This window comes from Lichenostomus cassidix, unplaced genomic scaffold, assembly GCF_008360975.1.
Source record: "Lichenostomus cassidix isolate B80296 unplaced genomic scaffold, HeHo_3.0 HiC_scaffold_872, whole genome shotgun sequence".
NCBI classification, from domain to species: domain Eukaryota; kingdom Metazoa; phylum Chordata; class Aves; order Passeriformes; family Meliphagidae; genus Lichenostomus; species Lichenostomus cassidix.
Window position 1 is genome coordinate 1 of NW_028147913.1, and position 65047 is coordinate 65047.

Consider the following 65047-nt stretch of genomic DNA (forward strand, 5'->3'; position numbering starts at 1 on the left):
AATCCATCCTCTCCCCTCCCCAAATTCCCACCCTCTTCCCCCAAATTCCTATCGTCTCTCGCCCCAAATTCCCATTGTCTCTCCCCAAATTCCCATCCTCTCCCCTCAATTTCCATTCTCTTCTCCCCCAAATTCCCATCCTCTTCTCCCCCAAAATCCCATCCTCGCCCCCCAAATTCCCACACCCCAAATCCCACCCAATCCACCCCAAATCCCCTCCTCTCCCCATCCCGGCTGATTCCCGGGATCTCCCTTTGTTTTCTCCCTCCCTGCCTCGCCCTGGACTCTTCCCATCCCTTTATTCCCGGAAAAAACCCCAAGGATCGATGCAGGGTGGGCCTGGGGGGTGTCGGGGGGTCCTGGGGGGTCCTGGGGGGTCCTGGGCTGGTGGTCAGCAGGGAGTGACCACCCCTGAGCCCCCCGCGGGAATTTGGGGGGGAGAGGATGGGAATTGGGGGGGGGAGGAGAGGATGGAAAAATGGGATGTGAGATTTGGGAGGAGCTGTGGAATCAGGAATAGGGGAAAGGATGGGAATTTTGGGGGGTTTTGGGGTGGGATTGGATGGGGAAAATGGGATGTGAGAATTTGGGGAGAGAGGATGGGATTTGGGGTGGACTGGGTGGGAGTGGGACGTGGGACTGGATGGAAATGGGATGTGGTTTGGGAGGAGATGTGGAAGCAGGAATAGGGGAAAGATGGGGATTTTGGGGGGGTTTTGGGGTGGGATTGGATGGGAAAATGGGATGTGGGAATTTGGGGGGAAGTGGGGAATCAGTAACAGGGGAAAGAATGTAAATTTTGGGGGGTAGAGGGTGGGATTTGGGGTGGAATTGGATTTGGGGAAATGGGATATGGGGATTTGGGGGGAGAAGGTGGGATTTAGGTGGAGAGGACGGGATTTGGGGTGGATTGAGTGGGGGAAATGGGATGTGGGATTGGGGATGGAGAATCAGGGATGTGGAAATGGATGGGAATTGTGGGGTTTGGATAGGGGAAATGGGGACTCTGGGGACACCTGCACCACGGGGACACCTCCACCGCGGGGACACCTCCACCCTGGGGACACCTCCATCCTGGGGACACCTCCGCCCTGGGGACACCTCCGCCCTGGGGACACCTCCACCCTGGGGACACCCCTTGGGGAAACCTCCACCCTGGGGACACCTCCACCCTGGGGACACCTCCACCCTGGGGACACTTCCACCGTGGGGACACCTCCCCTGACCCTGGATGTCACCCACCCTGGGGACACCTCCACCTTTCCCTGGTGCCAGGGGGGTGTCAGTGACACAATGCCAGGTGAGGTCAGTGCCAGGTGGGCTCAGCGCCATCTGGGCTCAGTGCCACCCGGCGTGGGTGACATCCAGGGTCAGTGCCGCCCGGTGCAGGTGTCATCCAGGGCTCAGTGCCACCCGGTGCGGGTGACACTCGGGCTCAGTGCCACCCGGGATGGGGGACATCCAGGGTGGGTGACACCCGGGCTCAGTGCCACCCGGTGTAGGTGACATCCGGGCTCAGTGCCAGCTGGTGTAGGTGCCACCCGGGCTCAGTGCCACCCGGTGCAGGTGCCACCCGGGCTCAGTGCCACCCGGGATGGGTGACACCCGGCTCAGTGCCACCCGGTGCAGGTGCCACCCGGGCTCAGTGCCACCCTGGTTGGGTGACAGCCGTGTCCCCGCAGGTCCGTGCCAGCGCCATCGCGCAGGACGCTGACCAGAACTACGACTACGCGAGCAACAGTGTGATTTTACACCTGGACGTTGGCGACGAGGTGTTCGTGCGGCTGGACGGAGGGAAAGTGCACGGAGGGAACACCAACAAGTACAGCACCTTCTCGGGCTTCATCATCTACCCCGACTGACCACCGGGACCGCCGGGACCACCGGGATTGCCCTCGGGACCACCGGGAGCAGCACCGGGAGCACCGGGAGTGACAAATACAGCACCTTGTCCGGCTTCATCATCTACTCCGACTGAGCCCCGGGACCGCCGGGATTGCCCTCGGGACCACCGGGAGTGACAAACACAGCACCTTGTCCGGCTTCATCATCTACCCCGACTGACAATCGGGACCACCGGGATCGTCCCCGGGACCACCGGGATCATCACCGGCACTACCGGGAGTACCGGGATCATTCCCGGCACCACCGGGAGCACCGGGAGTGACAAATACAGCACCTTGTCCGGCTTCATTACCTACCCCGACTGACCTCCGGGACCACCGGGATCATCACCGAGACCACCGGGATCATCGGGAGCATCACCGGGACCACCGGCATCGCCGGGATCATCCGCGGGGCAAAATGCACGGCGGGAACACCAAGTACAGCACCTTGTCCGGCTTCATCATCTACCCCGACTGAGCCCTGGGACCACCGGGAACGTCCCCGGGACCCCTGGGAGCACCGGGAGCACCGGGAGTGACAAATACAGCATCTTCTGCGGCTTCCTCATCTACCCCGACTGACCTCCGGGACTCCTCCAGGGATCCCCGGGACCGCCGGGATGGTCCCTGGGACCACCGGGAGCACCTCCGGCAGCACCGGGAACAACGGGAAGCATCCCCGGGAGCGCCGGGATCGAGTAGAGCGCATTTTCCGGATTTATCATCTTCCCCGACTGAGCCCCGGGAGCACCGGGATTACTCCCGGAATAATCATATTATTGGGATAATCATAATATTGGGACCACCGGAATCACCGGGAACCCCGGGATCATCCCCGGGATCACCGGGATCCCCGGGATCACCGGCATCATCCCCGGGATCATCCCCGGGATCACCGGGAGCTTCTCGGGTTTCACCATCTACCCCGACTGAGACCCCCGGGAGCTGCGCCCGGAGCCGCCCCGCCACCGCCGCCGTGCCGCTGCCCGCCGGTGACATCCCCGAGCTGTCGGTGACATCCTCAAACCCCGCCGGTGACATCCTCAAACCTCGCCGGTGACATCCCCGAGCCATCGGTGACATGCCCGAGCCGTCGGTGACATCCTCAAACCCCGCCGGTAACATCCCGAGCCTCCTCGGTGACATCCCCGCGCTGTCGGCGACATCCCCGAGCCATCGGCGACATCCCCGACTCCTCCGGTGACATCCCCGAGCCATCGGTGACATGCCCGAGCCATCGGCGACATCCCCGAGCTCCTCCGGTGACATCCTCAAACCCCGCCGGTGACATCTCGAGCCGCTCCGGTGACATCCCCGAGCCATCGGTGACATGCCGGCCTCTGCCGGTGACATCCCCAAGACCTCCGGTGACATCCCGAGCCGCTCCGGTGACATCCCCGCCTCTGCCGGTGATATCCCGAGACCCTCCGGTGCCACCCGAGCCTCTCCGATGACATCCCGACCTCCTCCGGTGACATCTCCGCGCTACCGGTGACATCCCGAGACCCGTCGGTGACATCCCTGCGCTGTCGGTGACACCCCCGCCTCCTCCGGTGACATCCCCGCGCTGCCGGTGACATTCCCAATCCCGCCGGTGCCACCCGAGCTTGCCCGGTGACATCCCCAACCCCGCCGGTGACATCCCCATGCTTTCGGTGACATCCCCAAACCCCGCCGGTGACATCCCGAGCCTCTGCCGGTGACATCCCCGCGCTGCCGGTGACATCGTCAAACTCCGCCGGTGACATCCCGAGACCCTCCGGTGCCACCCGAGCCTCCCCGGTGACATCCCCACCTCTACCGGTGACATCCCCGCGCTATCGCTGACATCCCCAAACCCCGCCGGTGACATCCCGAGCCTCTGCCGGTGACATCCCCAAGCCCTCCGGTGTCACCCCGCTCCGTGCCACCCCCGCCAGCGCGACAAGCGACATCGCCCCGCATGCCAGCACCCCCCGCGAGGCTGGCTGGGTGTCCCAGTGTCACCCCAGTGTCACCCCGGTGTCACTCGGTGCCACCCAAGCCTCTCCGGTGCCACCCCAGTGTCACTCGGTGCCACCGCAGTGTCACCCCAGCGTCACTCCAGTGCCACCCAAACCTCTCCGGTGCCACCCGAGCTCCTCCGGTGCCACCCCCGCGCTATCGGTGACATCCCTGCCATCCCGGTGCCACCCCAGTGCCACCCCAGTGCCACCCCAGTTCATTCCCAGTTCGTCCCCAGCTCTGTCGCCTCCCCAATAAAGGCGTTGGGTTCGGATCGCGGCTGCTGCCTCGGCTGGGGACACAGGGGACAGAGGTGACACAGGGGACACGGCCGGGGGGGTGGCGGCGCCGCGAGATGTCCCCGCGGTGTCGGTGTTGTCACCCCCCGCGGTGTCGCGGTTTGTCACCTCCCCCCGCGCGGCGCCGGGTGACAGAGAGGGTGACAGGGATGGTGACGGGGATGGTGACAGGGATGGTGACAGGGAGGGTGACAGCGCGGTGACAGCGGCAGGGACAGTGACAGACACCCCCCGGCTGTGCGGGGACAGTGCCACCCCGCGGGGACACGCTGGGGACACTGAGGGGGGGAGAGAGATCACTGTGACAGAGCCTGGGGGACACAGGTGACCCCTGTCCCTGTCCCTGTCCCCATCCTGTCCCCACCTTGTCACCAGCCCTGTCCCCATCCCCTGTCCCCATCCTGTCCCCACCTTGTCACCAGCCCTGTCCCCATCCTGTTCCTATTCCTGTCCCAATCCCTGTCCCCATCTTGTCCCCATCCTATCCCAGTCTCTGTCCCCATCCCATCCTATCCCTGTCCCCAATCCCTGTCCCATTCCTGTCCCCACTCTGTCCCCACTCTGTCCCCATCGCTGTCCCAATCTCTGTCCCCATCCTGTCCCCACTTTGTCACCATCCCTGTCCCCATCCCATCCCATCCCATCCCATCCCATCCCATCCCATCCCATCCCTCTCACCATCCCTGTCCCCATCGTGTCCCCATCCCAATCCCTGTCCCCATCCTATCCCCATCTTTTCACCATCCTGTCCCCACTTTGTCACCATCCCTGTCCCCATCCCAATCTCTGTCCCCATCCTATCCCAATCCCTGTCCCCATCCTATCCCCATCTTTTCACCATCCTGTCCCCATCCTGTCCCCACTTTGTCACCATCCGTGTCCCCATCCCATTCCTGTCCCCATGCGGTCCCCATCCTATCCCATCCCTGTCCCCATTCCTGTCCCCAGCTGTCCCCTCCCGGCTCAGCTCGGTGTCGCCCCCTCGCGGCCATTGCTGGGAGGACACCAGGAGGGTTTGGGGGGGGCTTGGTCTAGCGGGACCCCATAGGGACCCCCGGAAATCCCATAGGGACCCCCGGAATCCCCCAGGGACCCCCGGAATCCCCCAGGGACCCCATAAACACCCCAGAGACCCCCAGGGACCCCCGGAAACCCCATAGGGACCCTCAGGGACATCCAGGGACCCCCGGAAACACCCCAGGGACCCTCAGGGACATCCAGGGACCCCGGAAATCCCCCAGAGACCCCCGGAAACCCCATAGGGACCCCTCGAAAACCCCCCAGGGACCCCCGGAAACACCCCAGGGACCCCCAGAACCCACAGAGCACCTCCAGCACCCCCAGACAATCCCCTCACCCCAATATCCCGGGGGTCTCCATCCCCCCTATATCCCGGGGGTCTTCCACCCCATATCCCAGGAGTCCCTCACCCCCAAATCCCGGGGGTCTCCATCTCCCCCAAATCCCGGGGGTTCCATTCACCCCCATATCACGGAGGTCTCCCCCCAAATCCCGGGGGTCTCCATCTCCCCATAATCCGCCCGGCCACGCCCCCACCCATTAACCACGCCCCCAAACCATTAACCACGCCCCCTATGTTAACCACGCCCCCACCCATTAACCACGCCCCCATCCCGTTAACCACGCCCCCGACCGCACCCCGCTAGCTCGCCGCACTGCGCATGCGCAAGAGAGGCAAACGGCGCCGAGCCGCGCTGCCTACAACTCCCGTGATGCCCCGCGCGGTGGGCGGGGAGACAAGGCGGTGCCGCGCGCTGATTGGTCGAGGCTGGGCGGCGCCGCTCGCTGATTGGCTGCGGCCGCGGTTTGAACGCGCGCGCGGCGGGCTCGGCCCTCTGGCGGGTGCGCAGCGTGTGAGCGGCCTGAGGGGGATTTGGGGAGATTTGGGGCAATTTTGGGGGCCTGAGGGGGAATTTGGGGTGCTGAGACCCCCTTGGGGTGGCGGGGAGGGCGGGAAGGGCTCGGTAAGGAGGTTTCATGGAGGAAAAGGCTGGGAGAGCCGTGAGGGGAGCTGCTGAGGAGCGGGGCGGAGGCCGGAGGCCTGAGGGTGGGTGGGGGGGGCTGGGGGCTGGGGCTGAGAAATGGGGTTTGGGGGCTGGACGGGGGCTGAGGATGGGGTTAGGGGGTTTTGGGAGCCCGGGGCTGATAGTCGGGTTGGGGGGGTGGGGCGATTTGACCCCTTAAGGGCTTGGGACCCCAGGGGAGGTTGATAATGTGTGGGGTTAGGGGGGACCCAGGAGGCTGGAAAATGGGTTGGGGCCGGGGGGGGGCTGATGTAGGTTGGGGGGCTGGGGCGTTTGACCTTAAGGGGGGCTGGACCCCAGTGGGGCTGATGGTGTTGGGGGTGTTGGGGTTGGGGGTGTGTGGGGTTGGGGGGCTCAGAACCCCTAAAAGGGCTGGGAGGGGGCTGGGAGCTGCCCCAGAGCTCTGGGGATCTGTGGGGTTTTGGGGCTCTGTGGGGTTTTTGGGCTCTCTGTGGGGTTTGGGGGTCTGTGGGGTTTGGGGGTTCTCTGTTTTTTGGGGTCTGTGGGGTTTTGGGATCTCTGTGGGGTGTTTGGGGCTCTAGGTTTGGGGTCTCTGTGGGTTTTTGGTCTGTGGGGTTTTGGGGTGTCTGTGGGTTTTTGGGGGTTCTGTGGGTTTTTGGGGCTCTAGGTTTGAGGGCTGTAGGTTTTTGGGGGCTCTGGGTTTTTGCGGTCTCTGTGGGTTTTGGGATCTGTGTTTTTGGGGCTCTGTGGGTTTTTAGGGGTGGCTCTGGGATTTTGGGGGTTCTGTGTGGTTTTTGGGGTCTTTGGGATTTTGGGTCTGTGGGTTTTTGGGGCTCTGTGGGTTTTTAGGGCTCTGTGAGGGTTTTGGGGGCTCTGTGGGGTGTTTGGGTTCTGTGAGGTTTTTGGAGCTCTGTGAGTTTTGGTGTCTGTGGGTTTGGGGGTTCTGTGGGTTTTTAGGGGTGGCTCTGTGGGGTTTTGGGAATCAGTGGTTTTTGGAGCTCTGGGTTTTTGGGGTCTGTGGGTTTTGGGGTTCTGTGAGGTTTTTGGAGCTCTGTGAGGTTTTGGGGCTCTGGATTTTTGAGAATCTGTGGGTTTGGGGGCTCTGGATTTTTAGGGCTCTGTAGGTTTGGGGTCTCTGGGGTTTGGGGTCTGTGGGGTTTTGGGGGCTCTGTGAGGTTTTTGGGGTCTCTGTGGGGTGTTTGGGTTCTGTGAGGTGTTTGGGGTCTTTGGGGTTTTGGCGTCTGTAGGTTTTTGGGGGTCTGTGGATTTTGGGGCTCTGTGGGGTTTTGGGGCCCTAGGTTTGGGGTGTCTGTAGATTCTGGGGGTTGGGGTTTTGTGGGTTTTTAGGGTGATTCTGTGGGTTTTTGGGCTCTGTGGGATTTGTGCTCTATGGGGTTTGGGGTGCCTTTGGGGGTCTCACACCTCCCCTGTTCCCCCCCCAGCCCCGCATTACAAACCCTCAGGATGGCTGGGAAGGATGAGAAAAACGGGAAAAATGGGAAAAACGGGAAAGATGGAACCCCAGAGGGCTGGGCAGGAATCGAGGAGCGCCTGGAGAAACTGCGGGTGAGCTGGGGATTTGGGAATTTCCTCTTTTCCCAGGAAAATCTCTGGATTTAGGGGATTTGTGGGGTGGATTTTGGGGTCTGATTCCTTCTTTTCCCAGGAAAATCTGGATTTAGGGGATTTGTGGGGTGGATTTTGGGGTCTGATTCCCTCTTTTCCCAGGAAAATCTCTGGATTTGGGGGATTTGTGGGGTGGATTTTGGAGTCTGACTCCTTCTTTTCCCAGGAGATACCCCTCAAGGGTCTCTTTCCTGACCCCAACTCCCCTTTATTCCCAGAAAATGTCCCTTGAAGAGCTCTATCCTCACTTTTTTCCCAGTAAATGACCCCAACTTGACTTTTTTTCTCAGGAAATACCCATCGAGGAGTTCTTTTCTGACCCCAACTCCCCTTTTTTCACAGAAAATGCCCCTTTAAAATGCTCTTTTCTGACGCCAAAACCCCCATTTTTCCCCAGAAAACACCCCTCAGGGGTCTCTTTCCTGACCCCAATCCCCTTTTTTCCCAGAAAACGCCCCTCAAGAAGCTCTTTTCTGACTCCATCTCCCTCTTTTCTCAGGAAATTACTCCAACTCCCCTTTTGTCCCATAAAATGCCCCTCAAGGGTCTCTTTCCTTACCCCAATCCCCCTTTTTTTCCCAGGAAATGACCCTCAAGGTGCTTTATCCTGACCCCATCTCCCCTTTTTTCCCCAGGAAATTACTCCAACTCCCCTTTTTTCTCAGGAAATGCCCCTCAAAATACTCTTTTGTAACCCCAACCCCATAATTTTCCCACCAAACTCCCCTCAAAGTGCTCTCTCCTAACCCCATCTCCCCTTTTTTCCCAGGAAATAACCCTCAATGTGCTCTTTTCTAACCCAAATCTCCCCTTTTTTCCCACCAAACTCCCCTCAAAATGCTCTTTCCTCACCCCAACTCCCCTTTTTCCCCAGAAAACACCCCTCAAAATGCTCTCTCCTAACCCCAACTCCCCTTTTTTCCCAGGAAATTACCCTCAAAATGCTCTTTTCTAACCCCAACTCCCCTTTTTTCCCAGGAAATTACCATCAAAATGCTCTTTTCTAACCCCAACTCCCCTTTTTTCCCAGGAAATTACCATCAAAATGCTCTTTTCTAACCCCAACTCCCCTTTTTTCCCAGGAAATTACCATCAAAATGCTCTTTTCTAACCCCAACTCCCCTTTTTTCTCAGGAAATGCCTCTCAAAATGCTCTTTTCTGACCCCAATCCCCTTTTTTTCCCAGAAAATAACCCTCAAAGTGCTCTTTTCTAACCCCTTCTCCCCTTTTTCCCCAGAAAACACCCCTTAAAATGCTCTCTCCTAACCCCAACTCCCCTTTTTTCCCAGGAAATTACCCTCAAAATGCTCTTTTCTAACCCCAACTCCCCTTTTTTCCCCAGGAAATTACCATCAAAATGCTCTTTTCTGACCCCAATCCCCTTTTTTTCCCAGCAAACACCCCTCAAAACGCTCTTTTCTAACCTCTTCTCCCCTTTTTTCCAAGGAAATTACCCTCAAAATGCTCTTTCCTAACCCAAATATCCCCTTTTTTCCCACCAAACTCCCCTCAAAATGCTCTTTTCTGCCCCCAACTCCCCTTTTTTCCCAGGAAATTACCCTCAAAATGCTCTTTTCTGCCCCCAACTCCCCTTTTTCCCCACCAAACACCCCTCAAAACACTCTTTTCTCACCCCTTCTCCCTTTTTTCCAGGCCAACCTCCACCTCCCCTCCCTCCCTCCCTCCCGCCGCCTGCAGAGCTGCGACCACACCCTCCGCTCCTGCGTCTCCCAGCTCGCCCAGCCCGGCGGCTCGCTAGCCCACGGCTCCCAGCTGCTAGCCCTAGCCCTGGAAGCCACCCAGACCTACCTGAACCTCCAGCCCGACCCTCCCCACCTCTACCTGGAGAGGATTTTATTCCACGTGCTGCGGAATTCGGCGGGATGGGTCGGCAGCAGCGCGTGGAACATCGCCGAGCTGCTCTGGAAGCTTCTGCGGCGATCCCAACCCGACCAGGAATGGGCCAAAGTGGCTTCCGGAGCTTTTGGGATCCTCTGGAGATCTGCAGCCGCTCTGGCTGGTCAGGACAGACCTCGGGAGGAAGGCAGGGCGGTGCTGATTGCCAGGCTGAGATCCCTGCGCTTTTTGCTGCTGCTGGAATGTCGAGAAAATCAGGAGAATCGGGAAAATTGGGAATTTTTGCCCCATTTTTTCACCTCCAGGACTGCCCAGCACGCTGCAACTGCTATAACTCTGTACCAATCCCAGAGAACTCCCTGCCCTGTCTTCCTAACCAAACAACTCCGGGAATTTTTGCTGGAAACCCTGCGGGATGAATCTCCCAACCCTCCAAATTTTGGGAACTCCCTGTGTTTCCTGGAGCTCAGCCTGGAGCTGCTCCATCACCTCTGCAAAGCTCGGCGGCTCCGCGACGCCCTGGAGGTCCTGAGGGACGCCAGAGGGTTTTTGGGATCAGGGAATTCTCTGGGATCAGCCCTGCAGCTGCTGGAATGTGGGGTTCAGCTGGGGAGAGGTGGAGCTGCTGCTGGGCAGGCGTTGCTCAGGGCTGGAGAGGCGCTGGAGCTCCGAAATTTGGAGGAATGTTCTGGAAGGACGCTGAGGGTGTTGGCTGGAGGAGCTCAGTTTGTGGCTGCGCAGCTTGGGGAGGTGCTGAGGAGAAATCGGGATTGTCCGCTGGGAATTCAGGAGGTTCCTGGGATTTGTGGGTTCTGCCTGGCTCACCAGGAGCTCCTGCGGCGGCTGATGGGAGAGGTGAGTTCTTGAGAGGCAAATCCCAAATTTCCTGTTCCCAAATCCATCCTCATCCCACCATCCTGGAGTTCTTGAGACCCCAAATCCCAAATTTCCTGTTCCCAAATCCATCCTCATCCCACCATCCTGGAGTTCTTGAGACCCAAATCCCGAATTTCTCAAATCCATCCCCATCCCACCATCCTGGAGTTCCTGAGCCCCAAATCCCAAATTTCCCATCCTCATCCCACCATCCTGGAGTTCCTGAGCCCCCAATCCCAAATTTCCTGTTCCCAAATCCATCCTCACCCCACAATCCTGGAGTTCTTGAGACCCCAAATCCTGAATTTCTCAAATCCATCCCCATCCCACCATCCTGGAGTTCCTGAGCCCCAAATCCTGAATCTCCCATTCTCAGATCCATCCCACAATCTTGGAGTTCTTGAGACCCCAAATCTCAGATTTCCCATTCTCAGATCCATCCCACCATCCTGGAGTTCCTGAGCTCCAAATCCCAATTTTCCCATTCCCAGATCTATCCCCATCCCACCATCCTGGAGTTCTTGAGACCCAAATGCCAATTTTTCCATTCCCAGATCCATCCCCATCCAACCATCCTGGAGTTCTTGAGACCCCAAATCCCGAATTTCCCATTCCCAGATCCATCCCACAATCCAGGAGTTCTTGGGACCCCAAATCCCAAATTTCCTGTTCCCAAATCCATCCTCATCCCACTGTCCTGGAGTTCTTCAGACCCAAATCCCGAATTTCCTGTTCCCAGATCCATCCCTGTCCCACCATCCTGGAGTTCTTGAGACCCAAATCCTGAATTTCCCCTTCCCACATCCATCTCCATTCCACCATCCTGCAGTTCTTGAGACCCAAATCCCAGATTTCCCTTTCTCAGCTCCATCCTCATCCCACCGTCTTGGAGTTCCTGAGCCCCAAATCCCAAATTTCCCATTCCCAGATCCATCCCCATCCCACCATCCTGGAGTTCTTGAGACCCAAATGCCAAATTTCCCATTCCCAAATCCATCCCCATCCCACAATCCTGCAGTTCCTGAAGTCCCAAATCCCACTTTTCCTCTTCCCACAATCCTGGAGTTCTTGAGACCCCAAATCCCGAATTTCCCATTCCTAGGTTCATCCCCATCCCACCATCCTGGAGTTCTTGAGACCCAAATCCATCCCCATCCCACAATACTGGAGTTCTTGAAGCCCCAAATCCCACTTTTCCCACAATCCTGGAGTTCTTGAGACCCAAATCCCAAATTTCCCATTCCCAGATCCATCCCCATCCCACCATTCTGGAGTTCTTGAGACCCCAAATCCTGAATTTCCTGTCCCCAAATCCATCCTCACCCCACAGTCCTGGAGTTCTTGAGACCCCAAATCCCAAATTTCCTGTTCCCAGATCCATCCTCATCCCACCATCCTGGAGTTTCTGGAATCACAAATCCCAGTTTTCACATTCCCAGATCCATCTCCATCCCACAGTCCTGAAGTTCCTGAGCCCCAAATCCTGGTTTTGCCCTTCCCAGCTGCATTCCCAGCAGTTCCTGCAGTTCCTGACCTCATTCCCAGTCTCAGTCCCATTCCTAGCAGTTCCTAAACCCCAATCCCATTCCCAACAGCTCTGATACCAATCCCATTTCCAGCAATTCCTAAACCCCAATCCCATGCACATTCCTATTCCCAGCAGTTCCTAAAACCAGTCCCATTCCCAGCAGCTCCTGACCCATTCCCAATCCCATTCCCAATCCCATTCCCATTCCTGGCTGTTCCTAAACCCCAATCCTGATCCCATTCCAGCAGTTCCTAAATCCCATTCCCAATCCCATTCCCAGCAGTTCCTGATCCCAATCCCATTCCCAGCAGTTCCTAACCCCAGTCCCATTCCCAGCAGCTCCTAAACCCCAATCCTGATCCCAGTCCCATTCCCGGCAGTTCCTGACCCCAGTCCCAATCCCAATCCCAGCAGTTCCTAAACCCCAATCCCATTCCAAACCCCATTCCCAGCAGTTCCTAAACCCCAATCCCAGCAGCTCCTGACCCCAATCCCATTCCCAATCCCAGCAGCTCCTGACCCCAATCCCTTTCCCCTTCCCAGCAGCTCTGACCCCATTCCCAATCCCATTCCCAGCAGTTCCTAAACCCCAATCCCGATCCCATTCCAGCAGTTCCTAAATCCCATTCCCAGCAGCTCCTAAACCCCAATCACAATCCCATTCCCAGCAGTTCCTGATCCAATCCCATTCCCAGCAGTTCCTAAACCCCAATCCCAGCACCTCCTAAACCCCAATCCCATTCCCAATCCTATTCCCAGCAGTTCCTAAATCCCATTCCCAATCCCGATCCCAGCAGTTCCTAAACCCCAATCCTGATCCAAATCCCAGCAGCTCCAATCCCATTCCTGATCCCAATCCCATTCCCAGCAGTTCCTAAACCCCAATCCCATTCCCAGTCCCATTCCCAGCAGTTGCTAAACCCCAATCCTATTCCCAGCAGCTCCTAAGCCCCAATCCTGATCCCAGTCCCATTCACAGCAGTTCCTGACCCCAATCCCATTCCCGTTCCCAATCCCACTCCTGACAGTTCCTAAACCCCGATCCCAATCCCATTCCCAACAGCTCCTGACCCCAATCCCATTCCAGCAGTTCCTAAATCCCATTCCCAGCAGCTCCTAAACCCCAATCCCATTCCCAATCCCATTCCCAATCCCATTCCCAATCCCATTCCCAATCCCATTCCCAATCCCACTCCCAGCAGTTCCTAAACCCCAATCCCGTTCCCAATCCCGTTCCCAATCCCGTTCCCAATCCCGTTCCCAATCCCGTTCCCAATCCCGTTCCCAATCCCGTTCCCAATCCCGTTCCCAATCCCGTTCCCAGCAGCTCCTAAACCCCAATCCTGATCCCATTCCCAGCAGTCCCTGACCCCAATCCCATTCCCAATCCCAATCCCATTCCCAGCAGCTCTGACCCCAATCCTGACCCCAATCCCATCCCAGCAGCTCTGACCCCAATCCTGACCCCGATCCCGATCCCGCTGCAGGTCCCTCCTGACTCCCCGAGGCAGCAGCTGCAGCAGTTTCTGTTCCACAACTTCCAACTCTTCTCCAACGCTGTCCACGAGGCTCTGCAGGGATCCCAGGTGGGATTTGGGGTCTGAGTCACCCTAAAAGGGTCTGCAAGGGTTTTCTGTGGGGTTTGGGGTTGGGATTTGGGGTTTGAGTCACCCCAAAAGGGGTCTGGAAGGATTTGCCATGGGATTTGGGGTTTGAATCACCCTAAAAGGGATCTGGAAGGGTTTTCTGTGGGATTTGGGGTTGGGATTTGGGGATGGAGTCATCCTAAAAGGGATCTGGAAGGTTCTCCCATGGGATTTGGGGTTGGAGTCAACCTAAAAGGGGTCTGGGAGGGTTTTCTGTGGGATTTGGGGCTGGAGTCACCCTATAATGCTTCTGGAAGAGTTTTCTGTGGGATTTGGGTTTGAGTCACCCTAAAAGGGGTCTGGAAGGATTTGCCATGGGATTTGGGGTTTGAATCACCCCAAAAGGGCTCTGGAAGGTTTTCCTGTGGGATTTGGGGTTTGGATTTGGGGATGGAGTCATCCTATAAGGGTTCTGGGGGTGCTGAGAGCTTTTCCCATGGGCTATGGGGTCAGAATTTGGGATTGATGTACTCTAGAAGGTTCTGGGAGCTTTTCCCCATGGGATGTGGGGCTGGGATTTGGGTTTGGGGAAGGTTCTGGAAGGTTCTCTGGTGTCCCTGAGTGTCCCCTCTGTCCCTCAGCCCTCGGGGTGGCCTGGGCTGGCCCAGGTGACCCCCAGCTGTGTCCGGAGTGTTCTGGAAGCTTTTTCTGTGGGATTTGGGGTTGGAATTTGGGATTGCTATACCCTGGAATGTTCTGGAAAGTTCTCTGGGTGTCTCTGGTGTCCCTGAGTGTCCCCTCTGTCCCCTCTCTCTGTCCCTCAGCCCTCGGGGTGGCCCGGGCTGGCCCAGGTGACCCCCAGCTGTGTCCAGAGTGTTCTGGGAGCTTTTCCCTTGGGATTTGGGGTTGGAATTTGGGATTGATGTCCCCTGGAAGGTTCTGGAATGTTCTCTGGGTGTCTCTGGTGTCCCTGAGTGTCCCCTCTGTCCCCTCTCTCTGTCCCCCAGCCCTCGGGATGGCCCGGGCTGGCCCAGGTGACCCCCAGCTGTGTCCAGAGTGTGGCTGCAGCGCTGGAGGCTCTGCAGGGACTGCCTGAGGCCCAGAGGGACAAGTTCCTTGATGTCACCGGTCAGTGTCACCTGGGGGTCAGTGGGGTCAGTGTCACCTGGGGGTCAGTGGGGTCAGTGTCACCTGGGGGTCAGTACCACCAGAGCTCAGTGTCACCTGGGGGTCCCTATGCCCATTCCAGTGGTCAGTGTCACCTGGGCGGTCAGTGTCACCCGGGGATCAGCAGGGTCAGTGTCACCTAGGGGTTAGTGCCACTAGAGGGTCAGTGCCACTTGGGGGTACTTGACAGAGGTCCTTGTCCCCACCACAGTGGTCAGTGCCACCTGGGGTCAGTGCCACCACGGGGTCCCTGTTCCCATTCTAGTGGTCAGTGCCACCAGGGCACCCTTGTCCCCATGTCTCCATTCCGCTGGTCAGTGCCACCACAGGGGTCAGTGTCACCAGCTCCTGGGGGGTCACTGTCCCCATTCCAGTGGTCAGTGCCACCATGGGGTCCTTGTCCCCATGCCCAGTGGTCAGTACCACCACAGGGTCAGTGTCACCAGGGGGTCCCTGTGCCCATTCCAGTGCTCAGTGCCACCTGGGGGTCCTTGTGCTCTTGTCCCCATTCCACTGGTCAGTGCCACCATGGGGTCCTTGTCCCCATTCCAGTGGTCAATGCCACCAGTGGTCAGTGCCACCTGGGGCTCAGTGCCACCATGGGGTCCTTGTCCCCTTGTCCCAATCCCTGTGGTCAGTGCCACCAGTGGTCAGTGCCACCTGGGAGTCCTTGTCCCCATTCCAGTGGTCAGTGCCACCACAGGGTCAGTGGCACCATGGGGTCCTTGTGCCCATTCTCAGTGTCCAGGGGACTTAAGGGCTCAGTGTCACCACTCCCAGGGATCAGTGCCACCAGGGGTTCCTTGTCCCCTTGTCCCCAAGCCCAGGCAGGTCCCTGTCCCCATTCCAGTGGTTAGTGCCACCACAGTGGTCAGTGCCACTAGCCCCAGGGGTCAGTGGGGTGAATGCCACCTAGGGCTCCTTGTCGCTATTCCAGTGCTCAGTGCCACCTCAGAATCAGTGCCACCAGGGTGTCCTTGTCCCCAGGCCCAAGGGGGTCCTTGTCCCCATCCCAGGGCTTAGTGCCACCACGGGATCAATGCCACCTGTAGGTCAGTGCCACCAGGTGGTCCCTAAGGCCAAGTGACCCCAGAGGTCAGTGCCACCTCCGGGTCAGTGCCACCAGGGGTCCTTGTCCCCTTGTCCCCACCACAGTGGTCAGTGCCACCGGGGAGTCAGTGCCACTGGGGGGGTCAGTGCCACCAGGGGATTCTTGTCCCCTTGTCCCCATCCCAGTGGTCAGTGCCACTATGGGGTCTTTGTGCCCATTCTGGGTGTCCAGGGGACTCCAGGGCTCAGTGCCATCATGAGGTCCTTGTCCCCATGCCCTGTGGTCAGTGCCACCAGGGCTCAGTGCCACCACAGGGCTCAGTGCCACCAGGGGTTCCTTGTGCCCCATTCCAGTGCTCAGTGCCACCATGGGGTCCTTGTGCTCTTGTCCCCATTCCGCTGGTCAGTGCCACCTGGAGGGTTAGTGCCACCACAGGGTCAGTGCCACCATGGGGTCCTTGTCCCCATGCCCAGTGGTCAGTGCCACCCCCGCGCTCAGTGCCACCCAGGGGTCCTTGTCCCCAGACCCAGGGCTCAGTGCCACCAGGGGGTCCTTGTCCCCATGCCCAGTGGTCAGTGCCACCTGGGGATCAGTGCCACCTCAGGCTCAGTGCCACCAGGGGGTCCTTGTCCCCTTGTCCCCATTCCAGCGGTCAGTGCCACCTGGGGGTCCTTGTCCCCTTGTCCCCATTCCCAGTGGTCAGTGCCACCACAGGATCCCTAAGGCCAAGTGACCCCTGTGGTCAGTGCCACCACGGGGTCCTTGTCCCCTTGTCCCCACCACAGTGGTCAGTGCCATTTGGGGTCCTTGTGCCCATTCCAGTGGTCAGTGCCACCCCAGGGTCCCTAAGGCCGAGTGACCCCAGGGCTCAGTGCCACCATGAGGTCCTTGTCCCCACCACAGTGGTCAGTGCCACCTGGGGGTCCTTGTCCCCTTGTCCCCACCCCAGGGTCAGTGCCACCTGGGGGTCCTTGTCCCCTTGTCCCCATCCTAGTATTAGTGCCACCATGGGGTCAGTGCCACCAGGGGGTCTTTGTTCCCTTGTCCCCAGACCCAGGGCTCAGTGCCACCAGGGGTCCTTGTCCCCTTGTCCCCATCCCAGCAGTCAATGCCACCAGCAGTGAATGCCACCTGGGATTCAGTGCCACCCCCCAGTGCTCAGTGCCACCACGGGTCCTTGTCCCCTTGTCCCCATCCCAGTATTGATGCCACCACCCCACTGGTGACCCCAAACTGTCCCCTCTCCACCCCCAGCCGCCTCCACCTTCCGCCTGGCGTACGCCTTCCACAGCCGGAACCTTCCGGAAGCTTCCGCGGCCATCTGTGAGCCTTTCTGCAGGACCATGGTGACAACTGGTGGTGCTGGCTGTGCTCCGGACAGGGTACTGGGCAAACTGGGCAAACTGGGAGGGCTGGCGTGGCAGAGGGGCTGCAGGACACTGGTGGCCCCTTTGGTGGCCCCTTTGGTGGCCCCTTTTGTGGCCCTTTTGTGGCCCTTTTGTGGCCCTTTTGTGGCCCTTTTGTGGCCCTTTTGTGGCCCTTTTGTGGCCCTTTTCTGCCCCTTTTCTGCCCCTTTTCTGCCCCTTTTCTGCCCCTTTTCTGCCCCTTTTCTGCCCCTTTTCTGCCCCTTTTCTGCCCCTTTTCTGCCCCTTTTCTGCCACCTTCCCCCTGATTTTTTCCGCCATTTTTCCCTCAGATCCACAAGAAAAACCAGGAATATTTTTTCCTCCCAAAACAACTCCAATTCCCTTCTCCACACCCATCCCTCATCTCGGGGATCAAATGCTTTACAGGACACCAGGAATTCTCTATTTTTCCTCAATTTTTTCCTCAGTTTTTCCTCTATTTTTTCTCTATTTTTTCCTCAATTTTTTTAGTAAATTTTTTCTCTCTCTATATTTTTTTCTGTATATTTTTTTCTGTATATTTTTTTCTGTATATTTTTTTCTGTATATTTTTTTCTGTATATTTTTTTCTGTATATTTTTTTCTGTATATATTTTTTTCTTATATATTTTTCTCTTATATTTTTTTCTCTATATATTTTTTTCTCTATATATTTTTCTCTATATATTTTTTCTCTATATATTTTTCTCTATATTTTTCTCTATATTATTTTCTCTATATTTTTCTCTATATTTTTCTCTATATTTTTCTCTATATTTTTCCCTCTATTATTTTTCTATTATTTTTTTCTCTTTATTGTTTTTTCTCTATTTTTTTTCTCTATATTTTTTCCCTCTATTATTTTTCTATTATTTTTTCTCTTTATTGTTTTTTCTCTATTTTTTTCTCTATTTTTTCTCCATTATTTTTTTTCTCTATTTTGCCCCCATACTTATTTTGCCCCCATACTTATTTTGCCCCACATTATATTTTTTTGCCCTATATTATTTTTTCCCCCACTTTTTCCCCAACTTTTTCCCTGTTTTTCCCCCATATTTTTTCCCCATTTTTAATTTTTTCCCCCACATTTTTTCCCCAACATTTTCCCCCACATTTTTTCCCCCAAATTTCCCCAACTTTTCCCAACTTTCCCCTTTCCCGCAGCTCCACAGGTGTTTCCGGCTGCGGGTGGAGAGCTGGCGTTGCCGGGGCAGGCTGGACAGGGCGCTGGACGCTGTGGCCCAATGGCTGCTGGGGCTGGCTGGACACTTCCGGCACCTTCCGGAACATTCCGGGGACATTCCGGAACATTCCAGGGACATTTCCGGCGATTCCAGGGACGTTTCTGCACGTTCCCAGGGCGTTTCGGGACATTCTAGGGACATTGCTGGAGATTCCAGGGATGTTCTGGAACATTCTAAGGATGTTTCTAGAGATTCCCGGAATGTTCTGGAACATTCTAAGGATGTTTCTAGAGATTCCCGGAATGTTCTGGAACATTCTAAGGATGTTTCTAGAGATTCCCGGAATGTTCTGGAACATTCTAAGGATGTTTCTAGAGATTCCCAGGACATTCCGGAACATTCCAGGGACTTTTCAAGATGTTCCCGAGATGTTCCAGAACATTCTAGGGACATTTCTGGAGATTCCCGCGTTCCCAGAGATTCCAAGAACGTTCCGGAACATTCTAAGGAGATTTCGGGAAGTTCCCAGAACATTCTGGAACATTCTAGGGATGTTTCAAGACCTTCCCGGGACATTCTGGAACATTCTGTGGACACTTCAGGACGTTCCCAGAACATTCTAGAACATTCTAGGAATATTCCAGAACGTTCTAAGGACTTTTCAAGACCTTCCCAGGACATTCCAGAACATTCTGTGGACACTTCAGGACGTTCCCAGAACATTCCAGAACATTCTAGGAATATTCCAGAATGTTCTAAGGACGTTTCAAGACCTTCCAGGGACATTCCGGAACATTCTAAGGACATTTCAAGACGTTCCCAGAACATTCCAGAACATTCTGTGGACACTTCAGGACGTTCCCAGAACATTCTAGAACATTCTAGGAATATTCCAGAACGTTCTAAGGACGTTTCAAGACCTTCCAAGGACATTCCAGAACATTCTAAGGACATTTCAAGACCTTCCCAGGAAATTCCGGAACATTCTAGGAATATTCCAGAACATTCTATGGACACTTCAGGAAGTTCCCAGAACATTCTAGAACATTCTAGGAATATTCCAGAACATTCTAAGGACGTTTCAAGACCTTCCCAGGACATTCCAGAAAGTTCCGGGGATGTTCCTGGAGTTTCCCGGGATATTCCGGGTTTTTCCGGAAGGTTCCAGGCGCTGGTTGCCGAGCCGCTGGCGCTCTGGGCGAGGATCAAAGCCGATGCTGCCAAGCTGGGCAGGGAGGAGTTGAGGTTGAGGTGAGGAATTTGGGGTTTTTGGGGGGATTTTGAGAATTTTTTTTGGATTTTTGGGGTTTTTTGGGTCTTTTTTTGGGATTTTTGGGGGGACTTTTTGGGATTTAAAATTTTTTTAAAATTTTTTTTTATTGTTTGGGATTTTTTGGGGGATTTTTTATTCTTTTTTGGGATTTTTTTAATTTTTGGGGATTTTTTTTGGGGATTTGGGGTTGGGGATTATTTGGGTTTTTTGATTGGGGATTGATTTGGGATTGAGGATGATTTGGGACTGGGGATTTGGGACTGGGGCTGATTTGGGTTTTGGGATGATTGGGGATTATTTGGGGTTTGGGATTATAGGGGGTTTGGGATTGGGGGCTATTTGGGTTTTGGGATTTGGGATTATTGGGGTTTTGGGATTGGGGGCTGTTTGGGTTTTGGGATTATAGGGGATTTGGGATTGGGGCTGATTTGGGTATTGGGATTGAGGATTATTGGGGTTTGGGATTATTGGGGATTTGGGATTGGGGCTGATTTGGGTTTTGGGATTATAGGAAGTTTTGGACTGGGAACTATTTGGGTTTTGGGGTTATTGGGGATACGGGATTGGGGCTGATTTAGGTTTCAGGACCAGCAAAACCAATCCCAATCCCTAACCCATCCCAATCCCATTCCCAGGACTCTTCGGGACGCCCTGGACCCCAAATCCCAACCCCGTTCCCGATCCCACTCCCTCTCGCGGAGCTCCATGCTCTCCCTGCTGCTGGCGGAGCTCCGAGCCTACAAATCCCTGCGGAGCTCCACGGCGCCCGAGCGCTACAACGTGCTCTGCGACCTGCTGGGGCTGTGGGACCAGCCGGGGATTCGGGATTCCTCGGGGATTTGGGATCCCCAGGGGATGATTTGGGATCCCCAGGGGATGATTTGGGATCCCTTAGGAATTATTTGGGATCCCAGCCGCAGTCTCCCCAGGGCGGCGGTGCTGGTGGAGTTGGCGCAGCTGCTGTGCTGCCAGAGCTTCACCCCAAACACTGACTGGTGAGAGATCCCAAATCCCAATCCCCGTCCCAAATCCTAATCGCCCATCCCATTCCATTTATCCCAATTCCCCCTCATCCCAAATCCTTCCATCCCATTCCCCTCATGCCATTCTCCTTATCCAAATCCTTTCATCCCAAACCCCTTATCCCGTTCCCCATCTTATCCCATTTATCCCAAATCCCAGTCCTGATCCCATTCCCCCTCATCCCAAATCCTTCCATCCCAATTCCCTCATCACAAATTCTTCCACCCCATTTCCCCATCCCATTCTCCTTATCCCAAATCCTTCCATCCGTATCTTTCCCTCCCATTCTCCCTATCCCAAATCCCTTTATCCCATTCCTCTCTTCCATTCCCCTCATCCCAAATCTTTCTATCCCAATCCTTCCATCCCAAATCCCCCACCCCATTCCCCATCCCATTCCCATCCCATTCCCCCATCCCATTAGGATTTTGTTCCCAACCCCAATCCCCCACCCCCTTATCCCATTCTCTATATCCCATTAGGATTTTGTTCCCAACCCCAATCCCAAATCCCCCATCCCCTTATCCCATTCCCCATATCCCATTAGGGTTTTGTTTCCGGCCCCAATCCCAAATCCCCCACCCCATTCCCCATGTCCCATTCCCACCCCATTCCCCCATCCCATTAGGATTTTGTTCCCAACCCAAATCCCCCATCCCATTAGGATTTTATTCCAACCCCAATCCCAAATCCCCACCACATATCCCATTCCACCCCATTCCCCATCCCATTAGGATTTTGTTCCCAATCCTAAATCCCCATCCGCTATCCCATTCCCCATCCCAAATCTCCACCCCATATCCCATTCCCATCCCATTCCCCCACCCCATTAGGATTTTGATCCCAACCCCATTCCCTCCCCAGCTCGGCTCTGGACGCCATCCAGGAGGCTCTGCAGGTTTTGGGGTCGATTCCTGGGAATTCCCAAATCCGGGATCAGCTGCTGGACGAGCGAGCTCAGGCCCAGCTGTGGCTGCACATCTGCACCCTGGAGAGTCACCTGGACAAGGTGGGCTTTAGGGGATTTTGTGGGGTTTGGGGGAATTATGGAGGTCACAATCCCCTCGTCCCAATTCCTCAAATCCCAATCCCCTCATCCCAATTCCTCAAATCCCATTCCCCTCATCCCAATTCCTCAAATCCCAATTCCTCAAATCCCAATCCCCTCGTCCCAATTCCTCAAATCCCAATTCCCCTCGTCCCAATTCCTCAAATCCCAATCCCCTCAAATCCCAATCCTCAAATCCCAATGCCCTCATCCCAATTCCTCAAATCCCAATTCCTCAAATCCCAATTCCTCAAATCCCAATTCCTCAAATCCCAATCCTCAAATCCCAATTCCTCAAATCCCAATTCCTCAAATCCCAATTCCTCAAATCCCAATTCCTCAAATCCCAATTCCTCAAATCCCAATCCCCTCAAATCCCAATCCCCTCAAATCCCAATTCTCTCCTCCCATTCCTCTCCTCCCAAATCCCTCATCCCAATCCTAAACCCCAAATCTAATCCCAAATCCAATCCCAATTCCCATTCTTCTCATCCCAATTTTCCTCCATCCCAATTCCCCTTCATCCCAATCCTTTCCTCCCAAATCCCTCATCCCAGTCTCAACCCCAAATGTCTAATTCCCAATCCCCAAATCGGATCCCCAAATCCAACCCCAAATCAGATCCCCAAATCTGATCTCCTATCTGATCCCAATCTCCAAATCCAATCCCCTATTTGATCCCAAACCCCAAATCCAATCCCAAACCCCAAATCCTGTCCCAAATCCAATCCCAAACCCCAAATCCTGTCCCAAATCCGATCCCAAACCCCAAATCCTGTCCCAAATCCGATCCCAAACCCCAAATCCTGTCCCAAATCCGATCCCAAACCCCAAATCCTGTCCCAAATCCGGTCCCAAACCCCAAATCCTGTCCCAAATCCGATCCCAAACCCCAAATCCTGTCCCAAATCCGATCCCAAACCCCAAATCCTGTCCCAAATCCGATCCCAAACCCCAAATCCTGTCCCAAACCCCAAATCCTGTCCCAAATCCGATCCCAAACCCCAAATCCTGTCCCAAATCCGATCCCAAACCCCAAATCCTGTCCCAAATCCGATCCCAAACCCCAAATCCTGTCCCAAATCCGATCCCAAACCCCAAATCCTGTCCCAAATCCGATCCCAAACCCCAAATCCTGTCCCAAATCCGATCCCAAACCCCAAATCCTGTCCCAAATCCGATCCCAAACCCCAAATCCTGTCCCAAATCCGATCCCAAACCCCAAATCCTGTCCCAAATCCGATCCCAAACCCCAAATCCTGTCCCAAATCCGATCCTAAACCCCAAATCCTGTCCCAAATCTGATCCCAAACCCCAAATCCTGTCCTAAATCCGATCCTAAACCCCAAATCCTGTCCCAAATCCGATCCTAAACCCCAAATCCTGTCCCAAATCCGATCCCAAACCCCTAAATCCTGTCCCAAATCCGATCCCAAACCCTAAATCTGTCCCAATCCGGTCCCAACCCCAAATCCTGTCCCAACCCCAAATCCTGTCCCAAATCCGATCCCAAACCCCAAATCCTGTCCCAAATCCGATCCCAAACCCCAAATCCTGTCCCAAATCCGATCCCAAACCCCAAATCCTGTCCCAAATCCGATCCCAAACCCCAAATCCTGTCCCAAATCCGATCCCAAACCCCAAATCCTGTCCCAAATCCGATCCCAAACCCCAAATCCTGTCCCAAATCCGATCCCAAACCCCAAATCCTGTCCCAAATCCGATCCCAAACCCCAAATCCTGTCCCAAATCCGGTCCCAAACCCCAAATCCTGTCCCAAACCCCAAATCCGATCCCAAACCCCAAATCCTGTCCCAGACCCCAAATCCGGTCCCAAACCCCAAATCCTGTCCCAGACCCCAAATCCGATCCCAAATCCGACCCCAAATCCAATCCCAATCCCCAAATCCTGTCCCAGACCCCAAATCCGATCCCAATCCCCAAATCCAATCCCAATCCCCAAATCCAATCCCAATCCCCAAGTCCAATCCCAATCCCCAAATCCAACCCCAAATCCAATCCCAAATCCGACCCCAAATCCCAAATCCAATCCCAAATCCGATCCCTGATCCCAAACCCCAAATCTGATCCCAAATCCAATCCCAACCCCCAAATCCCATCCCAACCCAAATCTGATCCCAAATCCAATCCCAATCCCCAAATCCCAAATCTAATCCCAAATCCAACCCCAAATCCCCAAATCAAATCCCAATCCCTGACCCCAAATCCGATCCCTGACCCCAAATCCCAAATCTGACCCCAAATCCGTCCCCAAATCCCAAACCCCAGAGCGTGGCTCGGCAGCGGCGCGGCAGAGCTGAGCTGCAGAAAGTTCCAGAACTGAACGATTTGGGGTTGGAGGGGAAATGGGGAGAAGAGCTTTGGGATGGAATCGACTGCAGCCTGGAGAAACATCGGGGTGAGATCCCAAAGGAATGGGATTTGGGGGGTTTGGGGGGGATGAGGGGTGGGAAGGGAATTTATGGGATTTTATGGGATTTTTGGGGATTCTGGAGGGGTGGGAAGGGATTTTATGGGATTTTGGAGGGTTTTTTGGGATTTTTCGGGAAGCTGGGAGGAGTTTTATGGGATTTTGGAGGGGTGGGAAGGGAATTTTTGGGAATTTTGGGAATTGTGGAGTATTGGGAATGGGATTTTTGGGGATTCTGGAGGGGTGGGAAGGGATTTTATGGGATTTTGGAGGGTTTTTTGGGATTTTTCGGGAAGCTGGGAGGAGTTTTATGGGATTTTGGAGGGGTGGGAAGGGAGTTTTTGGGATTTTTTGGGATTCTGGAGGGGTGGGAAGGGGATTTGTGGGATGAGGGAGGAGGCTGGAAGGGATTTTTGGGGATTTTTCGGGAGGCTGGAAGGAGTTCTATGGGATTTTGGAGGGGTGGGAAGGGATTTTAGGGGAATTTTGGGGATTCTGGATGGGTGGGAAGGGAATTTTTGGGGAATTTTTGGGAGGATGGGGTGGTGGGAAGGGATTTTATGGGATTTTTGGGATTCTGGAGGGGTGGGAAGGGATTTTATGGGGATTTTGGAGGGTTGGGAAGAGATTTTTTGGGATTCTTTTAGATTGGGAAGAGATTTTTTGGGATCCTGGAGAGTGGAAAGGGTTTTTTTTTGGGGGATTCTGGAGGGGTGGGAAAGGGTTTTATGGGAATTTTTGGGAGGCTGGAGGGGTGGGAAGGGATTTTTGGGATGAGGGAGAGTAGGTTGGAAGGGTTTTTTATGGGATTTGTTGGGATTCTGGAGGGGCAGAAAGGGGATTCTTTGGGATTTTTTTAGGGTGGGAAGAGATTTTTTTGGGATCCTGGAGGATTGGGAAGAGATTTTTGGGATCCCAAGCCCATCCCACCCCAAAACCACAATTTTTTTTGGGCTCTAACCCAATTTTTTTGGGATCTAACTCCATTTTTTGGGGATATTTTTTGGGAATTCCCATTTTTTGGGGATTTTTTTGGGGGGTTTTTTGGGAATTCCCATTTTTTGGGCTCTAACTCCATTTTTTTGGGAAATTCCCATTTTTTGGACTCTAACCCCATTTTTTTGAGATTGTTTTCGGGAATTCCATTTTTTTTTTTCATTTTCCCATTTTTTTGGGATTTTTTTGGGAATTCCCATTTTTTGGGGGATTTTATTTTGGGAATTCCCATTTTTTGGGCTCTAACCCCATTTTTTTGGGATTTTTTTTGAGAATTCCCATTTTTTGGGAATTCCCATTTTTTGGGGGATTTTTTTGGGAATTCCCATTTTTTGGGTTCTAACCCCATTTTTTTGGGGAATTCCCATGTTTTGGGATTTTTTGGGGGGAATTCCCATTTTTTGGGGGATTTTTTTTGGGAATCCCCATTTTTTGGGGTATTTTTTTTAGGAATTCCCCATTTTTGGGCTCCAATTTCCCAAACCTCTAACCCCATTTTTTTTTGGGAATCCCCATTTTTTGGGGGATTTTTTTTAGGAATTCCCCATTTTTGGGCTCCAATTTCCCAAATCTCTAACCCCATTTTTTTGGGATTTTTTTTTTGGGAATTTCCCATTTTTTGGGAATTTTTTGGGATTTTTTTTTGGGAATCCCCATTTTTTGAGCTCCAATTTCCCAAATCTCTAACCCCATGTTCTCCCCAGCCCTGACCCAGCCCCTGGGCGAAGCTCTCTCCCTCTGGACTCAACTCCTGGAAAATCCTGGAATTCCCAACGTGCGCAGCTCCGAGCAAACCAAAAGCTCCCTGCAGCTCCTCACCTCCCTCTTCCTGCTCCACGCCCAGGTCAGACCCACTGCCAGCATCCCCTGCAGCTTCCAGCAGCATTTGGGGGGTTTTGGGGTTTTTTTGGTTTTTTTTTTTGGTTTTTTTTGGGTTTCTTTGTGGTTGTTTTTTCCTCTTTTTTTTCGGGTTTTTTCCGATTTTTTTCCGATTTTTTTCCGATTTTTTTCCTCTTTTTCTTCTCTCTCTTTTTCTTCTCTCTCTTTTTCTTCTCTCTCTTTTTCTTCTCTCTCTTTTTCTTCTCTCTCTTTTTCTTCTCTCTCTTTTTCTTCTCTCTCTTTTTCTTCTCTCTCTTTTTCTTCTCTCTCTTTTTCTTCTCTCTCTTTTTCTTCTCTCTCTTTTTCTTCTCTTTTTCTTCTCTTTTTCTTCTCTTTTTCTTTTCTCTCTTTTTCTTTTCTCTCTTTTTTTCTCTCTCTCTTTTTCTCTCTTTTTTTCTCTCTCTTTTTTTCTCTTCTTCTCTTTTTTTCTCTTCTCCTCTTTTTTTCTCTTCTCCTCTTTTTTTCTCTTCTCCTCTTTTTTTCTCTTCTCCTCTTTTTTTCTCTTCTCCTCTTTTTTTCTCTTCTCCTCTTTTCTTTCTCTTTTTTTTTCTCTTTTCTTCCTCTTCTCTTTTTTTCGGAATTTTTTTCGGAATTTTTTTCACCTTTTTTTCAGATTTTTTTCACTTTATTTTCCCCACTTTATTTATTTCCCCCTTTCCTTCCCCATTTCCTTCCCCATTATTTTTCACTTTTTTCCTCACATTTTCCTCCATTTTTTTGCTTTTTCTCCCCATTATTTCCCCCCCAATATTTATTTGATTTTCCCCACAATATTTATTTTTCCCCCATAATAATTTTCCCCATATTTATTTTCCTTTCCCCATATTTATTTTCTTTCTTTTCCCCATATTTATTTTTTTTCTTTTCCCCATATTTATTTTTTTTCTTTTCCCCATATTTATTTTCTTTCTTTTCCCCATATTTATTTTCCTTTCCCCATATTTATTTTCCTTTCCCCATATTTACTTTCTTTCCCCATATTTATTTTCTTTTCCCCATATTTCTTTTCCCCATATTTCTTTTCCCCATATTTATTTTCTTTCCCCATATTTATTTTCCTTTCCCCATATTTATTTTCTTTTCCCCATATTTATTTATTTTCTTTTCCCCATATTTATTTTTTTTCTTTCCCCATATTTATTTACTTTCTTTTCCCCATATTTATTTTCCTTTCCCCATATTTATTTTCTTTTTCCCATATTTATTTTCTTTTTCCCATATTTTCCTCCATATTTATTTTTCCTCACTTTTTCCCCCATAATTTCCCCACAATTTCCCCCATTTTTCCCCTATTTTCCTGTATATTTTAATATATAATTTATATAATATACATAATATAAATATAAATGTAAATAATACGTATATTATGATATATATATATATAAAATACAATTAAAATATATAATTTTTCTATATTTTCCCCCAGCCCCTCCAGGCCCTGCAGAGCCTGCAGCTCCTCCTCTCTCTCTGCCAACGTTTTGGTGACAATTTGGGAATTTCCAACTCTCTCTGTGAAATCTGTAAAATCCTCCTGAGGCTGGAATGTCCTCACCAAGCTCAGGTAAAGCTGAATTTCCTCCTGGGAATTCTTCTTATTGTTTTTTATTAATTTTATTAGTAATTTAATTTAATTTTTAATTGAATTTATTTAAATTTTTATTATTTATTATGAATTTTTATTATTATTTTATTGTTCATTTGTTTATTTGTTGTTATTTTATTGTTTTATTTTTAATTTTTATTAATTTATTTTGTTATGTTTATTTTATTTGCTATTTAATTATTTTACTACTTTAATTTTACTAGTTTATTTTATTTTTTATTATTTTATTTTTAATTATTTAATTTTATTTTTATTATTTTGCTATTTTTTTTATTATGTTATTACTCTATTTCATTTTTTAAAAATTATTTAATTTATTTTTATTATTTTATTATTTATTTTTATTATGTTATTGCTTTGTTTTATTTTTATTTTGTTTTATTTTTAATATTATTTTAATTTTTAATTTTATTATTTATTATTTTATTACTTTATTTTTTATTATTTTTATTAAACTTAGTTTTGGGATCAAAGCTCTCATTTTTGGGTCAGAATTCCCAGATTTTTCCTGGAGGATTTAGGAATTTTCTCCTCAATGGGATTTTTATTAAATTTAAGATTTTTGGGATCAAATCTCTCATTTTCGTGTTAAAATTCCCAGATTTTCCTGGATGAGGATTTGGGAATTTTCTCCTAAATGGGATTTTTGGGATCAAATCTCTCAATTTTGGGTTAAAATTCCCAGATTTCCCTAGATGAGGATGTAGGAATTTTCTCCTAGGAATTATTTTTATTATTATTATTTTATTTTAACTTTTTTTTAACTATTTTGTTTTTTTATCATTTCATTTTAAAATTATTTTTATTAAATTTAGGATTTTTGGGGTCAAATCTCTCATTTTGGGGTTGAAATTCCCAGATTTTCCTGGAGATTTTAGGATTTTTTTTCCCAGGATGGGATTTTTGGGGTCAAATCTCTGATTTCCCAGCTGGAATTCCCAGATTTTCCTGCAGCAGCTGGAATTTTTTGTGGATGAGGATTTGGGAATTTTCTCCTAGATGGGATTTTTGGGGCCAATTTTGGGTTAAATTCCCAGATTTTCCTGGAGCAGCTGGAATTTCTCCTGGGTGGGATTTTTGGGATCAAATCTCTAATTTTTGGGTTAAATTCCCAGATTTTCTTGGAGGATTTAGGAATTTTCCCTGGATGAGATTTTTGGGGTCAAAGCTCTCATTTTTGGGTTAAAATTCCCAGATTTTCCTGGATGAGGATTTGGGAATTTTCTCCTAAATGGAATTTTTGGGATCAAATCTCTAATTTTTGGGTTAAATTCCCAGATTTTCTTGGAGGATTTAGGAATTTTCCCTGGATGAGATTTTTGGGATCAAAGCTCTCATTTTTGGGTTAAATTCCCAGATTTTCCTGGAGCAGTTGGAATTTTTCCTGGGTGGGATTTTTGGGATCAAAGCTCTCATTTTTGGGTCGGAATTCCCATATTTTCCTGGATGAGGATTTGGGAATTTTCTCCTAAATGGAATTTTTGGGATCAAAGCTCTCATTTTGGGGTTGAAATTCCCAGATTTTCCTGGAGATTTTAGGATTTGTTTTTCCAGGATGGGATTTTTGGGGTCAAATCTCTCATTTCCCAGCTGGAATTCCCAGATTTTCCTGGAGCAGCTGGAATTTTTTGTGGATGAGGATTTGGGAATATTGTCCTAGATGGGATTTTTGGGGCCAATTTTGGGTTAAATTCCCAGATTTTCCTGGATGAGGATTTGGGAATTTTCTCCTAAATGGGATTTTTGGGATCAAATCTCTCAATTTTTGGGTAAAATTCCCAGATTTTCCTGGAGCAGCTGGAACTTTTCCTGGATAAGGATTTGGGAATTGAGGATTCCCAGTTTTTGCTGCTGAAACATTCCAGGATCCTGCTGAGGAGTCACCTGTGCTGCCTGCAGGGAAAGGTGGGAAAATCCCAAAAATATGGGATTTGGGGGATTTGGGACTGGGGGATTTGGGATCTGCCTGCAGGGAATGGTGGGAAAATCCAAAAAAATATGGGATTTGGGATTGGGGGATTTGGGATAAGGGGAATGGGATATGGAGGGATTTGGGATTGGGGGATTTGGGATCTGCCTGCAGGGAAAGGTGGGAAATTCCCAAAAAATATGGGATTTGGGATTGGGGTATTTGGGATCTGCCTGCAGGGAAAGGTGGGAAAATCCAAAAAAATACGGGATTTGGGACTGGGGAATTTGGGATCTCTCTGCAGGGAGAGGTGGGAAATTCCTAAAAAATATGGGTATTTGGGATAGGGAGGGATTTGGGATCTGCCTGCAGGGAAAGGTGGGAAATTCCCCCAAAAAATATGGGATTTGGGATTGGAGGATTTGGGATCTGCCTGCAGGGAAAGGTGGGAAAATCCCAAAAATATGGGATTTGAGGATTTGGGATTGGGGGATTTGGGATCTCTCTGCAGGGAAAGGTGGGAAAATCCCAAAAATATGGGATTTGGGGATTTGGGATTGGGGGATTTGGGATCTGCCTGCAGGGAAAGGTGGGAATGGGATTTCTTGAAAAAATATGGGATTTGGGATTGGGGGATTTGGGATCTGCCTGCAGGGAAAGGTGGGAAAAATCCCAAAAATATTGGGATTTGGGATTGGGGGATTTAGGATCTGCCTGCAGGGAACAGTGGGAAAATCCCCAAAAATATGGGATTTGGGGGATTTGGGAACTGCCTGCAGGGGAAGGTAGGATATGGGAATTCCACAAAAAATATGGGATTTTGGATGGGGGGATTTGGGATCTGCCTGCAGGGAAAGGTGGGAATGGGATTTCTTGAAAAAATATGGGATTTGGGATTGGGGGATTTGGGATATGGAGGGATTTGGGATCTGCCTGCAGGGAAAGGTGGGAAAATCCCTCCATCCCAAATCCCATATTTTTGGGATTTGGGATGGAGGGATTTGGGGATTTGGAAGAATTTGGGATCGGAGGATTTGGGATCTGCCTGCAGGGAGAGGTGGGAAATTCCCAAAAAATATGGGTATTTGGGATAGGGGGATTTGGGATATGGAGATTGGGATGGAGGGATTTGGGATCAGCCTGCAGGGAAAGGTGGGATATGGGATTTTTACCCCCAAATAATTGGGATTTGGGATATGGAGGGATTTGGGATCTACCTGCAGGGAAAGGTGGGATATGGGAATTCCCAAAAAATACGGGATTTGGGATATGGGGGATTTGGGATAAGGGAATTTGGGATGAGGGGAGTGGGGTGAGGGATTTGGGATATGGGAATATAGGGATTGGGATGGAGGGATTTGGGATTGGGATGAGGGGATTGGATGAGGGATTTGGAATAAGGGGAATGAGATGTGGAATTGGGATGAGGGATTTGGGATATGGGGATTGGGATTGGGGGAATTGGGATGGAGGAATAGAGATGAGGGAATCAGGGAATTGGGATGCAAGGATTGGGATGAGGGGATTTAGGATTGAGGGGAATTGGGATGAGGGGATTTGGGTTGGGGGATTGGGATGCGGGAATTGTTAATCAGGGATTTGGGATTGGGATGAGGGAATTAGGGGGGATTGGGATGGAAGGATCAGGGTGAGGGAATTGGGATTGGGATGAGGGAATGAGATATTAGGATGGCAGGAATAGGGTGAGGGAATCAGGGAATTGGGATGGAGGAATAGAGGAATTGGGATTGGGATGAGGGAATGGAGGAATTGGGATTGAGGGAATCAGGGAATAGGGATGGCAGGATCAGGGTGAGGGAATCAGGGAATTGGGATGAGGGAATAGAGGAATTGGGATTGGGATGAGGGAATTGGGATGGCAGGATCAGGGTGAGGGAATTGGGATTGGGATGAGGGAATCAGGGAATTGGGATGCAGGAACTGTTAATCAGGGAATGGGGCTGACAGGACCAGGGTAAGGGAATTGGGATGAGGGAATAGAGGAAGTGGGATTGGGATGGAGGGAACTGGGGAATTGGGATGCAGGAATTGGGATTGGGATGAGGGGAATGGGATTGGGATGAAGGAATTGGGATGCAGGAATTGTTAATCAGGGAATTGATCTGACAGGATCAAGGTGAGGTAATTAGGATGAGGAAATAGAAGAATTGGGATGGGGGAATTGGGGAATTGGGATGAGGGAATAGAGGAATTGGGATTGAGGGAATCAGGGAATTGGGATGCAGGAACTGTTAATCAGGGAGTGGGACGGACAGGACCAGGGTGAGGGAATTGGGATTGGGATGGAGGGATTTGGATGAGGGGAATGGGATTGGGATGAGGGGAATAGAGGAATTGGGATTGGGATGAGGGAATTGGGGAATTGGGATGAGGGAATAGAGGAATTAGGATTGAGGGAATCAGGGAATTGGGATGGCAGGATCAGGGTGAGGGAATCAGGGAATTGGGATTGAGAGATTTGGGATTGGGATGAGGGAATCAGGGAATTGGGATGAGGGAATAAAGGAATTGGGATGAGGGAATAAAGGAATTGGGATGAGGGAATAAAGGAATTGGGATGAGGGAATAAAGGAATTGGGATGAGGGAATAAAGGAATTGGGATTGAGGGAATAAAGGAATTGGGATTGAGGGAATAAAGGAATTGGGATTGAGGGAATAAAGGAATTGGGATTGAGGGAATAAAGGAATTGGGATTGAGGGAATAAAGGAATTGGGATTGAGGGAATAAAGGAATTGGGATTGAGGGAATAAAGGAATTAGGATTGAGGGAACCAGGGAATTGGGATGGAGGGATTTGGGATTGGGATGAGGGAATCAGAGAATTAGGATGCAGCAATTGCTAATCAGTGACTCACTCTGACCCACCAACCCCAATCAATCCCAATCAATCCCAAATTTCCCCCGTTCCCAGGTACCCCAGGCCGTCTCCCTGCTGCAGGAAGCCCTGCAGGAGCCCAGCAGCCTCAGGGCCACCAAGGCCTGGTTCCTGGCCAGGGCTGAGCGGCTGCAGCTCGTGGCTACCGTGCTGGAGCTGCCGCTAGCCCAGCTGGGACAGTCACTGCGCCAGGACATCCTGCGGCACGGTCTGTGGGGTTTGGGGTTGGGGAGGGTTTGGGGTGAGCAGGAACAACAGGAAGAGAGTTTGGGATGAGGAGGAGGAAGAGGAAAAGAGTTTGGGATGAGGAGGAAGAGGGAAAGGCTTTGGGATGAGGAGGGAGAATTTGGGAAGAGGAGGAAGAGAAAAAATGAGATGAAGAGGGAAAGAGTTTGGGATGAGGAGGGAGAATTTGTGGTGAAAAGGAACAAGAGGGAGAGAGTTTGGGATGAGGAGGAAGAGGGAAAGAGTTTGGGATGAAGACAAGGAAGGAGGGAGTTTGGGATGAGGAAGGAGGGAGTTTGGGATGGGGAGAAAGAGAGTTTGGGAATGAAAAGGGACAGAGTTTGGGGTGAGGAGGGAAAGAGAAAGAGTTTGGGATGACAAAAAGGAGGGAGGGTTTGGGATGAGGAGGGAGAGAGAAAGAGTTTGGGAATGAGGAGGAAGAGGGAGAGAGTTTGGGAATGAGGAGGGAGAGGAAATTTGGGGATGAGGAGGAAGAGTTTGGGATGAAGAGGGGAGAGAGTTTGGGATGACTAAGAGGGTGAGTTTGGGATGAGGAAGGAGAGGAAGAGGAGGAGATTTGGGATGGGATGGGGAGGAAGAGAGTTTGGATGGGGAGGAAGAGGAAGAGAGAGTTTGGGATGAGGAGGAAGAGGAAGAGAGAGTTTGGGATGAGGAGGAAGAGGGTTTGGGATGAAGACTGAGAGAGTTTGGGAATGAGGAGAAAGGGAGTTTGGGATGAGAAGGCAAAGAGTTTGAGATGTGGAGGAAAAGGGAAAGAAGAGGAAGAGGGAGAGTTTGGGATGAGGAGGAGGAGGAGGGAGAAGGGGATTTGGGATGGGTTGAAGAGGAAGGGCAGATCCAGGATTCAGAGGGAGGAGAGAATTCAGGATTGGGATGAGGATGAGGAGAAGGGAATTAGGGATCGGGAGGAGGAGGAGGAGGAGAAGGGAATTTGGGACTGGGAGGAAGCTTTGCCCTGAGGAGGAGGAGGAGAGAATTTGGGATTAGGAGGAGGAGGAGAAGGGAATTTGGGATCGGGAGGAGGAGGAGGAGAAGGGAATTAGGGATTGGGATGAGGATGATGATGATGAGGATGATCCCAGGAATGCTCAGGCCGCTGTTCTCCCGTTGTTCCAGGCTGGAGCAGCCCCAGGGTGGCTCTGCTGGAGGCGCAGAAGCTGCTGAGGAGTGTGCTGGTGTTGCTGCTGGGCAGTGAGCTGCTGGGATCTGCCAGGGCTGTGAGAGCTGAGGAGCCCCAGAGCGGTGAGGGAACTGGGAATAATGGGGAACTGGGACTGGGGAACTGGGAGTGGGGAACTGGGAACGGGGAACGGGGAACTGGGAGTGGGGAACTGGGAACGGGGAACGGGGAACTGGGAGTGGGGTTGGAACCTTTGGGGAACTGGGGACTGTGAGTGGGGAACTGGGCACTGGGAGTGGGGCACTGGGACTGGGGACTGGGAATGGGGACTGGGGACTGGGAATGGGGACTGGGGACTGGGGATGGGGACTGGGGACTGGGAATGGGGACTGGGGACTGGGAATGGGGACTGGGGACTGGGAATGGGAGCTGGGAATGGGAACTGGGAGTGGGGACTGGGGACTGGGAATGGGAACTGGGAATGGGGAATTGGGAATGGGGACTGGCAATTGGGAACGGGGACTGGGAACTGGGAATGGGGGACTGGGGACTGGGAGTGGGGAACTGGGGACTGGGAGTGGGGAACTGGGAGTGGGGAACTGGGAGTGGGGAACTGGGAATGGGGTTGGAACTTTTGGGGAACGGGGAGTGGGGGACTGGGGACTGGGAGTGGGAACTGGGGACTGGGATGGAACCTCTGGGAAACTGGGAGTGGGAACTGGGAATGGGGCACTGGGAGTGGGGACTGGGAGTGGGGTTGGGTCCTTTGGGAAACTGGGAGTGGGGACTGGGAACTGGGACTGGGAGTGGGGACAGGGAATGGGGAACTGGGAATGGAGACTGGGAGTGGGGTTGGAACGTTTGGGAAACTGGGAATGGGGTTGGAACATTTGGAAAGGATTGGGAAGGGGGTTGGGTCCTTTGGGAATGAGTTTGGATCCTCTGGGAAGGATTGGGAGCTTCAGGAATGAGTTTGGATCCTCTGGGATGAGTTTGGATCCTCAGGGAAGGATTGGGAATCTCTGAGAATGAGTTTGGTTCTTCTGGAAACCTCTGGGATGAGTTTGGTTCCTGTTGGGATCCTCTGGAATGAGTTTGGTTCGTTGGGAATGCATTGGGTTCTTTGGGAAGGACTGGGGGAATGGTTCCAGGAACATTCCTGCTGTTTTTCCCATTTTCCCCACCCCAATCCCTGTTTTTCCCATATTTTCCCCCCAGGTGACTCTCTGGTGCTCAAGTGGTCACTGCTGGGCGACTCGCTGAGCTGCTGCCGGCGGCTGGCCGAGCTGCTGGCCAGGCAGGAGGAGCTGTGCCAGGCCAGGGCCTTCTGCTGCCAGGGGCTGGGGCTGGCTGGGCACCTGATGGACACCCCCTGGTGAGCATTTGGGATTGATTGGGATTGATTGGGATTGACTGCGATTGAAATTGGGATCAATTGGGATTGGGATCAATGAACTGTGCCAGGCCAGGGCCTTCTGCTGCCAGGGGCTGGGACTGGCTGGGCACCTGATGGACACCCCCTGGTGAGCATTTGGGTCATTTGGGATTGATTGGGATCGATTGGGATCGATTGGGATCAATTGGGATTGATTGGGATTGATTGGGATTGAAATTGGGATTGATTGGGATTGGGATCAATGAACTGTGCCAGGCCAGGGCCTTCTGCTGCCAGGGGCTGGGGCTGGCTGGGCACCTGATGGACACCCCCTGGTGAGCATTTGGGTCATTTGGGATCGATTGGGATTGATTGGGATTGAAATTGGGATGATTTGGGGTTGGGATCAATGAGCTGTGCCAGGCCAGGGCCTTCTGCTGCTGGGGCTGGGCATGGCTGGGCACCTGATGGACACCCCCTGGTGAGCATTTGGGATTGGGATCGATTTAGGGTCATTTGGGATTGATTATAATTGATTATGATTGATTGTGATTGATTGGGATTGAAATTGGGATCAATGGGGATTGGGATCAATGAGCTGTGCCAGGCCAGGGCCTTCTGCTGCCAGGGGCTGGGCATGGCTGGGCTCCTCCAGGGCACCCTCTGGTGAGGATTTGGGGTCATTTGGGATCGATTTGGGGCCATTTGGGGTCATTTTGGGGTCATTCAGGATCATTTGGGATCGATTGGGATTGATTGGGATCGATTGGGATTTGTGATCAATGAGCTGTGCCAGGCCAGGGCCTTCTGCTGCCAGGGGCTGGGCATGGCTGGGCACCTGATGGACACCCCCTGGTGAGCATTTGGGGTTGGGAATGGGATTGGGATCGATTTGGGATCATTTGGGATTGATTATAATTGATCAGGATTGATTGGGATTGAAATTGGGATCGATTGGGATTGGGATCAATGAGCTGTGCCAGGCCAGGGCCTTCTGCTGCCAGGGGCTGGGACTGGCTGGGCACCTGATGGACACCCCTTGGTGAGCATTTGGGGTCACTTGGGATCGATTTGGGGTCATTCAGGAATGGGATCATTTGGGATCATTCATGAATGGGATTAGGATTGGGATCATTTGGGATCAGTGTTGGGATTGGAATTAGGATCATTCACGATTGGTATCATTCAGGATTGGGATTGGCATCATTTGGGATCAGGATCAGGATTGGGATCGTTCAGGAATGAGATTGGAATTGGGATCATTCAGGATCAGGATTTGGGATTGGGATCAGGATTGGGATTTGGATTGTTCAGGAATGGGATTGGGATCATTCAGGATTGGGATCGGAATTGGGATAATTCAGGATCAGGATTTGGAATTGGGATCTTTCAGGTTTGGGATTGGGATTGGGATCATTCAAGATCAGGATTTGGGATTGGGATCATTCAGGATTGGGATCGGAATTAGGATAATTCAGGATCAGAATTTGGAATTGGGATCTTTCAGGAATGGGATTGGGATCACCCAGGAATGGGATTGGGATCATTCAAGATCAGGATTTGGGATTGGGATCATTCAGGATTGGAATTAGGATCATTCAGGATTGGGCACATTCAGGAACGTGATCAGGATTAGGATTGGGATAATTTGGGGTCACTGAGGAGTGGTGGAGTTAAAGAAATGAAACAAAATTCCCAAGAAAAAGAAGGTTTAAGGTCAAAGGCAGGAGGCCTTGGAATAGGTTGGGAGCTTCTGGAATGAGGGATGGGAAGGGATTGGGATTGGGATCAGGTTTGGTATCATTTGGGAATAAGAAATTCAAAAAACACCAAAAATCCATTCAGCAAAAGGAGGAAATTCAGTAAAATTCAGGTAAAAATGGGAACTGCTGGAACTCCCAACCTCCCTTCCTGCTCCAGAGGCTGTTTTGATGAGGATCTGATTTTTTTCCCCAATTTTCCCACTTTTTAAAATAGTTTTCCTTTTTTTTGCCAATTTTTCCCGTTTTTTCCCAGGTGCACAGAGTTCCTGGTGCTGAAATCTCAGCTGGAATTACTGCAGGGAGAGACAGAGCTGAGCAACTCCCACCTGCAGCATTCCCTGTTCCTGCTGCAGCCCCAGCCTGGTGAGCCCAGAGATCCCAAAATTCCCAGAAATCCCAAAAATCCCATAAACCCAGTTATCCCAGTCTGGGGATCCCAGAAATCCCAGTTTATCCCAGTTTGGGAATGGGAAATTCCAGAGCTGAGCAACTCCCACCTGCAGCATTCCCTGTTCCTGCTGCAGCCCCAGCCTGGTGAGCCCAGAAATCCCAAAAATCCAGAAATCCCAAAAATCCCAGTCTGGGGATCCCAAAAATCCTAGAAATCTAAATTTGGGGATCCCAAAAACCCCCAAAAATCCCAGTTTGGGAATGGGAAATTCCAGAGCTGAGCAATTCCCACCTGCAGCATTCCCTGTTCCTGCTGCAGCCCCAGCCTGGTGAGCAGAGATCCCAAAAATCCAGAAATCCCAAAAATCCCAGTCTGGGGATCCCAAAAATCCCAGAAATCTAAATTTGGGGATCCCAGAAATCCCAGTTTATCCCAGTTTGGGAATGGGAAATTCCAGAGCTGAGCAATTCCCACCTGCAGCCTCACCCTGGTGAGTTCTGGGATCCCAAAAATCCTAGAAATTCTGGTTTGGGGATCCCAGAAATCCCAAATATCCCAGTCTGGGGATCCCAGAAATCCCAAAAATCCTAATTCTCTTGGTCTGGGGATCCCCAAAATCCCAAATATCCCAGTCTGGGGATCCCAGAAATCCCAGTTTTCCCCATTTGGGAATGGGAAATTCCAGAGCTGAGCAACTCCCACCTGCAGCATTCCCTGTTCCTGCTGCAGCCCCAGCCTGGTGAGCACAGAAATCCCAAAATTCCCAGAAATCCAAAAAATCCCAGTCTGGGGATCCCAAAAATCCCAGAAATCTAAATTTGGAGATCCCAAAAATCCCAGTTTATCCCAGTTTGGGAATGGGAAATTCCAGAGTTAAGCAATTCCCACCTCCAGCCTCATCCTGGTGAGTTCTGGGATCCCAAAAATCCCCAAAATCCTGGTTTGGGGATCCCAGAAATCCCAAAAATCCTAATTCTCTTGGTCTGGGGATCCCAAAAATCCCAAATATCCCAGTCTGGGGATCCCAGAAATCCCAAAAATCCCAGTTTGGGAATGGGAAATTCCAGAGCTGAGCAATTCCCACCTTCAGCCTCATCCTGGTGAGTTCTGGGTTTCCAAAAATCCCCAAAATCCTGGTTTGGTGTTCCCAGAAATCCCAAAAATCCTAATTCTCTTGGTCTGGGGATCCCAAAAATCCCAGAAATCCTAGTTTGGAGTTCACAGAAATCCCAAAAATCCCAGTTTGGGAATGGGAAATTCCAGAGTTAAGCCATTCCCACCTCCAGCCTCATCCTGGTGAGTTCTGGGATCCCAAAAATCCCCAAAATCCTAATTATCTTGAGCTGGGGATCCCAAAAATCCCAGAAATCCCAGTTTGGGGATCCCAAAAATCCCAGAAATCCCAGTTTAGGGATCCCAAAAATCCCAATTGTCCCAGTCTGGGAATCCTAGAGATCCCAGAAATCCCAAATTTGGAACAGAGTTGGATCCAGGTTTTTGGGATCCAGGTTTTTTCAGCATCCAGGTTTTTGGGATCCAGATTTCTGAAACCTTTTTTGGGCTGGAAAATCCCAAATTGGGAACAGACTTATTTCCAGGTTTTTGGCATCCAGAGTTTTTTGGGCTCCAGGTTTTTTGGATCCAAGTTTTTCCAGATCCAGTTTTTTTTTTGGGATCCAGGTTTTTCAGGATCCAGTTTTTTTGGACTCCATTTTTTTGGGGATCCGGTTTTTTTTGGGATCCAAGTTTTTAGATACCTTTTTTTTTTTTTCTTGAAAAATCCTAATTTCTTTCTCTCCCTCTCTCTGCAGCTCCCAAACTCCCTCCCCACCCTCCTCTCCGATCCAAGATCCACCTGCAGAAATTCCACCCGGAAAACCCAAAACCAAACCCCAAAAATCCTGAAAATCCCCAGAACCCTGAAAACCCCAAAAATCCTGAAACCACCAAAAACCACCCCGAAAACCCCAAAAACCTCAAAAACTGCAAAACCCCCAAAATTCCTGAAACCACCAAAAACCCCAAAATTCCTGAAAACTCCAAAAACCCCAAAATTCCTGAAAACTCCAAAAACCCCAAAATTCCTGAAAACTCCAAAAACCCCAAAATTCCTGAAAACTCCAAAAATCCCAAAATTCCTGAAAGCTCCAAAAATCCCAAAATTCCTGAAAGCTCCAAAAACCCCAAAAATCCTGAAACCACCCAAAACCCTTCAAACCCCAAAAACCCTAAAAACCCCAAAACCCACCTTGAAAACCCTAAAACCCCCAAAAATCCTGAAACCACCAAAACCCCTGCAAACCCCAAAAACCCCAAAAACCCCAAACCCCCCGAGGAGGATGAGGAACCCCAAATCCTGCACGGCCCCTCTCTGCTCTCCCTCTCCCCTCCCTCCCTCCCCGACAATCCTGCCGCTCTCTCCGCCTCTCCCACCCTAAAATCCGGGAAAAGGAACGTTCTGGAATTCCCGGAATTCCTGGCTCACCCTTTGGGGTGTCCCTGTGGGGTTTGCTCTGATCCCATCCTGGAGCTGCTGGCGCTGCGCTGGCTGCTGGCCTGGGCCAGGGGGACACTGGGGACACCCCAGGGGACACTGGGGACATCATTGGGGACATCCCAGGGGACACCGCAGGGGACATTGGGGACACCCCAGGGGACACCCCAGGGGACATCAGAGGGGGTGGCACTGGTGTGGAAGGTTCTGGAAAGGGGGAAACGGGCCGGGGAGAGGCTGGCCGAGAGGATTTGGGGGATTTTGGGGGTTTTTGGGGTGAATGGGATTAATGGGAATGGGGACAAGATTCGGGGGAATGGTGGGATTGATGGGATTGGGAATGGGGTTGGGAATTTTGGGAATGGAATTAATGGGAATGGGGTTGGGATTAATGGGAATGGGGAGAGGATTTTTGGGAATAGTGGGATTTTTGGGAATGGGGTTAGTGGGGATGGGATTGGGAATGGGGAGAGGATTAGTGGGAATGGGATTTCTGGGAATGGGAATGGGGATGGAATTAGTGGGAATGGGATTTCTGGGAATGGAGATGGAATTAATGGGAATGGGATTGGGATTGGGAATGGGAATGGAATTATTGGGAATGGGATTTCTGGGAATGGAGATGGAATTAGTGGGAATGGGATTTCTGGGAATGGGAATGGAATTATTGGGAATGGGATTTCTGGGGATGGGATTGGGAATGGGGATAGGATTTTTGGGAATGGGATTGAGAATGACAATGGGATTTGTGGGAATGGGGAGAGGAGTTTTGGGAATGGGATTTTTGGGAATGGGATTGGGAATGGAGTTGGGAATAAGGGTGGAATTAATGGGATTGGGGATGGAATTAATGGGAATGAATGTGGGAATGGGGATGGGAATGGGATTGGGAATGGGGAAGGATGTGGGGGTGGGAATGGGGAGAGGATTTCTGGGAATAGGATTGCTGGGTTTGGGAATGGGATTTTTGGGAATGGGGATGGAATTCCTGGGAAAGGATTTAGGAATGGGGATGAGGATGAGATTCCAGGGAATGGGAATGGAAATGGGATTTCTGGGAATAGGAATGGGAATGGGGAGAGGATTTTTGGGATTGGGGATGGGGATGGATCTGGGAATGGGGGAACCTCAGGAAAATGGGATTCCATCGGGAATGAGGAACCTTCTGGAAATAGGGAATTTTCTGGGATCAAAGACACTTCTAGGGACAAAAACCCACCTGGAAATGGGGAATTTCCTGGGAATTTGGACTTTTCCAAGAACGGGAATTTTCCCAAAAATCACAACTTCCCAAACAGGAATTTTCCCGTCAATCAGAACATTTTTGGGACCAAAGAACCTTCCAGAACCTCCCAACCCACCCCACCCCCCCTGCTAGCCCCCCAGGCCGAGTTGGTAGCCACAGCTTACTCCACACTAGCCCAGCAGAGCCTGGCTGACCCTTCCCACCCCTGGGATGAGAGTTTGGAATTGGGGTTGGAATTCCTGCGATCCCAAATCCCCAACCCCAGGGCCGATTTGGGGGTTGCCATGGCGACCATGCTGCTGGCCAAAGCTGTGGCCACTTTGGGCCACTTGGCTGCCGGGTTGGGCTACGAGCCCCAGAGGCTGCTGGCTCGGGGTTGGACCCCAAAACCCCCCAGAAAAACCCCAAAAATTCCTCCCAAAACCCTAAAAACGGCTGGGGTTGGATCCCAAAAAATCCCAGCGATCAGGAGCTCCAAAATGCTTCCCAAAAGTCCCAAAAATCTTCCCAAAAGTCCTAAAAATCTTCCCAAAAGTCCGAAAAATCTTCCCAAAAGTCCTAAAAGTCTTCCCAAAAGTCCGAAAAATCTTCCCAAAAGTCCCAAAATGCTTCCCAAAAGTCCCAAAATGCTTCCCAAAAGTTCCAAAATGCTTCCCAAAAGTCCTAAAAGTCTTCCCAGAAGTCCCCAAATGCTTCCCAAAAGTCCCAAAATGGTGCAGAAAAGTCCTAAAGTGGTTCTGAAAAGTCCCAAAATGCTTCCAAAAGGTCCTAAAAATCTTCCCAAAAGTCCTAAAATGGTGCAGAAAAGTCCCAAAACTGCCAAGGTTGGACCCCAAAAAGCCAAGGTTGCACCCCAAAAAGTCAAACCGCTCAAAATCCCTAAAATGCTCCCCAAAAGCCCCGAAATTCTCTCCAAAAGCCCCCAAACCACCCCAAAAATCCCCCAGACTTCCCTAAATAGCCCCCAAATTACCCTCAAAAGTCCTAAAATGTTCCCCAAAAGCCCCAAAACCGCCCCAAGAATCCCAAAAATTCTCCCCAAAAGCCCCAAAATTCTCCCCAAAAGCCCCCAAATCCCCCAAACCGCCCCCAAACCCACCAAACCCAAACCCCACAAACCCAAACCCAAAACCCCAAACCCAAATCCCCCCAAACTGGAGGAGATTTTCAGCGTTTGGGACTCAAACCTCCCGAGGCCTTTGGGGTTCTGCAGCCCCAAATCCGCTTTGGCCCCAAAGATTTTCCCCAAAACTCCCTTCAGCATCTTCAGCGAGGAGGTTTCACCCCAAGGGGGGCAAAGGAAGATCCCAAAAGCCCCAAAAATCCCAAAAAGGGTCAAGTCACGGGTTAGGGTGAGTAGGGATTGGGGTTTGAGGAAAATGGTTTGGGGGAAAGTTTGGGGTGGGAAATTTGGGGGAGAGAAGTTTTGGGGAGGGAAATTTGGGGGAAGGGAAGAGTTGAGGGGAAAAGTGGGAAGGAAAATTTGGGGAGGGAAGTTTTGGGGGAAAGTTTTGGGGAGGGAAATTTGGGGGAAAAATTTTGGGGAAGAGTTTTGGGGAAAGTTCTCTGGGGAAAAGTTTGGAAAGGAAAATTTGGGGAGGGAAATTTGGAGAGAAAAAGTTTGGGGAGGGAAATTTGGGAAGTTTTGGGGGAAAGTTTGGAAAGGGAAATTTGGAAAGGAAAAGTTTTAGGGAAGAGTTTTGGGGGAAGTTTGGGGAGGGAATTTTGGGGGAAATGTTTTGGGGGGAAATGTTTTGGAGAGGGAAATTTGGGGAGGGAATTTGGGGGAGTGGAAGAGTTTTGGGTGGAAAATTTTGGGGAGGGAAATTTGGGGGAAAGTTTTGGGGAAAGGTTGGGAAAGGAAACTTGGGGAGTGGAAGTTTGGGGGAAAGATTTTGGGGAGGGAAATTTAGAGAGGAAAAGTTTTTGGGAAGAGTTTTGGGGAAATAATTTGGGGAGGGAGATTTTGGGGAGAGAAGTTTTGGGGAAATGTTTTGGGGAAAAGATTTTGGGGAGGGCAATTTGGGGGAAATATTTGGGGAGGGAATTTTGGGGGGATTGTTTTGGGGGAAAAGTTTGGGGTGAGAAATTTGGGGACGGAATTTGGGGGAGTGGAAGAGTTTTGGGGGAAAATTTTGGGGAGGGACATTCGGGGGAGAGAAGTTTTGGGGAAAGTTTTGGGAGTAATGTTTTGGGGGAAGTTTTGGGGAGGGAATTTGGGGAAAATATTTGGGGAGGGAATTTTGGGGGAAATGTTTCAGGGGAAAAGATGGAAATGTTTTGGGGAAAGTAAAAGTTTTGGGGAAAGGTTGGGAAGGGAAATTTGGGGAGGGAAAATTTTGGGAAGGAAAATTTTGGGGGGGAAAAATTTTGGGGAAGAGTTTTGGGGAAAGTTTTCTGGGGAAAAGTTTGGGAAGGAAAATTTGGGGAGGGAAATTTGGAGGAGTGGAAAAGTTTTGGGGAGAAGTTCTGGGAAGAAGTTTTTGGGAAATGTTTTTTGGGGAAAAGTTGGAGGGAAATTTGGGGAGGGAAATCTGGGGGAGAGAGTTTTGGGGGAAAATTTTGGGAAGGAAAATTTGGGGGAAAAAGTTGGGTGGAGGAAAGTTTGGGGAGGAAGTGTTTTGGGAGAGGTTGGGAAGGAAAATTTGGGGAGGGAAATTGGGGAGAAGAGAAGTTTAGGAAAGGAAATTTGGGGGAGAGGAGAAGTTTTGGGGGAAAGGTTGGGGAGGGAAATTTGGGGAGGGAAATTTGGGGGAAAGGAAAAGGTTTGGGGAGGAAAAGTTTGGGAGAAGAGGGAAAATTTTAGGGGAAAATTTGGGTTTTTTTGGGGCAGGAAAGTTTTGGTTTGGGAAAAACTTAGGAAGGAATTTTAGGGGGAAAATTTTGGGATGGAAGGAAAAATTTTGGGGTGAAATGAGAAATTTTGGGGTCAAAATTTGGGGAAAAAATCCTTTTTGTCCCCTTTTCAGGTGACTTTCAGTGACGACAGCGACCTTGAGGATCCCAAATTCCCTGAGGATCCCAAATTTCCCCCAAATTCCCCCAAAACCACCCGGAAAACCTCCTGTGCCAGGAGGGTGGAAACCCCAAAATCCCCCGAAAATTCCCCAGAATTTGGGATTCAACTCCGCAGGGGGAGGAGCAGAAAAAACCCCGAAAAACTGGGAGAAATCCCAAAAATGGGGAATTTGGGGAAAAGGGGGAAAAAGGGAAAAACGGAAATGGGAAATTTGGGAAAAGAGGAGGAAATGGAAAATGTGGAAAATCTGGAAGAGGGAAAAACTGAAATTGTGGAAAAGAAGGAAAAAAGGGGAAAAACCCAAATGGAAAATGTGGAAAAAAGGGGGAAAAGGGGAATTTCCCAAATGGAAAAAATGGAGATTCCAAAAATGGAAAACCTGGAAAAGATGGAAGAGGGAAAAAGTGAAATGGAAAATTTGGAAAAAAGGGGGAAAAAGGGAAAATCCCAAATGGAAAATGTGGGAAAAAGGGGAAGAAGGAGAATTCCACGGATGGAAAATCTGGAAGAAGAGGAAAAAATGGGAATTCCTGAAATGGAAAATGTGGAAAATCTGGAAAAAATGGGAATTCCTGAAATGGAAAATGTGGAAAATCTGGAAAAAATGGGAATTCCTGAAATGGAAAATGTGGAAAATCTGGGAAAAATGGGAATTCCACAAATGGAAAATGGAGAAAATCTGGAAAAAATGGGAATTCCAGAAATGGAAAATTTGGAAAAGAGAGGAAAAAGGAGAAATCTCCGAATGAAAAATGTGGAAAAGATGGAAGAGGGAAAAACTGAAATGGAAAATGTGGAAAAGAAGGAAAAAATGAGAATTCCTGAAATGAAAAACATGGAAAAGAGGGAAAAAAGGAGAATTCCCAAAATGGAAAATGTGGAAAAAATGGAGAAAAGGGAGAAGAAGGAGAGGAAAATCCCCCAAAAAGGGATTTGGGAAGAAAGAGGGAAATGGGAATTTTTTGGGGTTGAGGAAAAGGAAACTCTGAGAGCAAAGGAGGAAGAGGAAATGGAAGAGGAAATGGAGTTGAGCTTTGAGTTCCCCTTGGAGCCCCAGGGTGAGTTTGGGGGATTTGGGGGATTCCCACCCCAAAAATGATCCCAAAATTGATCCCAAAATTGACCCCAAAATTGCCCCAAAAATGATCCCAAAACATCCCCTTTGTGACCCCAAATTGCCCCAAAAATGATCCCAAAACTGCCCTAAAAATGATCCCAAAACTGCCCCAAAAATGATCCCAAAACTGCCCCAAAAATGATCCCAAAACTGCCCCAAAAATGATCCCAAAACTGCCCCAAAAATGATCCCAAAACTTCCCCTTTTTAACCCCAAAACTGCCCCATTTCTGACCCCAAAACTGCCTCTCTGTGATCCCAAAAATGACCCCAAAATTGCCTCTTTTTCACCCCAAAACTGCCCCATTTCTGACCCCAAAATTGCCCCAAAAATAATCCCAAAACTTCCCCTTTGTGACCCCAAAACTGGCCCATTTCTGTCCCCAAAGGTGACCCCAAAACTGCCCCTTTGTGACCCCAAAAGTGACCCCAAAATTTCCCCTTTTTCACCCCAAAACTCCCCATTTGTGACCTCAAGAATGACCCCAAAAGTGCCCCTTTGTGACCTCAAAACTGCCCTTTGTGACCCCAAAGCTGCCCCTCTGTGACCCCAAAATTGCCCCTTTGTGACCCCAAAAGTGACCCCAAAACTGCCCTCTGTGACCTCACAGCTGTCCCTTGCTGTCCCCCTTTCCAGGCGCTGCCAGCGAGGACATCCTGGAGAAAAGGGACAGAGGGGACAGAGGGGACAGAGGGCAATTCCCAAATCCAGAGGGATCTGACCCTGGTGAGAACCCCAGTGTCCCTAATGTCCCCAATGTCCCAAATCCCCCCAATGACCTCACTGTCCCCAATGTCCCCAATTATCCCCAATGTCCCCACTGCTGTCCCCAATGTCCCAAATATTCTCCAGTGTCCCCAGTGTCCCCAATATCTCAAATCCCCCCGTTGTCCCCAATTATCCCCAATGCTCCCACTGTCCCCAGTGATGTCCCCAATGACCCCGTTGTTCCCAGTGTCCCCATTGACCCAAATATCCCCAATGTCCCCAATATCCCAAATCCCCCCAATGACCCCAATTATCCCCACTGATGTCCCCATTGACCCTATTGACCCCAATGTCCCTAATGTCCCAAATATTCTCCATTGTCCCCAATGTCCCAAATGTCCCCAATGACCTCACTGTCCCCAATGACCCCAATTATCCCCAATGTCCCCACTGATGTCCCCACTGTCCCAAATATTCTCCATTGACCCCAATGTCCCCTAATGACCTCAATATCTCTAATGTCCTCAATTGTCCCCAATGTCCCCAATACCCCCAATGTCCCCATTGTCCCCAATATCCCAAATCCCCCCAGTGACCTCACTGTCCCCAATGACCCCAATTATCCCCACTGATGTCTCCATTGACCCTAATGTCCCAAATATTCTCCGATGTCCCCACTGGCCCCAATGTCCCCAACGTCCCAAATATTCCCCTCTGACCACAATGACCTCAATGTCCCCAATGTCCCTAATGTCCCCAGTGTCCCCAGGTATCCCCAATGACCCCTAGATCCTCAATGTCCCCAATGTCCCCACTGTCCCCAATATCTCAAATACACCCAGCGACCCCATTGACCCTACTGACCCCAATGTCCCCAAATATCCCCAATGACCCCAATGTCCCAAATATTCTCCAATGTCCCCAATGTCCCCAATATCCCAAATCCCCTTAATGACCCCGTTATCTCCAATGTCCCCACTGCTGTCCCCAGGTCCCCTGTCCCCTGTCACCTCCCTGCTGCGCTCAGCTGTCCTGGATCAGCCAATGTCCCCAGTGTCCCCAATATCCCAAATCCCCTCAATGACCCCATTGACCCCACTGTCCCCTCTGCTGTCCCCAGGTCCCCTGTCCACTGTCACCTCCCTGTTGCGCTCTGGTCTGTCCTGGATCAGCCAATGTCCCCAATGTCCCCATTGACCTCAATATCCCCAATGTCCCCAGTATCCCAAATCCTCTCAATGTCCCCACTGTCCCCTCTGTGTCCCCAGGTCCCCTGTCTGCTGTCACCTCCCTGCTGCGCTTGGCTCTCTCCTGGATCTGTCACTGTTCCCAATGTCCCCATTGATGTCAATGTCCCCAATGTCCCCAATGTCCCAAATCCCCTCAATGTCCCCAATATCCCCAATATCCCAAATCCCCTCAATAACCCCAATGTCCCCACTGTCCCCTCTGCTGTCCCCAGGTCCCCTGTCCGCTGTCACCTCCCTGCTGCGCTCTGCTCTCTCCTGGATCTGTCACTGTCCCCCGGGGTCACTCTATGGCCAGCTGTGCCAGCTGCTGGCGCTGACCCTTGGGGACAGTGACACCGTGGGGACAGCGGCGCTGCTGGCAGAGTCCCTGGCTGTCACCCTGCGCCACCAGCTGCTGGCCGTCGGCCACGCCCGCCACAGGTGGGTGACAAGTGTCCCCTGGGTGTCACCGTGTCCCCTGTGGTGTCCCCTGTGGTGTCCCCATGTCCCCAGTGGTGGCCTCTGTGGTGTCACTGTGTCCCAATGTCCCCTATGGTGTCCTAATATCCACTGCAGTGTCCCTGTGTCCTGTATGGTGCCACCTGTGGTGTCCCAATGTCCCCTATGGTGTCCCAGTGTCCTCTATGGTGTCCCCTGCGGTGTCCCTGTGTCCCCAGTGGTGGCCTCTGTGGTGTCACTGTGTCCCAATGTCCCCTATGGTGTCCTAATGTCCACTACAGTGTCCCAGTGTCCCCTGTGATGTCCCCTGAGGTGTCCTAGTGTCACCAGTGGTGTCCCCTATGGTGTCCCCTGTGGTGTCCCAATGTCCCCTGTGGTGTCCCAGTGTCCTCTCCCAGTGTCCCCTACTGTGTCCCAATGTCCCTTATGTGTCCTAATATCCCCTCCAAGTGTCCTATTGTGGTGTCCCCATCCAGTGTCCCATCCCAGTGTCCCCAAACTGTCACCATCACGGGGCCCCATCCCAAATCCCAAACCCCAAATCCACATCCTGCCATCCCCGTCCCAAATCCCACGGGGCCAGGGCTGATCCCAAACCCCAATCCCAAATCCCCATCCTGACCCCCCCTGCGTCCAGGGCTGATCCCAAATCCCAATCCCGAATCCCACAGGGAAGGGACTGAGCTCAAATTCCAAATCCTAATCTCAAACCCCAAATCCATATCCCATCATCCCCATCCTGCCATCCCTCAGGGCCAGGGCTGATCCCAAACCCCAATCCCAAATCCCACAGGGAAGGGACTGAGCTCAAATTCCAAACCCCGATCCCAAACCCCTCTCCCAACATCCCAAACCCCAAATCCACATCCTGCCGTGCCACGGGGCCAGGGCTGATCCCAAACCTCAAATCCCAAATCCCCATCCCAAACCCCAAATCCACATCCCACCATCCCCATCCCAAATCCCATGGGGCCAGAACTCATCCCAAACCCCAAATCCCCATCCTGCCCCCCCCTGGGCCCAGGGCTGATCCCAAATCCCACAGGAAAGGGACTGAGCTCAAATTCCAAATCCTAATCCCAAACCCCAAATCCATATCCCATCATCCCCATCCCAAATCCCTCAGGGCCAGGGCTGATCCCAAATCCCAATCCCAAATTCCCATCCTAACTCTCCCTGGGCCCAGGGCTGATCCCAAATCCCACAGGGAAGGGACTGAGCTCAAATCCCAAATCCCCATCCCAACATCCCAAACCCCAAATCCTCATCCTGGAGAATCTTTCCCTGCAGGAAGAAGAGGAAGGAGGAAGCAGCAGAAGGAGAGATTTCCAATCAGATCCAGAGCCTTTCCTTGGGGGATGAGGAGAAATCCCAAATCCAATCCCAAATCAAATCCCAAATCCAATCCCAAACTCAACCCCAATCCAGATCCCAATCCCAACCCAAATCTCAGTCTGGATCCCATTCCCAATCCCAATCTGAATCCAAATCCCAAATCCAATCCCAGTTTGAATCCAAATCCCAAATCCAGTCCCAATCCCAAATCAAATCCCAAACTGAACCCCAATCCAGATCCCAATCCCAACCCAAATCTCAGTCTGAATCCAAATCCCAAATCCAATCCAAATCTGAATCTCAATCCCAACCCAAATCCCAAACTCAATCCCAATCTGAATCCAAATCCCAAACTCAATCCCAAATCCAACCCCAACCCCACTCCTCCCAGTGGGATCAGGAGGATCTGTTCCAGTTCAGCCCAGCGGGTTTGGGGTCAGAATTCCGGGAAGAATTCCAGGAGCAGCTCCGGGAAATTCCCAGTGGTGAGTGAGGAGTTGGGAATCCTAAATATCCTTTTGGGAAATCCTAAATATTCCTTTTGGGAATCCTAAATACTTGTTTTTGGAAATCTTAAATATCGTTTTGGGAAATCCTAAATATCCCTTTTGGGAAATACCAAATATCCTTTTGGGGAATCCTAAATCCTTTTTTGGGGAATCCTAAATCTCCCTTTTGGGAAAACCTAAATATCCTTTTGGGAAATCCTAAATATTCCTTTTGGGAATCCTAAATACTTGTTTTGGGAAATCTTAAATATCCCTTTTGGGGAATCCTAAATATCCCTTTTGGGAAATACCAAATATCCTTTTGGGGAATCCTAAATCCTTTTTTGGGGAATCCTAAATCTCCCTTTTGGGAAATCCTAAATATCTGTTTTGGGAAAACCTAAATATCCGTTTTGGGGAATCCTAAATATTTGTTTTGGGAAATCCTAAATATCCCTTCTGGGATTTTGGGGTGAGAAATCCCAAATTCTGGGTTTGGGAAATCCTGAATATCCGTTTTGGGCTGCAAAATCCTAAATATTCTTTTGGGAAATCCTAAATATCCATTTTTGGGGAAATCCTAAATATCCCTTCTGGGCTGGGAAATCCTGAATTCCCTTTTGGGAAACCCTAAATGCCCTTTTTGGGTAATCCTAAATCCTGGGTTTGGGAAATCCTAGATATCCATTTTGGGATTCTGGGCTGGGAAATTCCAATTATCCATTTGGGGAAATCCTAAATATTTGTTTTGGAAATCCTAAATATCTGTTTGGGCAATCCTAAATATTTGTTTTGGAAAATCCTAAATATTTGTTTTGGAAAATCCTAAATATTTGTTTTGGGAAATCCTAAATATTTGTTTTGGGAAATCTTAAATATCATTTGGGCAATCCTAAATTCCCTTTTGAGAAACCCTAAATATTTGTTTTGGGAAATCCTAAATCCCTGTTTTGGGATTTTGGGGTGGGAAATCCCAAGTCCTGAGTTTGGGAAATCCGAAAACCAGGTTTGGATGGGGAAATGATTGGAATTCAATCTTGGATGTTTTCCCAATTTTTGGGAAATTCTATGGGAGTGAAATTCTGGGAAAATTCTGGGAAAATTCTGGGAAAATTCCTGGAAAATTCTGTGAAGATTCTGTGGGAAATTCTGGGAAAATTTCAGGGAAATTCCTGAAAAATTTCAGGGAATTCTGAGAAAATTCCAAGAAAATTTGTGAAAATTCTGCAAAAATTCTAGGAAAATTCTGGGAAAATTCCGGAAAAATTCCGAAAATTCCGAGAAAATTTGGAAAATTCCTGGAAAATCTGAAGAATTCCAGGAAAATTCTGGAAAATTCCTGGAAAATCTGGGGGAATTCTGGGAAAATTTGTGAAAATTCTGGGAAAATTTCTGTGAAAATTCTGGGAAAATTTTGTGAAAATTCCAGGAAAATTCCTGGAAAATTTCTGTGAAAATTCCTGGAAAATCCGGAAATTCTGGAAAATCCGAAATTCCTGGAAAATCTGAAATTCCTGGAAAATCTGGAAATTCTGGAAAATTCCTGGAAAATTCCTGGAAAATTTCTGTGAAAATTCCTGGAAAATTCCCTGAAAACCCCGTTAAGGTTTGGGAATTCCCGCAGGTGTGACAGTTTGCCAGCTGATTTTGGGATTTGGGAATTCTCTGCTGCTGACCCGGATGGAGAGAAACAGAAATCCCATTAGTGTTTGGATCGCCAGCCAGGGAGAGCAGGTGGGATTTGGGAATTTTGGGATTTGGGAATTAATTTGGGAATTCTGGGAATGGGATTTGGGAATTCTGCTGGGATTTGGGAATTCTGGGAATGTGGGAATTCCGGGGTTTGGGATTTGGGAGTTCTGGGGTTAGAGAATTTGGGGTTTGGGATCTGGAATTTTGGAAATTCTGGGTTTGGGATTTGGGAATTTTGGGATTTGGGGTTTGGGAGTTCTGGGATTGGGATTTGGGACTTCCGGGATTTGGGAATTCTGGGGATTTGGGAATTCTGGGGTTTGAGAATTTGGGGTTTGGGATCTGGAATTTTGGAAATTCTGGGATTGGGGTTTGGGAATTTTGGGGTTTGGGAATTTTGGGGTTTGGGAATTCTGGGGATTTGGGAAGTTTGGGGTTTGGGAATTTTGGAATTCTGGGAATTTGGGGTTTGGGAATTCTGGGATTGGGATTTGGGAATTCCAGGGTTTGGGAATTTTGGGGTTTGGGAGTTCTGGGAATCTGGGATTTGGGAATTCTGGGGTTTGGGGTTTGGGAATCCCAGGAATTTTGGGATTTGGGAATTCTGGGATTTGGGAATTCTGGGGTTTGAGAATTTGGGGTTTGGGATCTGGAATTTTGGAAATTCTGGGATTGGGATTTGGGAATTCTGGGATTTGGGAATTCTGGGGATTTGGGAAGTTTGGGGTTTGGGAATTTTGGAATTCTGGGAATTTGGGGTTTGGGAATTCTGGGATTGGGATTTGGGAATTCCAGGGTTTGGGAATTTTGGGATTTGGGGTTTGGGAGTTCTGGGAATTTGGGATTTGGGAATTCTGGGATTGGGGTTTGGGAATTTTGGGGTTTAGGGTTTGGGAATTCTGGGAAATGGGATTGGAAATTCTGGGAATCTGGGATTTGGGAATTCTGGGGTTTGGGGTTTGGGAATCCCAGGAATTTGGGATTTGGGAATTTTGGGGTTTGAGAATTTGGGGTTTGGGATCTGGAATTCAGGGGATTTGGAGTTTGGGAATTCTGGGATTGGGAATTTGGGAATTCCGGGATTTGGGAATTCCGGGATTTGGGGTTTGGGAATTCCAGGGAATGGGATTTGGGAGTTCTGCAGATTTGGGAACTCTGGGAATTTGGGAATTCCAGGGTTTGGGAGCTCTGGGTAATGGGATTGGGAATTTGGGGTTTGAGAATTCCGGGAATTCTGGGATTTGGGATAATCTTCCTTATTTTCCTTTTGGGAATGGGGGAACAGGAATTCCAGGGAATGAGATTTGGGATCCCAAATCCATCCCAATCCCATTCCAGATCCCACTGACCTCAATTTTCCGGGAATTCAACTCCAATCCAAGAATTTTGGGATCCCAATCCCATTTTTGGGGATTTTAGCATCCCAAATCAATCCCAAATCCACCCCAATCCCGTTCCAGGCCCCTCTGCTCTCCATTTTTGGGGAATTCTCCTCGATCCAGCGGGATCAACCCCAATCCAGGGATTTTGGGATCCCAAATCCATTTCCATTCCATTCCAGGAATTTGGGATCCCAAATCCTTCATCCTAAATCCATCCCAATCCCATTCCAGGCCCCTCTGACCTCAATTTTCCGGGAATTCAGCTCCAATCCAAGAATTTTGGGATCCCAATCCCATTTCCAGGAATTTGGGATCCTAAATCCAATCCCAAATCCACCCCAATCCCATTTTTGGGGATTTTAGGATCCCAAATCAATCCCAACTCCACCCCAATCCCATTCCAGGCCCCTCTGGTGTCCATTTTTCCGGAATTCTCGTTGATCCAGCGGGATCAAACCCAATCCAGGGATTTTGGGATCCCAAATCTGATCCCAAATCCATCCCAATCCCATTTCCAGGGATTTTGGGATCCCAAATCCATCCCAATGCCATTTCCAGAGATTTAGGATTCCAAATCTGATCCCAAATTTGACTCCCATCCAGGGATTTTGGGATCCCAAATCCAATCCCTAATCCTTCATCCCAATCCCATATCTGGGGATTTTGGGATCCCAAATTTTTCCCCAATCCCAAATCAATCCCAAATCAATCCCAACTCCATCCCAATCCCATTTTTGGGGATTTTAGGATCCCAAATCCATCCCAAATCCATCCCAATCCCCTTCCAGGCCCCTCTGGTGTCCATTTTTGGGGAATTCTCGTCGATCCAGCGGGATCAACCCCAATCCAGGGATTTTGGGATCCCAAATCCTTCATCCTAAATCCATCCCAATCCCATTCCAGGTCCTGCTGAGCTCTATTTTTCGGGAATTCGACTCCAATCCAGGGATTTTGGGATCTCAAATCCCATTTTTGGGGATTTTGGGATCCCAAATCCATCCCAAATCCATCCCAATCCCATTCCAGGCCCCTCTGGTGTCCATTTTTGGGGAATTCTGGTCGATCCAGCGGGATCAGCGGGAAGCCAACAGCTGCTCGGAGCGCCAGGAGTGGTGGGAGAGGAGATCCCAGCTGGACCTGCGCATGAAGGTGGGGAGAGCCCAAAAACGGGGAAAAATGGGAAAAAAATGGGAAAAATCTGGGAAAAAACCTTGGGATTTGGGGGTGGAGACACGAAAAATGGGAAAAATCTGGGGAAAAAATGGGAAAAATCCAGGAAAAACCTTGGGATTTGGGGGTGGAGAGCCTGAAAAATGGGAAAAAATGGGAAAAATTCAGGAAAAACCTTGGGATTTGGGGGTGGAGAGCCTGAAAAATGGGAAAAAATGGGAAAAATCTGGGAAAAACCTCGGGATTTGGGGATGGAGATACGGAAAAAGGGGAAAAAATCTGGGAATTTGGGGGGGAGATCCCAAAAAAAGGGGATAAAATGGGAAAAAATGGGAAAAATCTGGGAAAACCTCGGGATTTGGGGCTGGAGACACGAAAAATGGGAAAAATCCAGGAAAAACCTCGGGATTTGGGGGTGGAGACCCTGAAATCTGGGAAAAAATGGGAAAAATCCCAGAAAAACCTCAGGATTTGGGGGTGGAGACACGAAAAATGGGAAAAAATCTGGGAAAAATCCAGGAAAAACCTCGGGATTTGGGGATGGAAACCCTGAAAAATGGGGAAAAAATGGGAAAAACCTCAGGATTTGGGGGTGGAGACCCTGAAAAATGGGGAAAAAATGGGAAAAATCCAGGAAAAAATCTGGGAATTTGGGGATGGAGATCCCAAAAAACGGGGAAAAACTGGAAAAAAATGGGAAAAATCTGGGAAAAACCTCGGGATTTGGGGGTGGAGACCCTAAAATCTGGGAAAAATGGGAAAAATCTGGGAAAAACCTTGGGATTTGGGGGTGGAAACCCTGAAAAATGGGGGAAAATGGGAATTTGGGGATGGAGAGCCTGAAAAATGGGAAAAAATCTGGGAATTTGGGGCGGGAGATCCCAAAAACGGGAAAAAATGGGAAAAACCTGTGGGAAAAACCTGTGGGATTTGGAGCTGGAGACCCGAAAAAATGGGAAAAATCCAGGAAAAACCTCGGGATTTGGGGGTGGAGACCCGGAAAAATGGGGAAAAAACAGGAAAAGACTTGGGGATTTGGGGGTGGAGACCCTGAAATACAGGGAAAAATGGGAAAAAACAGGAAAAATCCCAGAAAAACCTCAGGATTTGGGGGTAGAGACCCTGAAATCTGGGAAAAATGGGAAAAATTCAGGAAAAACCTTGGGATTTGGGGGTGGAGACCCGGAAAAACTGGGGAAAAATCTGGGAATTTGGGGATGGAGAGCCTGAAAAATGGGGAAAAATGGGAAAAAACCGGAAAATATCCAGGAAATACCTCAGGATTTGGGGCTGGAGACCCAAAAAATGGGGAAAAAATGGGAAAAATCTTGGAAAAACCTCGGGATTTGAGGGTGGAGATCCCAAAAAATAGGGAAAAATGGGAAAAAATGGGAAAAATCTGGGAAAAACCTTGGGATTTGGGGGTGGAGACACGAAAAATGGGAAAAAATCTGGGAATTTGGGGCTGGAGATCCCGAAAAATTGGGAAAAATCCGGGAAAAAAATGGGAAAAATCCAGGAAAAACATCGGGATTTGGGGGTGGAGATCCCAAAAAATGGGAAAAATCCAGGAAAAACATCGGGATTTGGGGGTGGAGATCCCAAAAAATGGGAAAAATCCGGGAAAAACCTCGGGATTTGAGGATGGAGATCCCAAAAAATGGGGAAAAATGGGAAAAAAATGGGAAAAATTCAGGAAAAACCTCGGGATTTGGGGGTGGAGACCCGAAAAATGGGAAAAAATCTGGGAATTTGGGGCTGGAGATCCCGAAAAATAGGGATAAAATGGGAAAAAATGGGGAAAAATCCGGGAAAAAAATGGGAAAAATCCAGGAAAAACCTCGGGATTTGGGGCTGGAGACCTGAAAAAAGGGGAAAAATGGGAAAAAAACGGGAAAAATCCGAGAAAAACCTCAGGATTTGGGGGTGGAGACCCGAAAAATGGGGAAAAAATGGGAAAAATCCAGGAAAAACTTCGGGATTTGGAGGTGGAGACCCTGAAATCTGGGAAAAAATGGGAAAAATCTGGGAAAAACCTCAGGATTTGGGGGTGGAGACCCGAAAAAAGAGGAAAAATGGGAAAAAATGGGAAAAATCTGGGAAAAACCTCAGGATTTGGGGGTGGAGACCCTGAAAAAAGGGGAAAAATGGGAAAAGACTTGGAATTTGGGGATGGAGATCCTGAAAAATGGGAAAAAAATGGGAATTTGGGGATGGAGAGCCCAAAAAACTGGGAAAAAATCTGGGAATTTGGGGATGGAGAGCCCAAAAATGGGAAAAAATCTGGGAAAAAACGGGAAAAACTGTGGGATTTGGGGCTCAGATTCCCATGGGATTTCCCCAGGATTTCCCTTGGGATTTCCCATGGGATTCCCTTTGGGATTTTCCCCATCCTGCTCCAATTCCTTTTGGGATTTTCTTCATTCTCCATGGATTCCCATAGGATTTCCTGCATTCCCTTTAGGATTTTCTTGGATTCCCATGGGATTTTCTATGGGATTTCCCATGGGATTTCCTTTGGGATTTTCCCTACCCTGCTCAGATTCCCTTTGGGATTTTCCATGGGATTTTCCATGTGATCTTCCCAGGATTTCCCGTGGGATTTTCCCTGTCCCATGTGGATTCCCTTTGGGATTTCCTGCATTCCCTTTAGGATTTTCTTGGATTCCCATGGGATTTTCCCCATCCTGCTCTGATTCCCTTTGGGATTTCCCATGGGATTTCCATGTGATCTTCCCAGGATTTCCCATGGGATTCCCTTTAGGATTTTCCCCATCCTGCTCCAATTCCCTTTGGGATTTTCTGTGGGATTTTTAATGGGATTTTCCCCATTCTGTTTAGATTCCCTTTGGGATTTTTCATTGGATTTTCCCCATCCTGCTCAGATTCCCATAGGATTTCCTGCATTCCCTTTAGGATTTTCTTGGATTCCCTTTGGGATTTTCCCCATCCTGCTCCAATTCCTTTTGGGATTTTTAGCCCTGATTGGATTCCCATGGGATTTTCTTCATTCCCTTTATGATTTTCTTGGATTCCCATGGGATTTCCTGTGGGATTTCCTATGGGATTCCCTTTAGGATTTTCCCCATCCTGAGTGAATTCCATTTGGGATTTTCCATGGGATTCCCATGGCATCTTCCCAGGATTTTCTGTGGGATTTTCCATGGGATTTCCCTGGGATTCCTATGAGATTTTCCCCATCCTTCTTAGATTCCTTTTGGGATTTTCCATGGGATTTTCCCCATCCTGTGGGAATTCCTGTAGGATTTCCTTCATTCCCTTTAGGATTTTCTTGGATTCCCATGGGATTTCCTGTGGGATTTTCCCCATCCTGTGTGGATTCCCTTTGGGATTTTCTGTGGGATTCCCTTTGGGATTTTCCCCATCCTGCTCCAATTCCTTTTGGGATTTTCTTCATTCTCCATGGATTCCCATGGGATTTTCTTGGATTCCCATGGGATTTTCTGTGGAATTTTCCATGGGATTCCCTTTAGGATTTTCCCCATCCCATGTGGATTCCCATGGGAGTTTCCTGCATTCCCTTTAGGATTTTCTTGGATTCCCATGGGATTTCCTGTGGGATTCCCACAAAATTTTCCCCATCCTGCTCCAATTCCTTTTGGGATTTTCTATGGAATTCCCTTTAGGATTTTCCCCATCCTGTGTGAATTCCCACAGGATTTCCTTTATTCCCATAGGATTTCCTTCATTCCCTTTAGGATTTTCTTGGATTCTCATGGGATTTCCCATGGGATTCCCTTTGGGATTTTCCCCCTCCTGTGTGAATTCCCACAGGATTTCCTTTATTCCCATAGGATTTCCTTCATTCCCCTTAGGATTTTCCCAGTAATTCAGGATTTTTTGGGATCCCAATCCCAATCCAATCCAATTCCAATCCCATTCCCATTCCAGGCGCTGATCCAGAGGCTGCAGACTGAAGTTTTGGGATGCTGGAAATTCCTCCTGATCCCCCAAAATCCCGGGAATTTCCCAAATCCCCAAAATCCTGGGAATTTCCCAATTTCCCAAAATCCCGGGAATTTCCCAATTTCCCAAAATCCCGGGAATTCAGCCCAGGAAGGGCAGGAATGGGAAGAGCTGCTGCAGGAATTGCGGGAATGTGGCTGGGAGAGAGCTGAGCCTCAGCTGCTGCAGGTATGGGATTTGGGGATTTGGGATTTTGGGAGGAAATCCCGGGATTTTGGGAGGAAATCCTGCCATTTTGGGGTCCTGATCCCTGGATTTGGGGTGCTGGAATTGGGGGAAAATCCTGGGATTTTGGGTTTTGGGATTTGGGAGAAATCCTGGGATTTTGGGGGGAAAATCTTGGGATTTTGGGATGATGGATTTGGGGGATAATCCTGGGATTTTGGGATTTGGGGGAAATCCCAGGATTTTGGGGGGAAATCCCGGGATTTTGGGATTTGGGATTTTGGGGTGATGGATTTGGGGGATAATCCTGGGATTTTGGGATTTGGGGGAAATCCTGGGATTTTGGGGGAAATCCGGGATTTTGGGATTTGGGATTTTGGGGAAATCCTGGGATTTTGGGATTTGGGATTTTGGGGAAATCCTGGGATTTTGGGTTTTGGGATTTGGGGAAATCCAGGATTTTGGGGGCAAATCCTGGGATTTTGGGGTAATGGATTTGGGGGATAATCCTGGGATTTTGGGGAAATCCTGCCATTTTGGGATTTAGGATTTTGGGGGGAAAATCCTGGGGTTTTGGGGGGAAATCCCGGGATTTTGGGATTTGGGATTTTGGGGGGAAAATCCTGGGATTTTGGGGTGATGGATTTAGGGGATAATCCTTGAATTTGGGGAGAAATCCTCGGATTTTGGGGGAAAATCTGGGGATTTTGGGATTTCAGATTTTGGGGGGAAAATCCTGGGATTTTGGAGTGATGGATTTTGGGGGAAAATCCTGGGATTTTGGAGGTCCTGATCCCAGGATTTTGGGGCGATAATCCCGGGATTTTTGGGGGAGTTGTTCCCTGGATTTTTGGGGGGAAAATCCCAGGATTTTGGGGTGATGGATTTGGGGTGGTGATTCCGGGATTTGGGTGAAAATCCCAGGATTTTGGGGTGATAGATTTAGGGGATAATTCCAGGATTTTGGGGGAGCTGATTCTGGGATTTTTTGGGGGAAATCCTAGGATTTTGGGGTGGTAGATTTAGGGAATAATCCTGGGATTTTGTGGAGAAAATCCTGGGATTTTGGGCTGATGGATTTAGGGGATAATTCCAGGATTTTGGGGTGGTGATTCTGGGATTTTTGGGGTGATGATCCCTGGATTTTGAGCAGCTGATCCCATAATTTTTGGGCTCTTACCCCATATTTTATTGTTCTAACCCATTTTTTGGGATGTTATCCCCATTTTTCAGATTCCTGATCCCGTTTTTTGGGTTCCTGATCCCATTTTTTGCATTTTTATCCCCATATTTTGTGGTTTTACCCCCATTTTTTGCTGTTCTAACCCATTTTTTAGGATGTTATCCCCATTTTTCTCATCCCTGATCCTATTTTTTGTGTTTTTATCCCCATTTTTTTGTGATTTTAGCCCCATTTTTTGGGATTTCAACCCATTTTTTACATTTTTAACCCCATTTTTTTTTTATTTTAACCCAAATTATTGGGATTTTAACCCAAATTTTTGGGGATTTTCCCTCTCCAGGTGTTTCTGACCACAGGCCATGTCCTCTCTCTGGCCGATGTCCGAGCTCTGGCCGTGGCTTTGGGGTTTCTATCCCATTTTTTGTTGTTCTAACCCAGATTTTTTTTTATTTTAACCCATTTTTTGGGGATTTTAACCCATTTTTTTGTGTCCCTAATCCCAAATTTTTGGGGATTTTCCCTCTCCAGGTGCTGCTGACCACAGGCCATGTCCTGTCCCTGGCCGATGTCCGAGCTCTGGCCATGGCTTTGGGGTTTCTATCCCATTTTTTGAGATTTTAACCCATTTTTTGGGGATTTCAACCCCATATTTTGGGTTCCTGACCCCAATTTTTTTGGGATTTCCCTCTCCAGGTGCTGCTGACCACAGGCCATGTCCTGTCCCCAGCTGATGTCCACTCTCTGGCCGTGGCTCTCTGTCCAGCTCGACATTTAGGGATTCTAGCTCAGATTTTTGGGGTTTTAACCCAATTTTTTGGGGTTTTAACCCAATTTTTTGGGATTTTAACCCATTTTTTTTGGATTTTAACCTGTTTTTTTGGGGATTTTAACCCAACTTTTTGGGAATTTTAACCCAATTTTCCCTCCCCAGGTTCTGCTGACCACTGGCCATGTCCTGTCCCCAGCTGATGTCCACTCTCTGGACTTGGCTTTGGGGTTTCTATCCCATTTTTGGGGGATTTCAACCCCATATTTTGGGTTCCTGATCCCAATATTTTTGGGATTTTCCCTCTCCAGGTGTTTCTGACCACAGGCCATGTCCTGTCTCTGGCTGATGTCCGAGCTCTGGCTGTGGCTTTGGGGTTTCTATCCCATTTTTTGGGGGTTTTAACCCAAAGTTTTGGGATTTTAATGCAAATTTTGGGGATTTCAACCCATATTTTTTGGGATTTTCTCTCTCCAGGTGTTTCTGACCACAGGCCATGTCCTGTCCCCGGCCGATGTCCGAGCTCTGGCCGTGGCTTTGGGGTTTCTATCCCATTTTTTGGGATTTTAACTCATTTTTTTTGGATTTTAACCTGTTTTTTTGGGGATTTTAACCCAATTTTTTGGGAATTTTAACCCAATTTTCCCTCTCCAGGTGTTTCTGACCACAGGCCATGTCCTGTCCCCAGCCGATGTCCACTCTCTGGCCGTGGCTTTGGGGTTTCTATCCCATTTTTGGGGGATTTCAACCCCATATTTTGGGTTCCTGATCCCAATATTTTTGGGATTTTCCCTCTCCAGGTTCTGCTGACCACAGGCCATGTCCTGTCCCCGGCCGATGTCCACTCTCTGGCCGTGGCTCTCTGTCCAGCTCGACATTTAGGGATTCTAGCTCAGATTTTTGGGGATTTTAACCCAATTTTTGGGAAATTTTAACCCAATTTTCCCTCTCCAGGTGTTTCTGACCACAGGCCATGTCCTGTCCCCGGCCGATGTCCACTCTCTGGCCGTGGCTTTGGGGTTTCTATCCCATTTTGGGGGGATTTTAACCCATATTTCAGGGTTCTGATCCCATTTTTTGGGAATTTTAACCCAATTTTCCCTCTCCAGGTGTTTCTGACCACAGGCCATGTCCTGTCCCCGGCCGATGTCCACTCTCTGGCCGCGGCTCTCTGTCCAGCTCGCCCCCGGCAGGCTCAGCTGCTGCTGGCCGAAGCTCTGCAGAGACACCAACCCAGGCTGCAGGGCCAGGGAGGAGCTCTGGTGCTGCTGCTCGACAAGGTGGGACAGGTTCACCTTCCTCTTCATCAGCTTCATCATCCTCAGCTTCGTCATCATCTTCATTCTCTTTATCTTCATCATCTTCTTCTTTTTCATCCTCATCATCTTCCTCTTTATCTTCATCATCTTCCTCATCTTCTTCTTCTTCTTCTTCTTCTTCTTCATCATCTTCATCTTCTTCTTCCTCTTCATCATCTTCTTCATCATCGTCATCATCTTCTTCATCTTCATCATCTTCAGCTCCATCATCTTCTTCCTCTTCATCTTCTTCTTTATCGTCATCATCTTCTTCCTCATCTTCATCATTGTCTTCATCTTCTTCATCTTCATTGTCTTCTTATCTTCTTCCTTTTCTTCTTCATTTTCATCTTCTTCTTCTTCATCTCCTTCATCTTCATCTCCTTCCTAATCATCTTCCTCATCATCTTCTTCATCTTCATCTTTTTCCTGTTTGTCTTCATCTTCATCATCTTCATGAACCTCAACTTCATCCTCATCTTCTTCCTTCTCTTCTTCTTCATCCTCATCTTCTTCCTCTTCGTCTTCTTCTTCATCTTCATCTTCTTCATCTTCTTCTTCTTCTTCATATTCATCATCTTCAGCTTCATCTCCATTCTTCAGCTTCATTATTGTTTTCTTCAGCTTCATCATCTTCTTCATCTTCCTCCTCTTCCTCCTCTTCATCTTCTTCGTCTTCTTCATGTTCTTCATCTTCTTCATCCTCTTCTTCTTCTTCTTTGTCTTCTTTGTCTTCCTCAGCTTCTTAATCTTTGTCTTTTTTGTCTTTGTCTTCATCTTCATCATCTTTCTCATCTTCGTCATCATCTTCATCTTCCTCATCTTCGTTGTCTTCGTCGTCATCTTCTTTGTCTTCATCACCTTCCTCATCTTCATCTTCATCATCTTCCTCAGCTTCATCTTCTTCTACTTCATCTTCTTCATTTTTTGTCTTTGTCATCATCATCTTCATCATCTTCATCAACCTCAACTTCATCTTCTTCCTCATTTTCCTCATTTTCCTCTTCTTCTGTTCTTCTCTTCTTCATTTTCTTCATCTTCTTCTTCCTCTGTTCTTCTCTTCTTCATCTTCTTCATCTTCTTCTTCCTCTGTTCTTCTCTTCTTCATCTTCTTCATCTTCCTCATTTTCCTCATCTTCCTCATTCTCATCTTTTTCCTTCTCATCCTCCTCATCTTCATCTTCCTCATCTTCATCTGCCTCATTCTCCTCTTCCTCCTCCACGTCCTCTTTTCCTCCTTCTCCTTCTCTTCCCCCTTTCCCCGTTTTCCCCACTATTTTCCCCACTTTTCCCATTTTTCACCCTTTTTGCCCTTTTTTCCTCCTTCCCCTCTGTCTTCTCCTTTCTCTCACACTTTTCCCTTTTCTTCCTCCTCTTCCTCCTCTTCCTCCTCTTCCTCCTCTTCCTCCTCTTCCTCCTTTTCTTTCCCTTTTTCTTTCTCTTTTTCACCATTTTCCCCCCATTTTTCCTGTTTCCCCCTTTTTTTCCCCCTTTTTTTCCCCCTTTTTTTCCCCCTTTTTTTCCCCCTTTTTTTCCCTTTTTTTCCCCCTTTTTTTCCCCCTTTTTTTTCCCCTTTTTATTTTTTCCCCATTTTTTCCCCCATATTTTCCCCTTTTTCCCCCATTTTCCCCTGCTGCTCACCTGCTCAGGTGTGTCTGTCAGTCTGTCAGTCGGTCTGTCCTCACCTGCTCAGGTGTGTCAGTCAGTCAGTCTGTCCTCACCTGCTCAGGTGTGTCAGTCAGTCTGTCTGTCTGTCTCTCAGCACCTGCAGCGGCTGCCCTGGGAGAGCAGTCAGTCTGTCCCCACCTGCTCAGGTGTGTCAGTCTGTCTGTCTGTCTGTCCTCACCTGCTCAGGTGTGTCAGTCAGTCTGTCCTCACCTGCTCAGGTGTGTCAGTCAGTCTGTCCCCACCTGCTCAGGTGTGTCAGTCTGTCAGTCAGTCAGTCTGTCCCCACCTGCTCAGGTGTGTCAGTCAGTCTGTCAGTCTGTCCTCACCTGCTCAGGTGTGTCAGTCAGTCTGTCAGTCTGTCCCCACCTGCTCAGGTGTGTCAGTCAGTCAGTCAGTCTGTCTGTCTGTCTGTCAGCACCTGCAGCGGCTGCCCTGGGAGAGCAGTCAGTCTGTCAGTCAGTCAGTCTGTCCCCACCTGCTCAGGTGTGTCAGTCTGTCTGTCTGTCCTCACCTGCTCAGGTGTGTCAGTCTGTCTGTCTGTCCTCACCTGCTCAGGTGTGTCAGTCTGTCTGTCTGTCTGTCTGTGTCAGCACCTGCAGCGGCTGCCCTGGGAGAGCAGTCTGTCTGTCCTCACCTGCTCAGGTGTGTCAGTCTGTCTGTCTCCCAGCACCTGCAGCGGCTGCCCTGGGAGAGCACGGAGCTGCTGCGGAACGTTCCGGTCACTCGGCTGCCGGCGCTGCGATTCCTGGTCAGCTACGGCCGCGAGGGACAGGTGAGGGACACCTGGGGACACCTGGGGACACCTGGGACACACCTGGATGGGGTTGAGATACACCTGGGGACACACCTGGGACAGCTGGGGACACGGCTGGGATACACCTGAGGACACCTGGATGGGGTTGGGATGCACCTGGGGACACCTGGGATACACCTGGGGACAACTGGGGACACCTAGGACACACCTGGATGGGATTGGGATACACCTGGATCCATTGGGATATACCTGGGACACACCTGGGGACACCTGGGATACAGCTGGGGACACACCTGGATGGGATTGGGGACACCTGGGATACACCTCGATTCATTGGGACACACCTGGGACAGCTGGAGACACAGCTGGGGTACAGCTGGGGACACCTGGATGGGATTTCTGGGACTGGGACAGACTTGGATCCATTGGGACACACCTGGATGGGATTGGGACACACCTGGGCACACCTGGATGGGACTGGGGACACCTGGGGACACAGCTGGGACACCTGGATGGGATTGGGGACACCTGGATGGGATTGGGGACACCTGGATGGGACTGGGGCACACCTGGAATCCACCTGGATCCATTGGGACACACCTGGGGACACCTGGATGGGGTTAGGATACAGCTGGGGACACCTGGGATACACCTGGGACACATGTGGGACACACCTGGGGACAGCTGGGGACACCTGGATGGGATTGGAACACACCTGGATGGGATTGGGATACACCTGGATCCATTGGGATATAGCTGGGACACAGCTGGGGACACCTGGATGGGATTTCTGGGATTGGGATATACCTGGAATACACCTGGATGGGACTGGGGACACCTGGGACACACCTGGGGACACCTGGATAGGATTCCTGGGTTTTGGGGTCTCCAATCCCAATTTTCTCCCCCTAATTCCCAAATTTTCAGGTTTTGAGATTCCTCTTTCATGGGTTTTGGGGTCTCCAAATCCCAATTTCCCCCTAATTCCCCAATTTCTCCCCAATTTTTTCCCCTAATTCCCATCGTTTTAGCATCCCTAATTCCCATATTTTGGTGTCTCCAATCCCAATTCCCAAGTTTTGGGGTTCCAATTCTCAGATTTTGGGATCCCCAATCCCAATTCCTGTGGTTTTAGGATCCCCAATCCCAATTTCCCCTGTACTTCCCCAATTTTCCCCCATTTTTCCCCCAAATTTCCCCAATTTTTCCCCAATTTTCCCCCAATTTTCCCCCCATTTTCCCCCAATTTACCCCCAATTTTCCCCCAAATTCCCCAATTTCTCCCCAATTTCCCCCAATTTTCCCCAATTTTCCCCTCAGCGCCCCGGCTCGGTGCTGCGGCTGGGAGTGAACCCCAAAAACACTTTCTACGTCCTGAACCCCCAGAGGGACCTGGGAGGGACTGAGGAGAGATTCCGGCCTTGGTTTGAGAGGTGAGACCCCAAAAATACCCCAAAAACCCCAAAAATCATCCTAAAAATCCCCCAAAATCATCCCA

General features: G+C 49.7%; 2 protein-coding genes across 2 annotated transcripts; both read left to right on the top strand.

Moving 5' to 3' along the window:
- The first annotated feature begins 5996 nt into the window (after window positions 1–5996).
- On the top strand, window positions 5997–44112 carry LOC146420559 (separin-like). Its single transcript, XM_085048132.1, has 20 exons — window positions 5997–6042; window positions 7617–7740; window positions 9455–10513; window positions 13550–13648; window positions 14473–14499; window positions 14683–14776; window positions 17121–17248; window positions 18416–19686; window positions 20344–20703; window positions 21596–21740; window positions 24069–24198; window positions 25911–26050; window positions 27512–27646; window positions 29471–29593; window positions 32531–32702; window positions 33857–33982; window positions 35079–35235; window positions 37252–37361; window positions 39201–39533; window positions 44099–44112. The coding sequence occupies exons 2-20, from the start codon at window positions 7639–7641 to the stop codon at window positions 44110–44112; spliced, it is 4725 nt and encodes a 1574-aa protein (XP_084904258.1). The 5' UTR covers window positions 5997–6042; window positions 7617–7638.
- A 3309-nt stretch (window positions 44113–47421) lies between these two features.
- Window positions 47422–64995, top strand: LOC146420560 (separin-like). The gene is made up of 8 exons (XM_085048131.1): window positions 47422–47643; window positions 48952–49481; window positions 51109–51218; window positions 53585–53707; window positions 57641–57883; window positions 60939–61109; window positions 63463–63567; window positions 64870–64995. Exons 3-8 carry the CDS (start codon window positions 51165–51167, stop codon window positions 64984–64986), a joined length of 813 nt encoding a protein of 270 aa, XP_084904257.1. The 5' UTR covers window positions 47422–47643; window positions 48952–49481; window positions 51109–51164; the 3' UTR covers window positions 64987–64995.
- Window positions 64996–65047: the final 52 nt, after the last annotated feature.

Bases quoted from the DNA above. Each gene is read 5' to 3' on its own strand.
- LOC146420559 (XM_085048132.1), top strand. From the start codon at position 7,639: ATGGCTGGGAAGGATGAGAAAAACGGGAAAAATGGGAAAAACGGGAAA. The intron at 29,594-32,530 runs GTGGGAAAATCC...CCCCGTTCCCAG, and splicing joins TGTGCTGCCTGCAGGGAAAG to GTACCCCAGGCCGTCTCCCT. The intron at 35,236-37,251 runs GTGAGCATTTGG...GTTTTTTCCCAG, and splicing joins CACCTGATGGACACCCCCTG to GTGCACAGAGTTCCTGGTGC.
- LOC146420560 (XM_085048131.1), top strand. From the start codon at position 51,165: ATGGAGAGAAACAGAAATCCCATTAGTGTTTGGATCGCCAGCCAGGGA. The intron at 57,884-60,938 runs GTATGGGATTTG...TTCCCTCTCCAG, and splicing joins CTGAGCCTCAGCTGCTGCAG to GTGTTTCTGACCACAGGCCA. The intron at 63,568-64,869 runs GTGAGGGACACC...TTTTCCCCTCAG, and splicing joins GCTACGGCCGCGAGGGACAG to CGCCCCGGCTCGGTGCTGCG.